The 70,059-nt window shown below is 55.3% G+C and overlaps 1 protein-coding gene across 1 annotated transcript; it reads right to left on the bottom strand.

Annotated features, from left to right (window-relative positions):
- Window positions 1-20,351: 20,351 nt before the first annotated feature.
- On the bottom strand, window positions 20,352-57,091 carry RUNX3 (RUNX family transcription factor 3). The gene is made up of 5 exons (XM_086626040.1): window positions 56,831-57,091; window positions 55,609-55,765; window positions 50,887-50,991; window positions 32,696-32,860; window positions 20,352-20,875 (listed from the first exon to the last, which is right to left on the bottom strand). The coding sequence occupies exons 1-5, from the start codon at window positions 57,089-57,091 to the stop codon at window positions 20,352-20,354; spliced, it is 1,212 nt and encodes a 403-aa protein (XP_086482166.1).
- Between the last annotated feature and the right edge of the window lie 12,968 nt (window positions 57,092-70,059).

Raw genomic sequence — 70,059 nt, 5'->3', positions numbered from 1 at the left:
CTTCTGCTGTTTCCCGGTAGGTGCTCACCTCCATCCCGCTCACTTCCCAATGAAGCGCTACTTTGCATCGAAGCTTGACCTCGGGATGCAAATCCCATGACTCTTCTCGCTAACGTGGCGATCTGGGGCCCACAGCGGAGCCGTTATCTCAGTGCTCGAGTGACTTGAGCAGCTCCTGTGTGTCAAGATGTTTTTACGGCCAGGCAGCGTTCCTGCTTCCGTGCCTGGTGTAAACACCTCGGGGGTCTAACGCAATTCCTGGCTGCCATCGTTTCTCCGCTCTGCTCGAGGAACCGCCTGGAAAGGCAGCGATAATCGTATGGGTTTTGCTTGGCTGCTGGGTGCTGGGACAGGCTCAGCTTGGAAAGGAGGGCTGGCTGAGCCAGCCGGCAGCAGGAGCACAGGAGATGCTGCCGTCAGCTCCGCACGAGGCACCAGCTCGGGATGCGCAGCCAGCTGGCACCCAAAACCGCCTTTGCAGAGTGGATGGTTTTCGGGAGCTCTGCTCCTGGCTCTCATTCTCCAGGTAACCTCAAACAAGGCCTTTGCAGCACCTCAACCTTGGAGATGCAGCTTTGCCATCCCTCTCTGAAGGATTTCCAGCCACCTTGTGCAACCCCTGAGACTCCCATGCTGGGAGAACCCAGCTCCTGCTCCCACACCAGGCTATGGACACCCAGGGAAGGGGGACCTGCCCACGGTGCCATCCAAACCTGCAAAAACCAGGGAAAGGAAGGGAAGGTGGTGAGCGGGGACGTGGTTTGTGCCAGCTCAGTGACAGACCCGGTGCCATAGGTTCAGTTCCACGTCTTTTTCCTTTAGCTTTTTAGAGCCTCAGCTTCTCATTGGCCAAGGAAAAACTGATCCCAAGGCTGGGACCCCCCTTGGCATTGTCAAGAGGCCCTTTCCAAGAGCGGTCCTTCCGCAGGTGCATCGCCCGCGTCCCCACCGGCCTCACTGCCTCCCCCCGCGCCGGCGGGACCCGCGAACGCCGCCGGCGCCATCAGCCAGCCATCGCGCCGCGGAGCCTGCGGAGCCGGCGGTTCGCGGGCGGGCTCGCCGGAGGATCCCAGCGCCGCTTTCATTCACCAGCCCGTAAACACGGCGGTTCGGGCAGCGCTTCAAGTGCGGCTCAGGCATCGCCGCGGTGGGGGCTGCAGCTCCCGGCCCGGGTGGGGCAGGCAGCTGGGGGCTGTAATTGCTGCAGCCACCCGACTTTAATCCACCTCTGTTGGTGAGTCAGTGCCCCCAGGGGCTCAAGTTAAGAGCTTGGGTTCACTATATTTAGTCAATGGGGCTGCTGGGAGGCAATTCAGGAACCCGCCCCTCCCCGTTGGCTCCCCGGGTACCCGGGGTAGGGAGAAGCACCCCGAGATGGGGAGTTAAGGAAACCTGTTTTCCGTAACGCTGGGGCCAGACAAGGAGCCCGTCTGTGGGCAGTTTTTTTGCAGCTCGGCCGTGGCTGAGGCAACTTCTCAAACCACTTGAATTCGCTCTCAGGACGGCGTCTGACGGCGCTGTCTCGCGGCACGGAGCTGGTGGGCGGATGGGCCTGGGGAGCTGGGCTTTGGCCCCCTGCCCCGGACCTGCTGCTAATCCAGGGGGCTGCCTGCATCTCCCCTGGGCCTGCAGCCACGCAAGCCGGTCCCGTGGCCCCACAGCAGTGGCCTGGGCAACCAGGTGCCCCCGTCACCCCACTGCATCTCCCCTGGCATCTCATCTGCTTTTCATTGACTTTTGTTCCCACTCGCAGAGGGCAAATATTTGAGCTCATCTGGCAGCTCTCCTGCAGAGCCATCGCTGCACGAGATGCAGCAGATCTTTAGGGCTGAAGCGCCCGAGCAGCAGCAGAGAGGACCCCAACCTCCACCCCAGCCGGGTGATGGAGAAGACGGCTTTAGATTGGGGCTTCCTCTGTGCTGTGGTGGCCAGCTGTGGCGATGGAGCAGCTCCCCAGCGCAGATGTTAGTGGTTTTGAGGGCTAAATTGGACCTTGAGAATTAGCAGCCGTGTAAGTCAATAACAACATGTCCTAATGAGTGCAAGATGTCCCCAGGAAACGGAGGCTCCTTCGCTCAACTGGGATCCTGCGACAGGGAGAGGACCAGTAAACAAGGAGGAAGGCTCCAGCTGGAGATGAGCAGCAGATACAAAGTCGACATCTAGATTTCAAACAAACCCCAAACGTGGGTGGCAGCGGGGGGGAGCGCGAGCTGTGCGCAGTTGTGAAACACGGCAGCCCCGTGGCCTCTTCTCCGAGGGCTGTGCTTCCTTCTGCCCCCCTCCAGTGCCCACCTTCGAGAATGCCTGTGGGCTCCGTACACCTCTGGGCATGTCCGTGGGCAGTGGGCAGCCCTGGGCATTGCATGGCCGTGCCGTACGGGGAGGTTTGTGTTTGGGGATGGAGTGGTGGGGTCTGGGAGCGCTGGGAGGAGGTGGAAGGGGCTAGTTTGCAGACGCCGTGATCTCTTCTCGGCCACTCTGATGGCGCAGGAAGGAGCCGTGGGTGGGCTCTGTTGGGGGCACAGACACAGGTGAGATCTGGGGGCTGCTCCCGGGCCGTGCCCCCTGCTCGGCTGCTGCGAGGGGCTGGAGGGTGATTGGGGTAGAGCACAAGAAGCAGCGGGTCTGGCTCAGCCCTCCCCTTGCCATAGCCTGTCCCTGCCATTGGGGACAAGAAGCTGCCAGCTGCTGCCCGCAGCCTGGTCACCCTCAGCCCTGGCGTTGGTTTCACCATTTAACTGCTCCATGTCAAAAAGTTCCCCCTCTGTGGGCTCCTGGACTTGCTGCCAGAGCCTCTCGTCAGCGCTGCGCTGGATTAGGAGTTGAATCCTCCCACTGCCTTGACGTAACGTTTGATCATTCCCCTAACGGCACATGACGCGTACGCGGGGCTCTGCGGTGTCAAGAAGCAGCAGGAACGTCTGTCTGTCTGTCCACGGCTCCAGGTCTTGAGGCATTTGCTGCCAACACCCGCTGCTATAACACGTCCCAAATGTGTCCTGTGCGAGGGCCGGCACGCGGCAACGTCCTTGCAGCGCGATGATTGCCCACAGGCCACGCCAGGGGTGACCCTGTGCCTCAAAGGAACGGGAGCCTTCATCCCCCCAGGGCAGTGGCAGCGAGATTTTCATAGAATCATGGAACGGTTTGGGTTGGAAGGGACCTTCAAGACCATCCAGTTCCAACCTCCCTGCCATGGGCAGGGACACCCTCCACTACACCAGGTTGCTCAAAGCCCCATCCAATCTGGCCTTGAACACTTCCAGGGATGGGGCATCCATTAATTCTCTGGGCAACCTGGTCCAGTGCCTCACCACCCTCAGAGGGAAGATGTGGGTGTGCATGGCCCCGAGCTCCTTGGCATCTCCAGGACTCGTGCTCTGCACGTGCAGCCAGGATGAGCAGGTTATGACGTCCCGGGCTGTGCTGCTGCTCCGCACGTTGTCCCAGGTCGACCGCCCCGTCCTGCTCATCCAGTTGGCGAAGTGGCGACGTGGAGCTTTGCTGGCAAAACTGCTCCAGGAGCAGATCTAGGAAAAGGCCAGCCTGGTTTCACCACCATCTCCTCCTCCTCGCTCTGAAGTCACCGTAGTTTTCAGGTAAGTTTAACAGATGATTTGTATTCACCACCCATTAAAGGCAGCACTCGCCACTCCGTCCCGCAGGCCGGCTGCCTCACGAGCCCGCACAAGTGATGGCATGCTGCAGGGCACTGCTCGCTGACCCCACGCTTTCCTCTCCCAAACCATCCCAGTTCTCTTGCTGGCAGCCTCCCGAGCAGAGCACAGAGCAGGGTGCATGGAGGGGCTCATCCTCCTCTGCTCCCACCCGTCCTGGCACTGGGCACAGGGTGCTGGGCACAGGGTGCTGGGGCTGGGTCGACTCCTGGCCAGTACCAGTTCATGGCAGCCCCGAAGCCGGTTGGGAAGAGAAAGGTTCCAATCTCCTAACGTGCTGCCAGCACCTCCTTTGGTGCACAGCAAATGCCGACTGGGGCAGGTGCTGACCCAGAGCAGCCGGTGCAGAGCAATCCCTGGTCCGGCTCGTGGAGCATCACCACTGACATGTCCTCACGCTCATAGGACTTTCTCCCATGGCCATCGGCACGAGCACGTTGTGGTACACGTGCTGCATGGCTGGAGCAAGCGGCTGGACCTCAGGGTTCTCTCTGGAAGACGGGACCTTGTGGGTCTTTTCCCTCACACTGGCTGTTTTCCCCAAACCTGTAGGATCCTGACATCTTCAAGACCTCACCCAGCTCTACCAACCCTGGAAACGGGCTGAGATTGTCCCATCGCTCTGTGTTTCCCATCCAGTCTCACCAACATGGGTGTAGGGATGAAACCTGGAAGCCTGGCAAGCTGGCGGTGGGGTTGGGGTGCTGCCGCCACGCAGCCCACGAGCACGCGTGTCCTTGGCGGGAGCAGGGAAGGGAACAAGGGAACGGCCGTGTTGCCCAATCCACGCGCATGGAAATGAACTGCTTTGTGCGCAAAAAAAAATACAACAAAAAAGAAGTCATCGTTTTGCAGAGGTGCTGGGTGTGTGCGTGTGGGTGTTCAGACTCTACAGAAGCAACCTTGGATGCCTGGAAAAAAAAAAAAAAATCTTCTTTGTGCATTTAATTAGTGGTAAATCTGATTTCCATGCGAGATGCCTCTCGGTCTGAATCTGCTCGCTGATCAGCAATGGCAGCCAATGTGCATTGTGCACTTTGTTTGCCTTAGACCACAGCGGCACTGCCTGAACCCAGCAGATCCTCCTGCCTTTGCATTTCAAAGCCGGGCTGGTACCGGGCTGCGATTGCACAACCCGCCGGCGCTGCCGCGGACGGGCCGGGTGCCCGCGGAGCCTCTCGCCTCCCACTTTCTCCACGAGTTGGGGACGGTGCAGCCGCTCGGTGATGGATCACCTCCTCGATCTGACGGGCGATGGGTCCGGCCAAGGAAAACCAAAGCACGGGGCTGAGCCAATAGCTGGGGGGGGGGACAGGGACCACACTGCTCGCCAGCTGCTGGTGGATGTGTCCGTCCGAGCCAGCCACGGTGCTGCACCGCAGCTCCCAAATCGCGCTGGCTTTGCTGTGAAACGGTGGTGCTGGGAGCGGGTAGGGGCTTCTCCAAGCAACAAAAGTCTTGATGAGTTTTGCCGGTGCGGTGGGATGCCGAAGGGCCCTGGCTGTGCTGGCGCTGCATTGTCGGAGAGAGGAGGGGAATGGGGATGCTCCACAAGCGGGTGACTGTGGGCACCACTGAAGCGGCGGCACTGGGGTCGGCGCGTGTCTGCTGCCGTCCCGCTGTGCCATCCCTCGATGGTGCCAGCCGTGCTGCGTCCCTGGCCGTGGGCTGGGCAGTGACCCCAGGGCTCCTGCCCATGCGGTGGTGACCGCCTGGCAGGGGATGGCTGCCTCTGCCATTTCCTGTGGTCAGCGCAAACCATTCCCAGAAACCAGCAACGTGTGGTTTTTGGTTCAGGTTCCTTCTTTCCTCCTCTCTCCCCTCCGGTGCCCGCACTAATAACCCCCTCCCCGGGCTGCGCTGGGTCCCTGCGCTGGGAGGTAAGGATGGGCGAAGCTGGGGCGGAGCGGGGTGCAGGCACGGACCCTCGGGGGTTTGGGGCCCAAAGGGACCTGCTCCTGCCCCCTGTTCCCTGTCCTGCTCCCTGGCACAGCCAGATGGGCTCCGTTCCTTGGAGATGGAGTGAGGAGGGGGCTGATGGGGAGCAAAGGAGCAAAGCAGCTCCCCTTTGATTCCTGGATTTCCTCTGCTGTTGAAAAGCCAGGGTCAGAATCAATTCTGTATTCCTACCCCCTTTTAGAGGAAACGGATTTTTTGGGGGATGTTCCCAGAGCTGTGCAGGGAGTGGATGTGGTGTGTCGGGATGCCTGAGCCCAATGGCTACTGGGTCAAACGGGACATGGAGCGGCTCAGCCTTGGCACCGGCCCCATGAGGAGCCAGGGGACAGCCCGTGCTCCAGCCCAGAGCCACCCAAACCAGCACGGAGGCAGGAGGGGAGCGTTTAAGCCAGTTCTGCAGAGACGGAGCGAGATGAAAGCAGTTGCCCGAGGTCTTTCCATAAATCTGGGGCAGAGCTCAGATCCCAGCGTGCACCTTCCCCATCCTCACCCCATCCCAGCCAACCTGGGACAGCTTTGTGTCTGTTCGTCCTCTCCCTTCCCCTTGTCCATCACCTCCAAACGCTCTTGGGCGCTTTCATCCACCCCACGCTGGCTCTCACAACCCAAGGCCACCATCTCCTCCACTCCTGGGAGCTGGTCTGCTGGGCAAGAGCCCTGTGTGTCCTGGGAAGCTCCCACCAGCTTTTTCCAGCCATGGGAAGGCTCAGCCCTCGCCTGAGCTGAATCCCACCGTGCTTTTTTGGAGCGGGTGGGAAAGCGAAGTCCTCGTCACCGCAGTGGAAGAGGTGGGTGGGAGGCGGCCGAGGTCCTGCTGCTGAGCTGCAGAGCGATGCTCGAGTGCTTTAGGTCCTTCTCGGGGAAATGGGGGTGAGTCAGGAGCCTCATTTGGCTCCTGCTAATTGCCCCTGCCAGGCTGGAGAGGGGCGAGGGCTCCCTGGCAGTGTGTCCCGTGTCCTTGTCCCCCCCAGGAGGGGACGGTGGGCACCGATGGGGACGTGTCAGATGTGTCCCTCCTGGTCAGCCGAGCCTCTGCTCAGCACGTTTCTTACCAACATCTTTCTGGGCACATTCAGCATCTTCCCATGGAAGCAGCTGGCACCGAGGAGCTGGAATTTCCACCTCCTGCCCGGTCCAGAGCCGAGGTCAGGTCCCAGTACAGGGACGACACTGGCTTGGATTTGCCCCCCACAAAGGAACCACATTGAGAGGTGGTTTTTTTTTGTTTCCTTCCCACTTTTTCTGCTTTTTCAACAGCTGTTTGTTTCCCAGGCGGTTGTGGCAGCCCGAGCGTCGTACCGAGCTCGCCGAAGCCCGGCTGACCAGGAGGGAGAGGCAGAGCCGGGTGAGCCGGTGTCTCGTGGCGTCAGACGGTGGCTTTTGGGGCAGGGGCTGAGCTGGTGTCTTGGTCCGTCACCCCACACCGCGGATGCGCAGCCTCAGAGCACGGCTGGTGGCCGAACACATCCCAACAGGGAAAGTGAACACCGGTCTCATGGAGAGACCTCGAATCGAGTGAAAAGACTCTGATTTCAGCAGAGTGGGAACGGGAGCGAGTTTTGACTCTATCAAAGCCCCTTGTGCCAACGTGAGGTTGAAAAGGCCCTTCCTTTCGTGCGCCGGAGCTGGGCCGTGGCACAGCCAAAACCTCGTCCGAAAATTATTTTTAATTACTATTACTTTATTTGTGTTTATTTTACTTTCCAGACAAGCTTTGGGCAGCGGGGCCGCTGGCATTTGTAGGCTCCTCCAGTGGAAATTCCACTGGAGTCTCGGAGCCCGGATTTCCCCGGCCGAAGCACCAGCTCTGGGCAGCCCAGGTGCCCCCGACGTCTCATCCAGGGCTTGGGGCTGCGTTTCCTCCCCGCCGCTCATTTTTCATCTCCAGAGCTGAACCTCTTTAGGCTTTTGTTGGCAAATGTAAAAAAAAAAAGAAGAAAAAAAATTACTCCTGTAAAAACAGCTGATTCAGATCCGTAGTATCTTGATGTGGCAGAAAGAAATTAGTTGTTGCATGTGGGCTGAGAAAGGCTGTTTGTCCAGGAGAACGGGGGCGGGAACAGCTTCCTTCATTCTTTTTTTTTTTCATTCAAATGATTGAAATCTCCCTGCTGGCTGCATGGGCAGGGGCTGGTTCCTTTAGCAGCAAGAAGGTGCTGGAGAAACGTGCTGGGACAACCACACCGGCACTGCCGGCTTCCCCAAAGCATCGCTCCCTGTCACCCCCTGCTCCGTCCCCGGGCACCCTTGGGTGGGCTGGGGACCCCCCAGCCCCTTTGGTCTGAGGGTGGAGAGGAGCCAACGCCAACAGCCCCGGGAGGTTTGGATGGGCCTTGGCAGTGTCTGAGCAGTAGATGGAGAGGAAATAAGTAGGAAATAACAGGATTATTTATAATATATAGAATAGAATGGAATAGAATAGATTGGAATAGAATAGAATAAATATAATATGATGGAATGGAATGGAATGGAATGGAATGGAATCAGGTCCAAGCCTCTCTCTCCCCCAAGGATGCTGCCACTTGCAGAAGGGGAAGAGGTTCCCGGCCAGGCTGGCACCTCGCTGGGCACAACCCCACCAGGCCACTCATCACAGGCAAAAGGTGGGGGACAGGCACCTTGGACGTGAACATCTCGCTGAAAGCAAAGCTCTGCCTCGCAGAGAAAGGGGTTGGATGGTTCCTGGGGGAGTTAATCCTGCGCCAAAAGTTGGACCCAGTTTGGTGCAGCTCTGGGGGCCGGTTGGTCCCATGGTCCCTCCCGTGTCGTGGGGCTCGGTGGGGACAGGACAGGATGGAGCTCTGCCCACGGAGGACTGGCACCAGCAGACACCTCCCCATCGCTGGGCTTGGGAGAGGTTCATGCCCAGCATCCCATAAATTATGATGATTACTTTTTTTTTTGTTTTTCTTCTTTTTTTTTAAACGGAGAATAAAAGTTCCTTTGCAATCATGAAGCGAGACCCTCGCAGGGCTTCTGCAAATGTCTGTTAAACTGACCCCGGCTGCCAGAGCCCATTGCACAGACAGGCAAATTGAGGCCCCGGCAAAGCGAGATGTCTCCATCCCCTCCATCCCCCTTGTCCTCAGGTTCTCTGCAGCACAGGCAGCTGGAGCCTGGGGTTGAGCCTCATTTCCAGCTCTTTGCTTTGGACTCAAGTCTTCTTTTTCTCTAAGCCCATCCTGAGCATCTCCTCGTGCTGCTGGAACTGAGGTTTGGTCCCCAGCCGGGAACGTCCGTCCCTCCTGGCGCAGCCCTTCGCTCCGCGTTGGACCAGCAGCTTTCCGATGGGGAGGGCGAGGTTGGGGAGCAAAGAGTTAACATTTATTCCATCCACCTGTATATTTTCACAAGCCTTCAGATAGCAATCAAGAACGCAGGAAATGGTGTATTTAAGGGGTCTGAATTTGCCAAAACTGTGCCGCAAGTCAAACTTTTAAAGCAAAGTTTATTTGTGAAGTTACAGGAGGCCGCAGCAGCTCCTGTGAAGGGGTAAGTCTCGCTAAAGCGATCCCTTTTTTTTCCATCTCTGCCTTTTAAAATGACTGGGCTCGGGAAGAGGGAGAGGATTCATGAAGAGGGGCTTGGTTTTAATCTAATAAGTGTTTTTTTCCCCCCGTAGGCAAGTGCTGGAGCTCATCAAGGCACAGACCAACCTGCACCGGGTTATAGAGGAGCCTTTGACATTTGCCTGGAATAATTTCAGCTTGTTCGGAGCTGATGGGGCTCAGAGACGCCCCAGTCGCAGCTCCCAGATCCGGGGTGGGGCTCAACAGCCCCCAAATCAGCACCTGCCTCTGCCAGACGGTGGGATGCAGTGGTGGGATGCGGTGGTGGGAAGAGGTGGTGGGACACAGTGGTGGGACACGGTGGTGGGACATGGTGGGACACTGTGCCAGCAGCGTGTGGCTGGCACACATGTGAGTTCTTCGGCTATTAACACTGCCCACTCCTGCGCACTAATTAACGAGGATCCTCGAATCCGTAAAAGCTCTGCCGAGGGTGTTTCACAGCCTCGTTACACGGGACATCGAAGCGACAGCCGCAGAGGCCGTGACTGTACCCCTGGCGCAAGGGTAGCGCGTTAAAAGTTCATTATCTATAAAAAAAAAAAAATCATATTTTTATTTCTCATGGGAGGCAGGAGCTGGGAGCTTTTCTTTGGCCGCTCGCGGGCTCTCGCGGTGCAGGGAGGGAGCTGTCAGTGTTCCCAGCTGGAAACAAGGACCAGCATCTCCTTTTGACGATGACTTCGGCTCCCGGTCGCTGCCCGCCGGGCAAGGGGACGTCTCCCACCAGGCGAGGGCAACGTCTCCCATCCTCCCGCACCCGTGCTCGGCGGCACCTCCAGCCCCCGGTCAGCGCGGTGGGGCCGGAGCGATAGCGGCCCCGGGGTTCGGCACCGTGGCCGCGTGTGTGCGGCTCCCTCGGATTTATCCGGATCCCTCAATTCCTTCTAATCCCTCGGGAAGGAATCACTGATAAATACGGGCCGGGAGGGCTGCGGGGGATCTCTCGGCGCGGCACAGCGGGGCCGGGCACCCGCGGTGGCACCCAGCCGCCGCAGCCTGGGTGGCCCTTTTTTGGGTGGTGACTAATGACTCTTGTAATTGAGCGGAGGCTTTAATGATCACGAGCAGGTGAGCTGACATAGGGGAGGGGGGGGAAAGAAGCCGAGATAGGGGCAAACGCGGCGTGTCTGGGTGCAACGGGCGCCGCTCAGCCAGCCCGACCGGTCGAACCGGCCCGTGCCAGGGTGCCGCGTTTCGGCACAAGCCGCCCAGGGCTGGGCTCGCGCCTCCTCCCCGCCGCCGCGTGCCCTAACGCGGCACCGAGGTGCATGAAAGGTTTTGGGTTGGTAGCGTTGTGTTTTTTTTTTCTTTTCCCTGCGAGAGAAAGCACGAAGCCACCCAAACCGGCAGCGGGGTTGGGGTTTGCGTGGGGAGGGCGAACGCCGGCTCCCAGTGAGGTCCGGAGGGTGACACTGGGGTTGGGGACAAGCCCCGGCTCCGAAGCGGACGCACAGCTGTCCCACCCCAGCACCGGAGCAGAAGGGCAGCATCGCGGGGCTCCGCGGGCATCGCTGGCACCGGCGGAGGTGGGTGTGATGGGAAGGGGCATTTTCCTCCATATCCATCCCATTCCAGCCCTTTAAACCTCACCTTCAAAAACGCAAAGGCCAGAAACCTACTTTCCAGTCACTCAAAAAATTAGAATAAAATAAAAGGCCGATGCCACGTCGAGGGGCGTTCGGAACAGGCGCCAGCCGGTGCCGTCGGGAGCGGTGACGTAAGGCAGCAATAAAATAATCTCTTTGGGCAAAGACAACGATCTCCACGAAGGCGGCGATGACTTAGAGGGCTGGAAATGCCTCCCTGCTCCCTGACGATGGTGCTCAGGGAGGTACGTGGGTGCCTTCGCGTGCCGAGTGACCCTGCTTTCCCTCCGTGGAAAAAAATAAAAGGTAAAATCCCCCTTTAAGAAAATTCCTGCAGCGTTTTCCACGTTTCTTTCCCCCCTTCCACGTGGATTATCTCCTCTGGTTCCAAAGCCACAAGAAAATACTGTTGTATTTTTAAAACGAAACCTCAAGGTAAATAAAGGCAAAGGTTTGTCTCATTCAGCTCTCGCCACTTCTATCGCCCGGCCGGGGGGAGAAAGGTTTTGTGTCGATAGAAGACAGAAAGGTGGGCAACATTTCTGAAATGTTCTGAAAACATTCCATCATCTATAGGAATCAAAGCCCCATTGAAAGCTACAGAACCCCTCACATTCGAGGTTTTTTTTTTTTTTTTTTTAATGAAAACCAAATTTTTTTTCATGCCGTGTTTTCCTTTGCGAGGATTTCCAGGGGGATACAACGGACGCGGGGGCGGAACTTGGCTGGAGTTTCCCCCTGCCCAAAAGGACTTTCATTGTGGGGGTTTGTTTAATGGTTTAAAGATAATATGGCCCTCGTATTTTTGGTCTTGTCAAAGCGCTCGCTCTGTTATTTTTCACTGGAAAATAAAGGATGGAGCAGGGGCAGGAGGGGAGATGGGGATCTCAGTCGTTTGCCGGGAGAGGAGGGTGCCCGAGGGCAGGCTGCCAGGCTGTGGCAGGAGAGCAAACGCCAAATTTTGGGCTTAATATTTAATGATGTGGAGCTGGGCGAATCCTGCTCCGGGTGCCTGGGCCCGGCCAGCACCTGCCTTCCGTACCTGTGGAAAACATCCCACGTGCTGCAAAGTGCCCGGCCCTGCGAGTGCAAACCTCTGCATGCCCTCCCTGGAAAGCAGCGGAGTCTCCCAAAATAAAATTCTGGGTAGAAAACCAGTTGCTTTGGGTCAGTTGAAAGGCTGTTGGTAAGAAACATGTTCTTTGTGGTTTATTTTTTTTTCCCCCCTTTGTTTTCAGTCTGTCTCCACGCGGAAGCGAGCCGTGGTGGTGATGAGGATGCTGGTGAAGAGGAGCTGCCACGACAGCCCCATCTCACACCAAGCGCTTTCCCTCCGCTCTCTCCCTTGGCCGCCAGCGCCCCGAAAACCCTCCGGAGCCGCTCGGTGCCCGGCGGGGTCCCTGGTGGGGTGCGGGGAAGGCGAATTGGTGAAGCATGGCCACCCACCCAGGCGGGGACGGCGGCAGCGTGGCTGGGGGTGCCAGACCACCCAGCTCTGTGCGGCGCGAGGGAGGGGCACGGGGAGCCCTAAAATCACCCGGCGGGCAGGCGGGGGCGGTTGGGGACCCCCAGGTTTTTGCAGGAACATTTAATCCCCTCGTTAACGTCCCCCATTAGAACAATTCATTCTTTCACTCTGGCTTAAACACCCAACTTTACTTTACAGCTCATTTCATTTATGACTGAGAAATGAAATTACTGTATCGATTTCATGGCAGACAGCGAAAAAACCTGGGTGTTCCCGGTCGTAATAAACCCGCCGGCTGCAAAGACAAACAGCAAAACCTGCCAAGGGGGGGCACCGGGCTGCAGCCACCCCCGGGGACGGCACCTCCGGGTCCCCTCTCCGCAGCCAAACCCAGCTCTGCTACAGTTATTTTCCTCCCCATCTTAAAAAATGAGCTGTATATGTTTGCAGGGATCCGGGGGGGCTTTGTAAGTCGCGAAAATGGAAAGGAAATACGGTGCCTGGTAGCACCGGTGTGGAATATCCCGCCTGGAGCTCAGCCAGGGCCTGGGTGGTGGCTGGAGAAGGGGTTCACCGGATCACCAGAGGGGTTCACCGGAGCTCTGCGCCGTGATGGAGAGCCCAACCTGGTCCTTGGCTGCCCACCCGCTCAGCATCACAGCATGGACAGGGCCAGGATTTGGGTGATCCAGCCCAAAAAATTTCCTGGTGTTCTCCTGGCTTTGCTGCGTGCCGAGGTTGTGGGCAGCACCGTGCCACAGGCAGGACTTTGAGGCAGCACCACAGTGCCATCACCACTCTCCCGTGCCCGCTCTGCCCCCTTGGTGCCATCCCAGGGAGGAGTTTGTTGCCCACCCAGGAGCCTGGTGGGATTTCCAGCCCCGTGCTCCCTGGAGCGCAGCGTCGGGCCGGAGGCACAGGGTCCACTGCTGGCAGGAGCCCGGGGTCCGTCGCGGACGTTTGACAGCAGCACCCAAATAAACCCCCCACCTGACCCCGCAGGGGTGGGAACAGTGAGGGGGGGCGACACTCCTGACCCGCTCCCGAGTCCGGATCCTGCCCTGCGGCAGCCGGGATCCGCCGGGTCGGCGGTGGCGGGAGGCGGTGGGTGCCGCCGGGCACAGGTCCCTGCGCCACGCGGACGTGCCCCGTCACGCGCGCTGCGCTCTGCCCACGCAGGCAGGTGCACGCCCGGGGGGGGGGCTCACCTGGGGCGTGCGCCCAAACGGCACCGCACCAACACACGCGGTCTGACGGACTCGGCGGAGCGAGCCGGGACCCCGGCACATCATTTTTAGCCTTTGTGGGTTAAACCCAGACTAAAAACTATTTTAATATAAACTCTTCTGGTCTCCCAGCCCAACCTCTGCCCGAGAAAACACCTTCCCTGCGCCTCCGCCGGCTGCTGCCGGGGAGTCCGCAGTTACAGCGGTGACTTTGTCTGCACGGCTTGGATAAAATAGAGTAGATGTCACTAAATTACAGCCCTCGGGAGGAATAACGGCACGTGAGGTGCTTGGAGGGGATTTCCAGATGTGGTGGTTGTTCCGGGGGCAGCGGATGCGGGTTCGGGTGCCGTCGGGATGGGTGTCACGGTGACACGGCCCCGCTTGGTGACACCGCTGCCAGGCGGGAGGGGTTCAAGGAGGCTGATGGGGATCCAGGGAACTGGGAAAGAGTCCTGAGCTCTGCAAAAGTATCTGGGTTCTTCATTCCCACCAGCTTTTTTGCCTGTTTTAGCCCCAAGCTCAGCCTCGATCCCAAACCGCCTTTAGGGAGAGATTCCCAAGGTGGTACCTGGGATGGTGGTGTAGAAGTGCCCCAAACCCACTAAAAATGAACCCAAACTGTTCCAAACTGGACCATTCCCCACTGGGGAGAGCCACGGTGCACGCCAGGGCAGGAATTAACCCTTGGAGCCCCGCTCCCCTGGCAGCCCTGGCCTCAGCTGCCCCCTCCTCACTCGATCCGGTGCCCAAAGCCCCGGGGTGCCACGGGGACATCCTTACCCAGCCCCGCCGCAGCCTCATTCCCCGGGATGTCCCCGACGGGAACAAACAGGCGCCGGGGAAAACAGGAGTCTTGGCCTGGGCCGAGCAGCGAGGATTTGTTGTTGGAATCCTATTTATGGGAAAACACAGCCTCACAGCCTGCCTTTTTTTTTTTTTTTCTGTTTTTTTGAATGGGAGAGTCTCGTCTGCAATAGATGGAAAGATTTTGGGGATGATTTTAGCTGTGGTTCAGGGCTGGACAGTGGTGTCGGGACTGGCCGAAGCCAAGGAGAAAGGAAAAAACAGCTCTTGTGACCCTTGGAATGATGTTTTTATTGGTTTGGGTTTTTTTTATCTCTCCAAACTTGAGAAATTTTGAGTGATCAGGAACGAAGGATTGTTTTTTTGCGGGTTTTATAGTTTGGGCACTGAACCAGCCCTCCACCCCCCAACCCATCACTCTTCTCCCAGCTCCCGTCCTCGCCGAGCCTCCTGCCAGCCAGCACTGATGGAAGAGCCAGCGGAGCTCGCTGCCAGCGGGTCCCGGCGTGGCGGTGTGTTTTTCCTTTATGGGCCGTGGTTTAACAGCTCCGGCCTTTTCCAAGCGAGTGGGAATGGCCCCGATCGCCCCCTCAGAGATGCTGAGCACCAGGGCTGACCCCGGAGTGGTGGGAAGTGGGGCAGAGCCCAGTGAGGCCGGGCGAAGGGGCGGCAGCTCCGCTTTCGGGGTGGGGGGGGGTTTAGAAAAGCCCATGAGAAGCCCAAAAGCTCATTTTTTGCTCCTGTCTGGGAATCGCATGGAGAGAAAAAAAACCCAAAACCCAACCACCAACCCATATATATAAAATATATAGATATAAATATATTTCTCCCCCAAGGCGCGAGGTCCCGCGTAGTAGATGTGAATGACGCGTAACCCAACACTTTCCCAGACACCCTAATGAATTTTCCATGTTTTCCACCATTTAGCTTCCAAATAGGCAGCATTCAAAAAAAAAACCAAAAAAACACCAAACCCCAACAAACCAGTCAGGACAGCCAGGCAGTGGGATCTCACCCCCTCTGCGGATGCCCACGGAGATGATGCTGCAGTGGGAGCTGGCAGCTCCCATTCCTGCAGGCGATGGGCATTGGTGGGGGGTGGTTTTTTGCAGGTCCAAGAGGAAGATGCCAGGCCCCTCGCATGGCCACTCGGCCCCACTATTTCGGAGGAACGGGATTGTGCCTGAATGATGCTGAGTGCTCGTTTGTGCACGGTTCGTTAAGGGCTTGACGAGGGAAGGGGCCGGTGCGGGCCAGGCGAGAGCGGGCGGCAGCTGGGCAGGCTCCTTCCCCCACGTCCTGCGAAGCTCAGAAACTTTTTGCAAGTTTAAAGTTTATTTATTAGGACAAGGCAGTTTGGAGACAACACGGTCATTAAAATAGAGGCTGAGGTTTAGAGTTTGGTCTGGAACGAGAAGAGAATAAGATTTTTGCTGAGACTTTTGTTAGCTTTGTTCTCAGAGGAAATATTCTTCATTTTTCCTAGGAGATTTTTTAGCCCAAACTCAAAAAAAGTCAGCCAAGCTCCAGTGATTTTTTTTTCCCCCTTTTCTTTCAGTTTTCATTTGCAAAAGTAAAACCAAACGTTTCTGCTCCATCTGCTCCCCTGTATCGCTTTCTGCGATATCTTTTTTATATATCTTTATATATTTTTTTTATCCCTGTTTTCCAGAGTCCCCCCAGAACAGTGGGAGCCCTCAGGTGCTCAGCTGTACCATCTGGTAGCTGGGACCAGCACCTGTGGCCACTTTGAGCTCTCAGAGGGCCTTTGGAAGAGGCTGACATGCCCCCAGCTGTATTTTAGCTGCTGCCGTGTGCCCCTGGCACGGGCTCGGTCCAGCATCGCCTCGAACGGCGGCGCCTGATCCAGCCACGACCGCGTGGCCCCATCGGCACCAGCCCCAAAATCCCTTCGCAGAGGGGCTGTGCCCCTCGAAAGCCCCTTTCATCGGTACAACAAAGCCCGTTTGATCTGCCCTCTTCTTCTCCCGTTTCCTTCTTCTTCTTCTCCCTTTTCATCGCAGCTGTGAAGGAGGCTGCGAGTAACGCGCGGATCGATTTGGAATGGAAAGTTCCTGCGAATAACAGCTGCACCTCGGGGTGTTTCCTCTCCCAGTAGCTGTGAAGAAAGGCGAGTGTGTCTGGGGTTTGACTTGAAACGTATTTCTGCTGGCCAGGGCTGCGGAGCCGGGTTCTCACCCATATTCGCACTTATTGTGGTTTTGTTCAGGCTTTTCCTTTTTTTTTTTCTTTTCTCTCTTTCATTTTTTTCCTTTTTCTCTGCAAACACTGTTATGGGCTACGCTGATGGAGCTGCTGCAAAGGTGAGGTAGAACGTCGGCTCCAGCACGTCCGCCACGAGCCCTGCTCGATGGGGAAGGTGCTGGCATCGCCCCGGCACGCCGCTGCCGTCGCCTTCGCCGGGCTCATGAGTAACGCTTGGCTCCTGGGGAGTGCCCAGCCTACAGCACATTGGCATCAGACACTATTGTAGGCTGAATTTTGTGTTTATTTTTGCTTTTCAGCTGTCATTTGGGTTCTGGAGGAGAGTGGTGAGTGCTAAGGGGTTTGGGCTTGGACCACTTGGGAATTCGGGTCCTGGTTAGGATTCATGCCAGGGTTTTTGTGTGTTGGGATGGCAGGGGGTGGTGGGGATGCAGGGATCACTGGGCAGGTCTGGCTGGGTGCAGTGTGAGTGGTCCAGACCCACCTTGGAGAAGCCCAAAGGGGTTTTCTCAGAGCTGGCAGCCCCGGGATGTCCCATCTCGCCCATCACCTGCCCGTCCTCCTCCCCGGATCCCCTTGCGACACCTGCTTGGGCCAAGATGCTGTCGAGAGCAGCCATGAGCCCCCCCAGCACACTGGACCAGGCACTGGGATGCTTGGAGAGGTGCCGCCGTTAGACCCTGGAGCAGGAGCAGCGTGACGGACCTTCCTCTGCACCGGGGCACAGATCCGCTCCCCCCGGGGAGAAGTGAGCAGGCGGAAGGCACCGGGGAGACTTGTAACCGTACGTTTATTATTCCACATGGAAAGTCATTAAAATGATTACACGGAGGCCTGACGATACAGTCACGTACATTGGGTAAGAACATCGACACCGGTAACAGAAAAGCAGAACCGACCCGCTTCCAGCGCGACTCCCACCCGCTCGCCAAGGAGCCCGGCTCTGTTCTCATCGAAGGCCGCGCAGCAGAGACGTCTCCAGCAAGTGCTTCTTCCAATGACTTCAACAGGAGCAGACCCTCCTCTTCCTCTCCCTCCCTCCCTGCCTCCCCCCTCCCCAGTGACAAGTGCTACAGGTTAAAAAGACGGGCTACATATTAAATATAGGGCATTACCTTCAAGTAAGGCTGGTATATTACACAAATAACCACATTATTTGGTATCACTAGCATTTTTTTTTTAATGTCCATCGTAAGACATTATTAAAAATACCAACAACTTTAGCCTTCTTTATCTACAAAGGTCTTTGTTCTCATCTCCTTAGTCGTTTGTTGTTATTTTACCCTGCACATACAAGTATTAGAAGCATTATTAAGAATCGGATCCTTCAACACATTTAAGAATTATATTATTATAACAAATAAGACCAAAAATTAGATTTTATAGTTAAATATTCTGTGAGCCAGACAAAGGGGTTTTACTGTACAAGCGATTGTGCATCTTTTTTAAAAAGCAAATTATAGTGCAAAGCAAAAAACATTGGCCTGTCTTGTGACCATTTGCACACAACAGAGGTGCACACATTTACACCTTCACATGACAATATGTCATAAAAATAACATCGTTGCCATTCTTCCTATTATTTGAGTTTTTAAATTCACGACGAACAGTCTTAAATTAACCTAGTACTACGAATGCCTTGTTGTCTTTGTGCTTTCAGTCAGTGGCGCGGTCGGATGACAAACGTAATTTCGTCGAAACACAGGCTGCTGTGGTCCAGTTTCTACAGCTGGCAAACACCGGAGAGGTGCTCGCTGTCGCTAAGGCAAGTGAAGGTTGCAGTTTTGCTGGGGTAGGGCTTTTTTTTTTTTTTTTAAATTATTATTATTATTATTTAAAGGAGTTGTTCCTCTTGTTGCTTATTTAACTCATGAGTGGTCATCGCAGCTTTCCAACGAAGCCAGGATGTCTTGCTCCAGTCTTGACGTGGTAGTGCAATTACAACGCTCTGGACCTCGACCGCGTGCTGACAAGCTGCCAACTGAGGTTTGGTGATGGCGGCGCGGCTGTGACGGTGTAACTCAGGCCAGGAGGGCAGCTGTGGGCTTTCAATTTTCCTTATGCTCATAAAAAAAATAAAACAAAAAGGCTTGGTTACTAGTGGCACTGGGATCTGGGATGGTCCCCACCCCCTGCTGCAGGGTGGGCTCCGGAGGGCAGTGGGTACTGCAGTTCCATGCTCCCCAGGAACCTGCCCACGCACCCTCAGCTCTGCCAGCGCAAGGAATCCCGAATCCAGCTCGAATTCCCACACCAGCAGAAAGCAGAGCTGGCTGGCGGGAGGCGATGGAACCCTGCGGCGTGCGTCAGAGCTGCCCCTCTGGCTGCCTACAACCTCCCGCCACGGTCCTGTTTGGGATGCAATCTCTTGATTGATACCCTGGTATCAGCTACAAGGGTGTGCAGTGCCCGGGAGACCTGGTGATGGAACCAGCTACCGAGGGGCCGAGGGTACCTTCAGTGCCCCTTCTTCAGCTTATTCATCTCCAGTAAGATATCTGTGCTCTGGGTCATCGGGGGAAAGGAAATGAGGATGAAGGGATGGAAAATGCTAGATAACATTGCTTTGCAGTATTCCCACCACCAAGGGACTGAGTAGAAATCGCTCCTTTTCTCCAAATCTCAGTTAGAGCTTTCAGCATGAACTGACAGGTGTAAGTCAGTCGTTTCTTAATCAAAAAAGTCATCATGGGTCAATCCACTCTGGGTGAAAACATGGGAAAGGATCATAAGAGAAATATGATGCTTTGCCACCAGCTGCATGTGCCGCCACTCGGAGAGGATGAAAGGAAGACCCAGGGACCGGAGGCAGAGTCACACCAAAGGCTCCCGAGTCCCTTTGGCAGCTAATGCGCTTGGAAGTGCATCTCACACCCCTTGGATTGTCCTGAACGCCGCCCTCGCTTCCGCCACCATCGCTGAGATTTGCTAAGAGGAGCAAAGAATCGAACGGTTGAGGTCAGGACAAAAGAGCAAACAAAACAAAAGAACACACGTCTCGTAAAAAGTACATCTCGTGTAAACATGGAGGAAAGGGGGGCTCTGCGGCGCGGGATCAACCACGTTACTGTTTTAAAAATGACGACAACGACGAAAACGAACAATACAACCTCTGTCGTCAACAACAAATACTAATAATCACGTCACAGCTCGTGTTCACATGGCTGACGCCGGCCGACCCGCGAGGAGCCCCGCGGTTGTGCTGTAAACCAGATCCTTACGTGCCGCGCACGGCTCTGGCGTCGTCCCGGAGCTCTTTGGTGGTCAGGGCCCTACACTGGTGGGGAGGGAAGGAGAGGAGACAACGGGGCTTTTTTCTTTTTTTTTTTTTTTTTTTCCTTTTGTTTTTAGTTCAGCCCTCCCACACTGGCAGGGAGATGCCCTGGACAACTCCCCTTTTCTCTTCTCTGAAACATTTTGCAGAAGAAGGGTGAGTTTTTCGTAACTTTTGAATGCTTTGTGTGGGGAAGAGGTGCGAGTGAGATGACTGAGAAGTGTTCTGCAAGAAACAAACATCTGATTCCACATGTTCTTTTTTTTTTTTCCCCCTATGTACAATCCGCATACTTTAAACATACGAAAGGAACCACATCAAGCAACAAATTCAAGCCTCCTGGACGTTCATCTTGAAATGTAACGTAGGTCCCGGTCCATCTTCGCTTGATGTTTGCCCATGCTTGCATGCAGAGGATCCTGGTTTGCTTTTGGTTTGGGAGACTTTGGTTTACCTTTTCCCTAAGGCATCATTTTGCTCTATTCACTACCAAAAGGAGTAACGTAACGGTGGCTGATTAAGTTAAAGCTATCGGTGTCCAGTTGAGTTCCTCCTAGTAGGGTCTCCAGACCGACTCGTCCATCCTCCCAGTAGTCGTCATGGCTGTCGGTGAGTTACTGTGGCTCCCGTCCGCATCCACCCCGTCGTTCTGATTGCCCAGGTTGGGATTCATTAAGTTGTTCCCCGCCGAGGCACTTGTACAAGAAGAGAGCATCCGTGTAGGGGAGCGCTCGCCGCCCGCCACCATGGAGAACTGGTAGGAGCCCGAAGACGTGCCGTAGTACAAATGGTAGGGAGAGGGGTTGGCTTGGAAGGGTCCACTTTGGTTTTGCGTGGAGCCGGGGTAGGGGGGAGGCAGGTAAGTGTGGTGGAAACGCGTCGTGGTGGGCATGCTGGTCATGCTGATGCCCCCAATGCCTGTGGCGGAGGGCGTCGCGGTGTAAGGGAAGGCAGCGGACATGGCGCCGGGGTAATGCATCCGTGGGTCGGAGAATCTGGTCTCGGTGAGAGCCGGCAGCGTGGGGAAGGAGCGATCGAACTGCCGGGGGTCAGAGAAGGGGCTCAGATCTGACGTGCCTGTTGAGGTGGAGGGAGAAAGTGGGTGGTTAGAGCGTTATCCTTGAAGCTTGTAGAGTTTGTCCTACAGCCTGGGCCATCCTCTGCCCAAGGAATTGAAGAAAGAGGGGAAAAGCACCTCTTGGATCTGCCAAGGAAGAGAGCTGGGGAAGTTAAATACAAAAATCCTAAACCCATTTGTTTAAGTTGTTCCCATTTCCTGTCCTAAAATTTGTGGTTTCCTACCCAAGAAGGGACACGACTTAAGCTGACTTCTCGAGGGGTCTATTCATCTCGGGCAGATTAAAAAAACCACACCCCATAAACACAGAAAAAAAAATGTTTAGCCATTACATCAGCTGTGTAGTAAATAAATGGATGCAGGCCCCAGACGGCCGGTCCCCGAGATAGTCAGGGGTGTATATACACACACACGGAGACAGGGAGGAAAAGCTGGAGCCCAGACCGGCCTGCTAAGCCTTCTTGTGGGTGGCCTGTTCGTGCTGATACCATCAGGGGATGGAGCTGATAAACACACAGCTGAAAACTCCCAAGCTGGGAGCCAGAATGTCCCTCTGCTTGATTTCTCTGTGTATTTTTCTCCTTCCAAGAGGATAAAGAGAGTGAGAAATTCAGGCTTTCTTCTGCTGGAGGAAGGGAGGTTTGGGTCAGCGTGGTGGGGATGTTACCCAGCTCCCTCGGGTGCTGGAGCCCCTCCATGCGTTTTCTTGGGGAGTCTAAGCCCAAAGAGGGTCACGGACAGTTTGTAACTGGAAAGGAACCTCTGCCCAGTGCTGCCAGGTCCTGTTCTTCTGTGGGAAGCTCAGGATAGAGATGGGAATCCAGACGAGCAGATCCTTTGAGGACCTTGAGACTTTTCTGTGGCTCTCGGCTCTCCTGAGACTGATGCCATTTCCTTACCGAGCCCAGCACTCCTCTGGCCTTGGCTCACCCGAGACAGAGAGAAAATGAGTTTTTCTCTCCAAGGAGAGACGTGAAACCCCTGTGCTTGAGACCTCAGCGGCCCATGCCAAGCTCTGGCACTGGCCATGCAGGAGGACATGGCTAGAGACGCTGTCACTGTGCCATCTTCAGCCTTTTAACGCTCCTCCTGAGATGACCACCTCTAGAAAGAGCAGCTCTAACCCAAAGCACTGACTGGTGCACCAAGCTCAAAGCCTTGGCCAGCTGGAGGTGGCTCTTCATCCTTTGTATTTACTCCCAAGACCCTTATTTTCCCTTGCTAAAAGCACTGTGCCTTTCTGCTTCGGCAGTGGATGTCATCTGGCCTCAGTGACTTTGTCACATTGGACGGATTTCGAACCAACTCAGAGGAAGAAATGTGTGAGATGAGTATGGAAAACACACTTGTTGGTTTCAGGTATGCATATTCATGGCCATGCACACCTATATGATTGTGTGCTTGCTGCGCATGCATAGGGATGTGTGTTTTATACATATTTATTATGATGAAGCATTTTTTAACTTCTCAGGACTGGTGTTCCAGGCCCTGCAGCATTTCCCCGGGAAAAAATACTCCAGCTAATCCCTTCCAGCTAACGAGTGGCAAGGGCACGCTCTGGAGAAGTAGATAGGGAGGGGATTTGATCTGAATGCTCTTTCTCATCCCAGATGAGTCCTTCAGCCATCAGCTGCTGGAAGGAGAAGGGGACCGGGAGGTTCCTCCCTCCCCTCCAGCCGTTTTGCGGGCGATCGGCAGCGCCTGCCTTCCCACGCAGGCTCCACGGTGGAGGAGCACCTGGTTTGTGAACGTGGCTGCGGCTTTGGTGCGAGATAAGAGAGGAGCAGCTCGAAGCTGTCACGAACCGCGCGGCTCTGCTCACACCCGGGGCTGGATGCAGCCGAGCCGAGCGTGGAAGCGGCTGCCCGGCCGCAGGGCCGTCCCTCTCGCATGCCATGTGGAGGGGTAACGTGCTTGGGCTGGCTGGAAAAAACACAACACTGCAAAAAATGCTCACAACTGACCAAGCCAACCTGATTTCCCACCTCAGCCCGCCAGCAGGACGCTCTGCCCCATCCCAAAGCCATGCTTCTGCAACAGCGGCATCAACGCTGCTGTCAGGCTTGGAGACCAGCTCTGCAAGCAGCAGCTTGACCAGAGCCCACAGCTTTAGCAATCCAGCAGCCTCACAGGTAGGACCACAGGACAAAAATCCCAACTGAACTTGGACTGGAGAAAAAAAATTAGTATTTTCTGAATACCTCCTCCTTACCCACAAGCAGCCCTGCCACTGCAGCCCAAGTAGCTGGACTGTTTTGCCGTACACTGAGAGAAAATCTCTAAATCCCCCCCGAAAACCCAGATTGCTGCTCGCTGCCTTCCTGAGAGCAGATGACAATCTCCAGCCATCAGACTGCGCTCCTTCGTTAGCTTTCACATGCCCATAAATAATATCCCATAAAATGCAAATCGAAATAAAACGTAAGTGCTCAGGGCACATTTCCCTTTTCCTCTATAACACATTCAAAGGGTTTTGTGTTTTTTTTTTTTAAAAGCTACATTTTATTGGCCTGAACTTCCAACGTTTGGCAATGGGTCCTCGCTACTAATTTAGACACAAGCGTGTGAGAGTGTTAATTACAGGTTGTGTGCGTGACGAGCAAAGCACAGTGATACTGTCGGGTCTAGAGACACCGGGGCTACCGCCTGCAGAGCATGGGCGGGCAGCGGGCAAGCTCTCCGGGTGCCCGGCTTCCAACCCCCCAGCACTCCGCAGGGTCGGGCCGCTATAGCCTGAGTGCGTGTGGGTGCGAATCCCTTGGAGAGCAAATCCCTCGGGAAATCCACGGCCCCACGGAGCGAGTGGGGCATCCGAGTGGCCACAGCTGACCACCGTCACTGGGCTGTACAGTCTGGCCCAGAATAAAGCTCCAGCTTTCCCCAACCAGTCCGAGGCTGAAAAAAAACAACAAAACAACCCCAAAACAATCCCCACTTGTGTGTTTTGTCCGTGTGTTATCTGGGGGGGCTGCTCAGCCTTCCCCCGGCTGTGCCAACCGTATAACGCGGGTCTCCGTTTGCCCGTGGCCCCCAGCAGCCGCGGGGGAGGCACAGCCCGTCCGTCCCCGCTCCCCACCGCGACACCCAGGCGGGATCGCCGCGCCGGGCTGAGGCACGGAGCTGCCCGGCGGGCAGCGCTGCCCGGGGCGCGGGGAAGCGGCGGCCGCCGCCCGTCCCGCCGCCAGCAGGGGGCGACGGCCGCCGGGCCCGCGGCGGGAGGCGGCCGCCAGGGGGAGCCGCCGGGCGGGGACCGGCACCCGGCGCGGCGGGAGCGGGCGCGGGCCGGGAGCGCGGCGGAGAACCCTGCGCCGTCCCAGCGCCTGGGCGGAGGGGTTCGTCCTCCGCCTCGGCGCCCTCGCCTCAGGGCTGCCCCTCCATCCCGTCTCTTTCACCTCGGGGCTGCCCCTCCATCCCTGCTCCCTCATTTCAAGGCTGTCCCTCCACCTCACGGATCCACGCAGGCTGGAACCACGCAGCCCCGCGCCCGCCACGCCGGCCAGAGACATCGGCCCTCCAGCCCTGCGTTCGAGGAGATCTCTGCTGAAACAGCCCCAGCAAGGTCCAAACAAAACATCGCCATTAATACCCTCCATAACCACCTAACGCAGCAGCAAAGCCACCCTCCGTCACGCCCAGCCAGCCATCAACGGCAACCCGGAGCAAGCGACGTGCGGAGCGAACGCCAAGGAAATAGCTTCCACATCGCGGCCGACAACGTGCTTTAGAAAATCACATCTTGTCGTCCATCCCCTTCTCCCGCGGAGGCAGAGCCCAGCGCATCCCGCGCACACGCACGTCTGCGCGGCGGTGCTGCCTCCGAGAATTTACTACGGTTTGCTTCGCGTACTCGCCGTCCAGCCCCCGTTTGCTTTTTTGGACCCTGGCAATCTGAGCTTGAGTATTTCAGTTGTCCAGTTGCCAATCAAAATATTTGAAGGAAATGTTTATTTTCTTCTCGAAATCGCACCAGCTGCTGCACTAACTGAATAAGCCCATTTAGCTGTAAGAATTTAACCATTGTAAGAGTGAATTGAGTCCCCCAGCTACTCCAAAATCTGACCCAATCTATCAGCGGAAATGTCAATGTTTTGGATGGGAGTTTGGGGAAGTGTGGAATGTGTATTAAATAAAAGCCATGTAAAGGTCAAAGCCCTGATTAGTAATGCCACTGTCTCCTCGTTAGGGCTGTGCTGCCCAGGGGACCGCCGAGGCCGGGACACACCCCGGTGTTTAATTGTGCAGCTGCAATTTGCACCTTTTGAGGACCCTCGAGTCCCCCCCGCACGTGGAGCCGGATAGAAACAGGCTTTCAAAGCGGCTCAGCCCCTTTCCAGATAAAACAACCACGCTTGAGTGACACAGCAGCTTTCTTTTCGCCTCGGAGACAATACGGGTCTTTTCTTGGGGCGATGGCAAGGAGATAAATGCAAAGAGCTGCCTGTAATGGGAGCTAAACCTCGGCGGGTTCGTGGCAGAGCCGGGCAGGGCGGCGAGGGCTGGTCCGGAGCACGGAGGTGGGGAGGCTGGTCCGTGAGGCTGCCGACCACAGAGGTTTCTCTGGGTGTGTTCAGCCACCTCCCTAAAGACCATGGCGGGTTTGGGAGCTGCCTTGGATGGACTGATACTGGTCCCTGTGCCTTTGCTGGGTCAGGATTGGCGGATCTGCTCTGAGTTCCTTGGAAGCCCTCATGGAGCCAAGGCAAGGCACCCTGCAAGAGGTTTTAGAGACCAGCGGCACTGACGAGCATCCAGCCCAGCAAAGCGGTGGGTATCCCACTGTCTCCTAACCCAGGAAAAGGCCTGTTCTGCCTGGAGACAGGAAAGGGCAGCAAAAGCAACGTCAGGACCTCTTCAGTGCTGCAGCATGGAAAGAGTTGAGGTGGACAACTGAACAAGCTGACCCAGGGCGTGTGGGCAGAGCACAGCACTGGGGCTCCATGTACAGCAGTGGGAGGGGATGATCAGATCGTCTGGGGCTGTGCAGTGACATATGGAACCTGAGCAATTCCACAGCACCCAAGGTGTCACTCCCTGGTCCCCGATTTAGAGATGTGGGGAACGTGCAGTGGCTTATTGAATAAAGCCAGCAGTAAACCTAAGTGCGTGTACATTACGCAACATGCACAAATATACAAAGCGTGTGGCACGCACAGAGAGAATAAAGGAAATTTAAAGGGAACTTGATAGTGTGGCACTCTCCAAGTGTATAAAATATATAAATATCTTCAGCCTGGCCATATATCATTGCTTTATTTATATGCATATACATGCCTTGCAAAATTGTCATGAAAAATCTAGCCTGGGGGAAAAAAACCTCCTTTCCTGTCTTATGCCATGATGATTGACAACAATGTAAACGCTAATGATACTTTATGCTCATGTATATAATACGCATGCATATGCGAAACGGAGCGGGGACAGAAATTCTCTCTCTGTATATACCTTTGGCTATTTTTTCTCTACTGGTTTCTGTGATGCTTGGACCTCCAAGTTGTCTTTCAGCATTTTTCTGACCTCTCTTCCTCCCTGCTTCCTTCCCCTGATCGTAATGCCTCCATCTGGGAGAGGCAGGTGGCCAAAGATGGAGAGAATCTGCTCTGTACGGGAAGGTGCACGAGCTGCACTTGATCTCTGAAGACCCAGCTCATCTCTAGAGAAGGCGCCGCTCTCCTCTCCACCCACGCATGTGGGCACGCTCTCACACCTCTGTCACATATGTTAACGAGTTCATTTGTTTCCAAGTCAGAGCCAACTAAAAAAGAAAATGGCCCCTTCCTCTCACCCCACAAAAAATAGAGCAAAATTTATTTTGGGGGAGGAGGGGAGGTGTTGAAAAAAAATGAGGGTGTGAACAGCATCCGTTATTACACGCCCATGGAGCAATTGTTCTATATCAGATATAACCAGCTCACAAACTGGGTGCAAGTACTTCCTCTGCAGAGTTTGAGAAAAAAGAAGAAAACCCAAACCCAAACACATCAACACACACCGTCGCTTATCACAGCATCGCCAGGCACCACCTCAAGATTGCCGAGCGTGTTTGCTGCTCAGGTTTCTAATGCTCTCCACGCACCGTGTGCTGCCGTGCAGCCCCATGCGCAGCCCCCAAAGCCACCCCAGTGAGCACCGCGGGCTCTGCTCGCCTGGGTCCTCTCTCAGCACTTTCAGTTGGACCCCAAATATGCTGAGCCACGGCCTCCCGGTCCATGCAGGCGCAGGGCAGTGGGGCAGGGATGTTCCCAGGTACTCCCGGCTCAGTGAATCACGCATCACATCTCACCCTCCTCTGCAAACCCGTCGGGGTCCATTGGGATGCTCCCAACCGTTCGTTGGACCCTTCTGGGGAGGACCCTGCTCCTAACATCCAGTCGGGCTTTCTTCGGGGCCAGTTCAGCCCCATCTCCTGTGCCAGCACTGTCCTTCATAGCTTACATTAGCTCCTCTCCCTCCCTGATGTTTAGGATGTATTTACACAGAGCCATCAGCTCCGCTCCCAGCCTGCCTTTTGCTAGACTAAACAAGCCGGGCTCTCCCAGCTTCCTCTCCCGCAACAGCCTCTCTCTTCCCCTTGCCATCCCCAGAGCCCTCTGCCCGCATCCCCCTGCCCGGCACACACCGCACCGGGCTCAATCCCCGCTGCCAAGCTAATGAATAAGCTAACGGTGCTAATTGGAGCGGGTGGGTGGGCTGAACTGGGAAGCGCTCCCTTGGTTGCCGGCACTCCCTCTGGCCTGCCCGCGCTTTGCTCTTTACCTGTATTCAAAGGGTATTAAAAAAAATTAACAAGCCCTGACTACATAAAAGGAAGTTGCTGGATTTACAACCCAGCCTGCAGCTAGACCACCTTGCCTGCCGAGCAGGTTTGGGCCAGGCCAAGTCTGCCATGGGAAACCCACTGCGGAGCGGGAGGCTGCTGGGGGTGATGATGGGAGACAGGGCTCCTGCCCTGCTCCGCCGCTCCTGGGCTGCACCGCGGCCGCGCAGCCCGGCAGCGCGGAGACCCCGGGCTGGAGGGTCCCCAGCGGCAGTCTGAATCTGGCGGCGAGGATCCCAGCACGGCGAGAACCCCACGTCAAAGGCGGGATGGCATCCCTGGAGCCCCGGCAAATTCAGCCGGGCTCGTTGCAAGCTCAGCCGCTGTTTCGTACGAGCTGCAGCGCCTCGGCACCCGGAGCTGTGGCTGGGGGACGACGGCGGCGGCTGCACGTCAGCGGCAAAAGCGGCGGCCGCGGGTGCTTGGAGCATCCCTCGGGGGATGCTGCCATCCAGCACCGGCCTGTGGTTCATCTTTGACCGTTACTCGCCAAACCCATTTAAGGGCCACGGGCTGCGCAGCGGGCAGATGTAATTGCGAGGAGCAGAAGGGCAGTTTAAAGATAGGCACAGAAGCCCGCGGAGCCTGAAAGCAGGCAGGAAACCCATCTGAAGCGTGTTCCTTCCTTTGAGGCTGAAGCTGAATCCCACAATATGTTTTCTTCCCACTAATGCTTGCCTGGCTTCCTTTGGAAACAATTTAAGTCTCTGCCCATGGTAGAATGTTTTTATCCATTAAGAAACGGATATTTTAAAGAAACCATAAGTCGATCTGGACAGGGATTAGGAAGCAGCAATTCAGTGTATTTGCTGGGCCCATAATTCAGGACTTAACCTCAGAGCAGCCACGTTGCATTTCGGAAACAATAGGGCACTTGCTGCCTATGCCAAGAGGCTTCTTAAAAGTAATGTAATACTTTAAAAATGGATATTTAAAAAGAAAAAGAGAGAGAGATTTTTACTTTAAATGCAGATGGTGAAACATTCTGCTGATGACCGGCCTGTGTTAAAAACGCTGCTTTGAGTAATGGATTGGAAATCAAACTGGAGAAAATCGAGCAGTTTCCAGATCAGGAGACCTGAAAGCTCCTCACCAGCAAAGACAACGTCTCCCAAACCGCTCAGCAGATGCTGAGGCTGGGAGAGGCAGGACGGAGTTTGCAAAAGGATCCAGCCATTACTGTTCTCCCCGTGAAGCCAAGGGAATTTGGTTTTGCTGGAGCAATACGCAGAGCGTGCAAGGGGATGTTGAGCGCATTCATCAAACCAGCTTGCTCTGTTACTGAGGAGATCGAATTTAAAATCACTTTGCAATGGTCCTCGTGTACGCAGGGCCCCTCCGTGTTGCCGGACGATGCGCACGATTGCTTTGGAGTGGTCGAAGATGTTTCCACCACAAAGCTAGAAGAGAGGAGCCGGCTGCATGGGCCGTCCCCTCTGCTGCAACGGGAATAAAACGGTTCAGCGTGAACCACTGTGGAAACCGGGGCCAGGGCAAAGCATCGTGCCGAGAACTGGGGGCTGCCGGGACCATCCCACTTCTCCCCGGGATGATGTGTGTCTGTCACCATCCCACTTCCCCCGAGCAGGGAGGCCCCGAGGAGCAGCCGAAGGCGGGTGGAAGCAAGTTCCTTTAACATCTTGCTTCGCTTTTCCGAGCTACTTGAGTTTTTGAACTCAGAAGACAAAACTCGAGATGAAGCAAGCAGGCAAGGCTCTGGCTTCGCATGCCCCGTAATAAGGGACCGTTTCAAGCCATCCTAATGACAGCTTGGTGTCTCGCTGCGGAGACGGGAGAGCTGGGATTTCAAACCCTCAGATTTTCCAGACCTCACTGGAGAAGTATTGGGCCAAATCCTCAACGGAGGCAGATGGCTCTGCTGAAGCCAGGGGAGCAACGCTGGCTGCTGCGAGATGAGGGTCTGCGTGTCCTACCTACCTGGCTACTAGGCCAGATTCTCATTACAGCTACACTGGGGTGAATCCAGAATTACTTTATTTTCCCCCTAAAGCAGTGGAAATGGGTGTGTGGAGGGATGCAAATGTCTGTCCCCTTTGCAGACAGACACAGGAAGGGATCGATTCTCTGCCCACCTGCACGAGGTAAGGCTGAAGCCACTGAAATGCCCTGACACTGGGCAGTGGGAAACCAGCGGGAGAGCAGGATCTGACCCGCTTGGCCACGGTGCTGAGCCCGCTCTCCTCCCATGTTTCCTGGCATGCCCTTCAGAAACGATCGGTTTTCTCTTACCGGGAGGTTTTTGGTTTGAGACCATTTAACCTCAGGATGATCATTTTACATGGGGGCTATTTATAACCTCCACGGGCTGCTTTACTGAAACTCCTCGGCAAATGGCTGAGGGCCAGATTCTTCTCCCATTTACACCAGCCTCCTTGCCGTGATCTCCACTGCGGCCACAGCTTTCGCTCCCAGGGAGGACAGATTGGACTGCGCCAGAGCAAACACATCTCCAGAGAACCCCAGTTGCTTCCAAAGACGAACGCTGTCTCCTACGTGCCTGTCTGCCTCGAAGTCCAAACCCCACGTGCTGTGTGCAGGAATTTGGGGTGCCTGAATCCCCCCTCGGTGAACCAGGCTCTTTCTGAGCATCTCAGCTCCCCAGCCCGGTTTTGCCAGAAGCAGATTAGGAAGCGTTCATGCAAACTGCTCGGTCAGCAGAAGCGGGAGGCCAACCACCTCCGGCACATGAGCGGAGGGCTGCCAGGCGTAGGTGCTCACGGAGGGAAAACCTGCCTCTCGCCGGCCCCCTTTTAATCCCTGCAACGGGATGCAAAACTGCTAAAACCATTAAAGTTGGGAAGCACCCAGGGAAAGGATAGCGGGGGCCGGATGAACTCCAGCCTGCCCCGTTAGTCCCTCCTAACCGATATCTCGTTATGCTTTTTTGCTAATCGGCTTCTCGTGTGTGTTACCCAAGAACGTGCCAAGTCGTGAGAATTACAGGCCTGTTAACTCCTGTGTTGCTCTTGGCACAGGGCAGGCTCCACTTGCTTGGGTAAAAATTATGATCTCTGTGAATAAGCCGTGTGTGTGCGAGAGAAAGAGGTGGAGGTTTTATTATTAGGATTGGTTATAGTCAGCGTCATGTCAAAAGGACAGGGCTGAGATTAAAATGACTGAGCTGATTCTGCTCCCAGTTACGCTGGTAAGAGCCCACAGTAATTTTAAGACAGTTCCTCCAACTTGGGAACAAGGGAGCCAAGAGCAGAGCGTGCACGAACTGCCTTCTGCAGCATTCCTGGCACTTTGGATTCACTCCGCAGGAATGATTTTAGATGGCTAATTTTGTGTGTCTCCACTCCTGCTGTCACTTGACATTTGGGAATTTGGCACAGACGGTAGCTTGTGGCCAGTTTCATTTTTTTTCTTGTTGAATTTGTGTCATCACCTGATTCTGGGCTCCAAACGACGCTCTTTGGGTTTCTGGCACTACGGGGGGCTGTGCTAATTTAAAATACGTGTCTTTTTTTCTTCCCCCAAGAATCTCTTTATTATGCAGCCAGTGAGATGAGCCTATGAAATTCCTTCTCCCTCTTGCTTTTTTTAACCAAAATCAAATGATAATCCTACACAAAATGCCCGGGTTCCTCTCATAAACCGTGCTAGTATCAATGAAAATTCCAAGCATAAAGATTTGCATTTCAATGAGAAACAAATTAAGTTTTCACTGTAATTTTGGGTTGGGAGGAGCGGGGCAGTTTTTACAGTTCAGGTAACGTTCTCAAACATGTTTTTGTGCCTGAGATGCCCTCTTTGCCAATGACACTGAGGTTTTCAAACATCTGTGTCTGAGCTGTGTCACTTCTGAAAATGCAACGCAAAGGCTTTCGGAACGTTTCATATGAAACCTTCCAAGAAGCGCCACTTTTCACCAAAACTCAAAATGCAAACAGCTTAAATACTATCTCTTCAATCCCTGTTAGTATTTCTGCCGATTTGCAAAGGAGAACAGCATCAAGATGAAAAATGTATGGAGGACCACGTCTCGCATGCGAACAGGAGAATGGTCTCTCTTAGCACATCCTGGTGGCATCTGGCTGGGCTGAGAAGTGCAGCCAGCTGGGAGCAGCAAGGCAGGAGGATATTTTGCCCGGAGAAGTTGTGGCTGCCGCATCCCTGGAATTGTTCAAGGCCAGGTTGGATGGGGCTTTGAGCAACCTGGTGTAGTGGAAGGTGTCCTTGCCCATGGCAGGGGGGTTGGAACTAGATGATCTTGAAGGTCTCTTCTAACCCAAACTATTCTAGAGTTTTCAAAAGCAATGCTTAGTTCGGGGCTGAAATTGGGAATGAGCAGACCAACCTCTCTTGAGTAACTCCGGTGGCAATCCCTACCTCTTTCCTGGCAACAAGCTACGATGCAGATTCACAGGGAACACCCGAGGGCTCAGCTATGCTGATGGCAAATATGGGAAGAGCAAAGCCTCTGTGTGTGTGCGCGCACGCGTGCGCCCATGCAGGTGTGCATACGTGTGGGGAATTATGCTGGAGCTGGGTGATGGATCACCAGACTTGGCATAAATACAATGCAACAAGATAAGAAACCATTTGGATTAGCATGTAAAGTATAATACACCCTTTCTAGTTGGTGCTTAACCGTCTACGCGGGCGCCTTCATGTCAAAGAAGTTACTGGATTCAAAGTACGTTTCTCCGATCTCCCTGGGGTTCCTGCTGAAACTGCTCGGATTTTCCTAGGACCCCATGTCTAATGGTGCACAGAGCGAAATCACTTGAGTTTCCGATTCAGCAGCTGCCTGTTGATTTTGTGGGTGCAAAAAGGCTTCCAGAGACAAAAACCCAGCCAAACCCCTCCCTGGCTTGTCCCCCAGGCAAGGCTTCTTACCCGGGGGACAGCTGGACTCCAGCCCTAAAACACCATCCCGAGGGAAGCTTGCTCGGCCGGGATGGCTGCGCTCCCTGCCCGGCCGTGTCGGGAGCACGAGGGTTCGGGGTGCGACGCCAGGCTGGGGCACCCAGCCAGTTACCTTGTATTGGAGTTTGAGCCTGGGACCCAAAGTGGCTCGGGGTGCTGAGGGATCCGCGGGGGTTGGGTGTTGTTGGGGTGACTCTCATGGACTGGCGCAGCCGTTCCAGCTCCCCGTAGCGGTCGGTGAAGGGTTTGGCTTGGTCTTCTAGCTTTTGTCTGTGCCCTGGAACATGATAAGAGAGTCTGATATCTAATGGGTTACCCTTTGGCTGGAGCGCTCTGGTTACACACAAAGTCAGCGCGTTCTCCGTCTTCGCAGTTTGCCATTATTCGCACGGGGGTTAATGCCCGGCAGCCCTGGCAGCGATCGGCCCCGGGGGCTTTGCATGGCACACACACACACGGGAAGAGCTTGTAGTTCAGACAGACAAAGCTGGCTGAAGGGGGGACACGGACTGACCCATGTGAGAGGCCCCAGATCGTGCAGTAAGTCACCATCTGATCAGGGAGCAGGACGTGGGTGTCGGGGTCAGGGTGCCCTGTGCCATGCCCGAGCGACCAGCCTACACCAGCCCTCGCTTGCTCGGAACAAGGAGGGGGGACACGTGCAAGGCAGGAGAAACCCCATCTCCTGGCAGGGTGTTGACTGGGGAGCCACCAAAAGAAATACTGAATTTTAAGTATTTTCTACAGCGTTTGCTCAGTGCACAGAAAACAAACTCGCGTCCGACTCCTGCCCCCTCCCCAGCTCTGCCCACCCAACAGGGCCAGAGCCAGGCAGGGCCGGAGAAGGTGCAGGAGGAGGGATGGGGGCTGCCCTGCCTGGTACCACGCCGTGGCCATCTCACTTTGCTGCTTTCTGTTCCTCTTTTCCTACCCGTAAACTGGGGAGAATATTCACCTCCCTCCCCCAGGCAGGGCAGCAACTAATGAGCGTTTGTAAAGCACTCCCAGCTCCTTAGGTAGCAGCTGCTGGCACAGGGCAATAATTATTAAATTTATGCTAATTGTCCCGAGGCAAGAGGCGCATGAAATACACTTGATACATAACTTTCGCATTTTACTATATTAATCATCGCCGAACGGCTTCACTCTCTCTGGGCCGGATTCCAGTCTCAGTTACACCCGCGCAAAGCTGGAGGGACTCCAGAGAAGCCGGAGCTGCTTCAGTTTTACATCAGTGCCGGCTTCTTGGATTCTCCTTGCTCCTTACCTGCCGCAGCCAGTCGGCCGTGCAGCACCCCCAGCTCTTTGCACCTGTCATGGAAGGACCTTCCCGAGGTGGCAAAGGCTTTATCCGGGCGTAATGGAGAGCAGAGCTCGGGGGGCACGGGAGGTGTGCGGGCACGCCAGGGATGTAGGAGAGGAGCTGGGAAGGAACCCTTCTGCAGCTCTGCTGAGCGCTGAGCCTTATCAGATCCAGCCTAAGGCCCAACATCCACCAAGTCGAGCTCGGTTCTCAGTGGCTTTGAAGAAGAAAAGTGATGCATTCGAAAGGTGCAAAATGCAGCCACCTCATGCTCGCACCCCCCTTCCCCCCGGTCTGCGTAGCATGAGCTCGGTATCAATTTATAGCAAAGTCACAGAAAGTCCCCAGACTTCCCCGTCTTTATATCTGATGTCTGATATCTTCTGATCGCGCGTTTGCTTGGCTCGTCGCGCTCAGGCTGAGCTTGCCAGGCTGTCTGCAGAGGTGCCGGATGGCTCGGATGGGAGGGGAGAGCATCGGCTCCGGAGGGGATCTCGCACTCCCTGCGGGGCTCCCTGCCATGGTGTTGCTCCACAGGGTTCCTCACAGCAAACCGCTCCCAGGCACAGGTTTTGAGGGGCTTTGACCCTCCTCTGGGAGCTCCACATCCAGGTGAGCCCCCCTGTCCCCCCCAAACTCTGTAATCCCCAGGCTCCCGGGTCCGTAAATGTCCAAACCGAACGACAACCACTGACGCCTGCGAGCAAAACTTGGTAAGGACGAACTGCCGGTGGGAAGCAAAACCTGGCAGTATTTTGAAACTGTATTTTCCCTGCTGTGTGGAGTAAACCAAGGAAACCTCAAATCAACACTATAAAACATCTCTTCTGTTCTCTGCGTGTCCCTGGACCTCGGGCATCTCTGCGTTAGCGGAGGCCCTTCGGAGACACGAGTGGCATCTCTCACGTGTTACGTGTGCTTTCCCCAGGGACAACACGTGTGCAGTGAGGTGTCTTGTTTTGCTCCACGTTTTATTATTTCAGTATAAGTTTGAGCACAAAAGAAGAAAATAGGTTCACGTTTTCCCTTTTCACAGTTTTCTCAGGCAGAGCTTAGCAGAGAAGCCAAAAGGACTTCAAAGACCAAGTCCCACAGAAATTTCATGGAAATTAAATTCTCTGCCTCTGTCTCAGCTAAAACCCTATCCTGCAGTAGTATCTGGCATGTGACGGAGAAAAATCCTGAAAAATAAATCAAGCCATGTCCAGGCAGATAATGTTTTTAAAGATTATTCAGCCGAACGACTTAACCGAAGGCTTCATGTGGCTGCGTCGTGCTGCGCTGTGGTTGCTCTGGTCCCCGTCCCGTCTGAGCGCGGGCGCAGCCCCATGGGGTTTTCAAGCCTCGAGTAAATAGCAGTGCTGCACTTACACCCTCGAAAAGGGGCTGGTTTGTGGGGAGACCCAGCAATTACCAGTGAAAAACCCCAAAACCCTAAAAATATTCTGACAAAAATAAAGCAGAAAACTTGAATCAAATATATGTCAAGGCAAACACAAGAGCTCTCTTAGGAATGAAAGCCCAGAGGAGAGCTGCAGTGGGATCTGGACCCTTCCCAGCTCTCCTAGACCCTCTCCAGTTCATATCCCACCCCATCTCCATGGATGAGACCTGGCAGCGCTAAACTGTACGAAACAAGGCAGAGAATGAGTTAAACCCCACCAACTTGGACTGCCACCCCCTCTTTGGTACAGGCTGTCTCCCCAGGACTTCCTGCCACTTGTCACTTTGAGCTGGGTACGTCAGACTCTGTCACGCAAGAGAGAATCGCTATTAATGGGTTTCTTTCATCAGAACGACCTGAGCTTTTTAATTTCGGCAGCGGTTGGCTTCATTAAAAGCCCTTCCCCATCTACCCGCAGCTGTCACGGAGAGGAAACCAACGCCGTCAAGTGAACAATAGCTCATACCTTAGAGAAGAGGAAGGTGGTTTCTAGCTTAACCCAAGGACTGACTCAAAGCCTCCTGAAGCCAGTGGGCGGATTTTCAAGTGACTTCAAACAGCTCCAGACCTCATCCCAAGAAATCTGTCTGAGAAGTCTTAATCACCCTGACCTGTGAATTTTTGAGGCGCAAAACCTGCTGTCGGGTCGGAGGTTTTGCACTGCGCTTCCAGCTGTGCTAGCACTGGCTTGTCGGTCAATATTTATGGAAACAACAGCCCTTAGTCCTATAAAACGATGGCAGCTACTGACCTTAGGCACTTCTTGTCAACAGCGCGAGGGTTTTAACGCCGGATCGGGTTTCCGAATCAGTTAACGCCGATATTGAACATGACATGATGTAAACATTGACAGATCACCTCCGATCCTGATGTAATAACAAGATCTGTATCAGCATATCAAACAAACGATCCCATTGAACACTTCCCAGCTGGAAGAGCTGATGTGAATTTGACACTTTAGGCCGGTAATAAGAAGCATACTGGAAGTTTTGGGTGTTTCTTTGGAATGCAGACAGTGAAACAGTGTGCGCCGCACTGGAGCTCGGACCCTCAAAGCTACGATTTAAAGACATGCTTTCTGCATTAAAACATTTCAAAGACCAAACAGACCCTGTTTTTCCTTCTGAGAGCGCGCAACCTGATGTGGCTTCCGAAGGTGGGACCTGGATGGGGTTTCCAGGCAGTGGGGGGTGTCCACAATGTTCACCAAAAGCAGCTTATTTCCCCGCATTGCTGAGATGCAGAATATAAAGTTGATCAAAGGTAGAAAAGGGCTCCAGGAGCTTCATGGCTTGAGTGACATCAAAATCTCAGAGCTGGCAGATTTGGTTTGAAAAAAGACTCTCTGGGGTGCCTGGAGGTCCCGGTGCCCTGATTCATCTGTGTTTAGATGTAGATGGGGTTACAGTTGGGAGAGATGGGGAGCTGCACAGCCTGCTCTCCGACCTCAGCAGGTTTGGATTTGGGCATCACGTTCGTTCCCGTCCCGCTTCGTAGCCCTGTGCTACCAAAGGGAGGGAGAGCAGATGGTGGGATGTGGCTTGGCCCTCCCCAGGCGCCTTGCTGCGAAACGCTGGCAGCAAGCTGGAGCGAAGGAAACGGGGAACGTTTCAGCTGGAGATGGGGGGATGTTCATTAACACACATGCTTGCAGATCGTTTCCTTAGCTCCACTGGGGAGGAGACAAGAACCAGGAGACAGTAGCTCAAGTTGAGCCATAAGCAGACACAGAGATCCCCACTCATCCACCTTCAAAGCAAGGCTCCAAGCATCCCACCGGCAAGCTCCCACCATCCTCCACTCAAGGTTCTGCTCAAATATTATCCTCCAACTTTCACGGCTTAGCCGGGAAGGAGCTCACCAGGAGCAACCCGTGCAGCCATGCTCCACACAGCCCCGTGGCTTAGTCTCTACATGTCGATGAGGATGGACCACAAGAAAGCAATCAGCAGCGGATCAAACTCCGGCTCAATGTGCAAAACACCTTTCAAATCCCTCTCATAGCCCTCAAAATAGGTACTTCAGAGAGACACGCCAATCCTCTACAGAGGGTTGACTTTTTTCCCAGTCAGAGTCTCGGCTAGACTATCAAGTCCCAGCATGTGCTCCAGAAACAAGCCACATGTGAAACGCCTGTGTTATGGGAACAGCGGGCCTGTCCCTTACAGCAGACGTCGGGGTGGTTTCATCTTTACGCACCTACAACACAAGACATGAACATCCCTCAGGTATTCCCTGGAAACCCACCTCCAGCTCGAGACTCGCCATGGGAAATTCCCGGCCGAGAAGAATTCGGTGGAGCCCATGGCCAATGAAAGAGGGAGGGGAGGACAGCGTGGAGACGGGAACTGGGCTGCCCGCAGCGCCGGCAGCTGGAAGGGACTCAAACATGACGTCTCCATGGAGGATGACGGAGATCTCCACCGAGCTCCGGTGAGCGGCAGCAGCCGGCAAGTGCCAACACCACTTCAGCCCCCTTCTAAAAGTTGAAGCCCAGAAGTTCACAGGAGGAAAACGTTAGCAGGAACCGTCTCTTCTGCTGCCGAACAAAGTCAGGCACAGATAACTCATTATTCCCGTGTTTGAAGTTGGCCTGCTTACGCCATTTGGAGGGAGAATCGGTCACGGCGAGGCTTTGCTTTGGTTTCCTCTGGCTTTCGTGAGACACTACTGCTACTGTCTTTCTCCAGCTTGGAGAGAAAGGGGAGTGTGTCGCAATGCGCCTCGGCTCGCACGTCCTGGCAGAGCATTTACACCGACTCCGACAACGAAAGGAAAATAATATTTAAGGGGGCAGCGGAGAGAATTAAAAAAAAAAAAACCAACAACAAACCTCCCCCCCCTCCAAAAAAAAAAAAAAGGCTGCTAATTTATAAAGCTTTTTTAGCTGGTGGTGGTCTGAGATGAATTGGCTGCCTCTAAAAGGATGAAAATAAATATCCCTCTTTTTGAAGGAAATAGGCTGGCTCCCGGCCAGCTGGCAGGAAGCTCAGAGATATGTTGCATTTACAGGAGGTTTTTTACTGTCTGAAGCTCCAGCAGCGGGAGAGATGTTCGCTCGAGGCAGCCTGGTATTGATTAGCTGCTTTTCACAAGCCCCTGCTCTCCTCTCGCTCACGGCTCAGCCCCTTGACTTCGCCTCTGCCTCTCTGCCTGCCACGGGAGGCGGCTTCCGATAAATCCGACGGCGGCTTTTTATTACACTGGGAGACCCCGAAGCTAAACCCTCTGGAAGGAAAACAAAGCAGGGCATTAATTCCGATATTAAAACCGAAATCTAGAGTAGCATTTCCAAAAGCTCCTGGGATGTGAGTGCCGCGGCCCGTGTTTCACTCAAAAGGAACATCGCGCCCGAATTTCCATGCAGGACAAATCCCTGAAGGACACGGGCTCCCCGTTCCCAGGGCTTCAGCGGGGAGACTGAGTCTCTCCGGATTTGCCGAGATATTCACAGCGCAGGGAAAGTCAGGGACATTCTCGGCGACAGAGCGGGTGGAATTCACCAGGTTTAAGCGTTTGGCTCGCTCGTGCCTCGCCGAAAACTCTCACAAGTGCTTTCCCGCGTCGTCCCGTCCTCAAAGACCTCCGAAAATCTGACGCGGCGACTGCAGAGCGAATTGGGTGGTTTTTAAAAGTTTTGATTTGCAGATCTGAAAATTTCACCCCGTGTGTCACGAACCGGCAGATCGGCGCTCATCTGCGGGAAATACAGCAGCTTTCACAACAGGCTGCAAAAACCACCAGCCTCACTGCCTTTTTTTGGTTTTTTTTTTTTTCATTTCCAGGAAGGTAAAATTCATTTATGGACCCGCGATCCATTTCTCACGGAATTAAGCAAAACCCCTGATTCAAAGATTTCAAAGCTGGGTGCTCGGGAGGAAGCAGCCAGATCTCAAGTACCTCCAGCTGGTGTTGCCTCAGTCACGTCTGAGATCAGATTTTCTGCTGCACGTATGAGCTGTCGCTGCGTAGATCAGTGGAGTGATGCCAGCTCACGGTGAGCTCACGCCTGCTATCTAATGACTTGAGATGGGACCTGCCTGGTACCAGTACAGCTGGTTTTTCCCACTTAATAACCTGTTCCATTAGGGCAAGCGCATCAAATTCCTTTGGGTGACACCAGCTGAGGATACTCTGCCCAGGATGGGGAGGACCATCTGCTGGGTTCAGACCTGTGCGAGGAACGTGCCACGGTCCAGCAGATGGATATGAGCCATACCTGACGCTGTGGGGCCCCGTGGCAGCCAACTGGGCAGAGCAGGATTGTGCCAACCGGTCCTGTGTTCTCGGTAATGCGGCGCAACCCGGATCAGACCCAAACTTTCCCAAGGTTTGAGGATGCTGAGCGCCAGGTTTCCCCTTTGCCCTAGGACAGAGCTGGAGCTGAGCCCTGACATTTTGGATGCTAATATCCCCCGATCCCAGGATTGAGCTCGTCTCCAGAGACTGCCGGATAATTACGGCTCCCGCTGAGCTTTGCCAGCACACCCGGCGCAACGCTATAACCGAGAGCCCTGGAGCAACGCTACCTGCCCAGCACCCTCCATCTTCTCTGCAGAGACGGCTGCCTGCTCCCACGGGGGGATTTGGGATGAGCTCAGCTGGGAACCTCCATGTGGGAGGCACGGCGGCACGGGGCTCAGCACCTTCCCGCTGCCATCGTCCTCGATGCAGAGGCTCGGAGGCCGAGGCGGGCACCAGGGATGCTCTTCGCGTGCTGGGTCCCTCATCTTCCTCCCCCCTCAACCACTATGGTGCGTAAATTCATTGGAAAGAGTAAGAGCAAATAATGCAAAATCATGTCTAAGCACCTTCCGCTGCAGGATATGGTTTGTCTTGGGCTGACTGCAGAACAGGTGACTGGTCTCCGGCAGCGGAAGAGAAGGGTCTTAGGAACTAAATTTCATCTCACTCTGAGTCAAATCCTCTTCCTCCCTCCGCCACATCATTAAAGCGATTGGTTGCACTGATAAGCCCTTTCGAGAGGGAGAAACGAGACATGTCCTGCCCTGACATCTGATGTGATCTTGTGGTTTTGTTTGATAGTTCTGGTCCTTTAGCTCTTGTCTTCCCTGAAATGAAACTTGCCTTTTAGCATTGACTTTTTTTTTCCCTCCTCTTTTCCAATCCGTGACCCTTCACACTGTCCTCCTGAGCGCACAAATCCTGCCCGAGGGAAGCGGGGCCACGGTGTATTAATAACCCAGCAACAACATGCAGTCCCAGCTACAGCTCAACAAATCCTCACCGAGGACAACCACCACATACGTGCGACGCTCCCACGTCACCCACTGCCCAGCTGATTATTAGATCCACTTTACAGATGGGTAAACTGAGGCACGGGGCAAAACACTGACCCTTTGCAAAGCAGGAAAGCTCACCAACGTCCTTGCTGCAATGCTCCCAAATATTCCTATTTAGAGCTGGCATGTTCCGTCACCTGCATCCCGCCCCAGCCTGCTTGCCCATTTGCACAGCTCCGTTTGGGACGCGCCGCTGGATCCTGCAGGGATTTCTTTGTACAGCACCTGGCACAACTCGCCCCCACGCACGGCATTGAGACACCACCGACACCCTTCTGCAAGAAGCCTTCAGTGAAACTTGATTCTCCAAACACCCCCCACCCACCAGAGGATCCTTTTGCTCCAATCTCTTCCAAATACACTATTGATGGCCACTTCTCCGATTCTCATTTATTTTCAAAGCTGGAGCAGGAGCAGGTATCCCTCTTCCACCCCAGCTGAGAATCGTGCCCTGGGGTTTTCCCCGAAGCTTTCAAAAGCAGGAGGTGTTGCAACCATTTTCCACAAAGATTTCTTTGTACAACGCAGCAAAACTAATTTCCCCAATCTGACTCCCAATACTGCTACGCTTAGAAAATACTGGTCATTTTTAAGTGGAGTGATTTTGAGGTTATTACATGCCAGGTGATTGTAAAAGGAGAAGTGGAATTTACTAGATGTGGCAAATAAAATAATTAGAGGAGTGAATTTACTGGACCTCTTATAATTTCGCTTGCTCAATTAATACTCCTGAGGCCGGGACCACAGCCTCGAGCTGCAGCACCGAAGGCGCAGGCGATGCAAACCCATTGCTTTGGGCACAGTCGGGCAACCTTCTTGTCCCCTGGGATGTCCCCAAGCCCTGCCGAGGGGTGAGCAGGTCCCTCACGGGGCCGGGGCACTTGCACAGCCCGACCCACAGAAACCCGGTGCCGGGCGGCTTTTGTCCCCAGTGGATTTTTATCCACCTCCCCAAAGCTGAGCCCCAAACTCCCCATCGCCTCGTCTTTGCAGGATTGGACCCCGAAGGGGTTAATTGGGTAGCAGCACCTATAAGAAATTAGAGGAGGAGGTAGTTTAACATAATTGCTTGCGATGCATGTATCAACAGCGGTCCCAAACCTCCTCGACGGTCTCGGCAGATACCAAAGGGTGCAAATTTCCCCGCTGGGATCAAAACACATTAGGGATGGGAATACAAACAGAGAAACCCTCCCTCGCAGCAAGCAGCCATTTGCCAGGGCTCCTGCGTGAACTCGGCGCCTCCCCGGCCCTCCCCGCGGGCTCCTCCGTGCGCCCAGAGATGCGGGTTCAACCTCGTCCTCCGCCTCCCGCCCGGCCGCTGGCTCCAAAGGCCGCGGTTAACGGGGCGCCGGGGAGGTTTTTAAGGGATGCCCTGGATGGAGGGTGAGGGCAGGGGGTGCGTCGTGCCCCTCTCGAGCTGCCCGGTGGGGTGGGTGGCGATGGCACCGATGCCGTGTTGTCCTCCCAGCGCCTCGCCCCGGCCAGCGTTTGCTTTTCATTTGTCTCCATCCAAAGGTTGAAGGAGACAGGGGAGGGTGGGATGGAGCTGAATGCTCCCCATGAAGGAGGCATGGGGGGCTGGGGCTCTCAGGCACCGTCCATGTGAGTGCTCCATTCCCGGCACCAACAACCCCAATGGCATCAGGAGGGACGGCGGAGAAAACACCAATAAACTGAAAATATTAAAATACCTTGTGTTCCCACTGAGGATTTCCCACGCCTGCCTTTCAGGACATCCCAAAAAACTTATGCCCCATCCAAAGCCCTTTCGCTCGTCCAGGTAGGATCAGGTGGGGCTGGATCAGTGCAGGGAGAAGCAGAGACTCACGAGCTCTGCACGGGCTCCGTCCTCCAAATCCAGAGGCTGGAGCACGGCTGGGATAAGCCTGATGTCCCCGAGCAGCATCACCCCCCGTGCCCAAGGGGCACCACCATGGCAGGTCCCCGCCAGCGAGAGCGATGCCGGAGCTGCCAGGCAGTCGTACAGAGCCCAGAGGGTTTCTTTAAACATCCATCCCAAATGGCTGCAGTGCATCCAGGGCAGAGGGAAGCGAGAAAGTGTCACTTGGGATTCCCTCCTCTTCCTCCCCAGGGAAGGGGACAGGTCTCAAGAAGTAGGAAATCAGCATATTTTAAGCACCGCATTTTAATTGAGAACAAATTATAACAATTTTACATGGACAAGTAACTGTCCCAGAAGCGGTGAGGTCATTTATTTATTTAAATGGTCTTGTTGGTTTGATTGGTTTAGTTGCCTTTTTTTGTTGTGTTTTTTTCTTCTTATTTCTCCTTTTTCTTCACCATTTCCCTTTTTTTTTTTTTTTTCTCCTAATTCCCGGACACATTGGGAAACGTCTGTGTATTTATATCTGGCTAAGGACAAGCAGAGGAATAAAACAAAAGACCCTAATAATACCCAAAACTCTCAGCCCACGGGAGCGCTTCAGCCCCGAGCCTGCTTTTAATTACAGAAACATCTCAAGTTCAAGTTTGACGCATCCCCACGAGGAAGCCTTTTTGCCAAGATAAAGATCTGAAATGGTACAATACTGGCACGACGCAGCCCCCGTCCCCGCTCTCCGTTCCAGCTTCTGAGACGCGCGAGACTCTCAAATAATGTATTTTCTCTTCCCCGAGCACTTGCCAAAGCCGTATCAAATCTCCAAGGGTAACAGGGGCAGCAAATATGGGGTGTCACCACCCCGGGCATGCTGCAGACCACGGGGTCCCAAAATCGTCCGTAGGAATGCGACAATAGGGGATTATTTTGCCTTTGCCTCTCTTTGGCTCCCATCCCATAACCCCATCCGACTGCCCCGCTCCCTCTTCTTCATCCTCAGCTGGTTTAGGCTGTGTCATGCTGACCCGCACCAGCGTCTGCCGCTCGGTTGGTCCCAATTCCCCCCTGTCCAGGAATGGCAGAGTTACAGATTTATTTCACCATCCGGATTCACGGAGCCAACAGCCCAGAGAGCCACGACGCGTCACCCCGGTCCCTCCCCGCAGCACCCAAGCCCCGCAGAGCTCCTCCAGGTCCCCGTCTCCTCGCAAAGACACTTCGAATCACAACAAAACCAGGAGACAACGGGGTTTTCCCCCCTCCATGTAGCAGCAGCACGGTGCGGGTTTACACAAACCCCCCGCAGCACAGGTCCGCGTGACAAAGCATCCCGAGACCAGTTCATGAACCATTTAAGTTAATGGTGTGACCCCCACGCAGTCACTTTTCTGGAAGATAATGGGAACATTTCTGCTCCCTCTTTCTCCCTTTTTTCCCCCAAAACGGTGCAAACAAGGGAAGTCCTAAAGAGATGCTCTTTCCTACAAGCGATTACCAAGGAGTCAGAAATCTCGCCAGAAACCAGCAATGCTTTTAAAGACGTTGCAGCCCAAAAGGGAGCGAGGAAATAACCGACTCTGCAATATATGAAACACATAATTTTGTACTTTCGATGCCATTGAAGCCATTAAGGCAGGAAAACACGACACTGCGAAAGGAATCAAGTATGCACAGGGCTGCTGCACCCCAGGAAAAACACACAGGAGCCTGGACGGTCGCGCCACGGGGAAGCTGCCACCGCCGAAATCCCCCAAATCCGAGCCCTGCTGCCAGCGGGCGCGGAGGCGCTGACTCAGCAATTCGGCCTCATCCAGCCACGGCACGGCCTCGGCTCCGGGCAAGTTGCCTTCACCTTCAAATAAACACGTCCCCGCCGCGCTCGGGGGAGCGGAGCTGGTTTGGGGGTCACAGCTGGTGCTGAGCAGAGAGGGACTGACCCCACATGTGCGACTGTCTGATTTAAAGCACTGAAACTTCCCAATGCAGCCCATAGCAAAGGCAAATCCGAGGTATTCAGCCTCCCACCCTCCTGCCCAAAATCCGTGGGTCGAACTGGGCAGGATGGGAGGCTGGAATTAGGGCAGCTCCATCTTATAGGGGCTGCCTGGTGATTTCTAATGGTTGGTGTCACATCGGGGCCTCTACAGAGCTTATTCTGATTAACGAGGTGGAATATGGCACAGTTTTTCCCTTTCCTGAGCAAAACAGGTTTCAGTTTTGCTATTTCTGGTAGTAAATCTCAGACTCATCTGCAGCCACGAGGGATGGGGAAAGCAGCGGGGGGATCGCCTGCCTTGCCAGCATGGTCCTGTGCGTCCTATGTCCTTCTAACCTCAAGCTGGAGCATCCACTAGGAATAAAAGGAAAAAGAAAATCCACAGCACAGACTGCTCTGAATTCAATAAAAACGGATTCAGATGCACCTTAAACTAAGAAAATAAATTAAAAAAAATAAAAGTGAGAAAGGCTCTTTTGGGGTGGGTTGCAGAGGCACCGGGGTCCGGGGAGCCGGGACCAGCGCGGCGCTGGGCGTGGGATGAGAACCGAGATGGTGGTGGTGAGATACAGGGTGTGGGCAGCGGTGCCGAGGTGTGTCCAGGCTGGCGGCTCCGCGGCAGGACAGGGCGGTTCAGGGCGCTGCTTTTATCAGCGCGGCTCCGAGATGGATGGAGAAGCCACAGCGAGGCGTGTGTCATCCCCGTCCGTGCTGATACAAACCCTTTCTCCTCCCCGGCTGCCAGCTGGGCAGCGCTGCCAGAAGAAATGCCCTTGCAGCGGGGCTGGGGGCACCTGGGGCCATGGGCACCCTCCTCTCATCGCCTACCAGCACCCCACTATCACCAGCAGCAAAGGCCTCTTCAGGCTGGATTTACAGAGAGGATTTTTCCTCTTTAGAGTCAATCTTTCTCCCAGTTTTTTTTCTTTTTCTCCCTGTACCTGAAGCCAATACCCCCCAATGCACGGGGTGCTCGAGGGCAGCCGCAGCCCTGTGCCCACCGGCCCCCAGCACCCCGGGGACACAGATGCCACTGACACCTCGCACAGGTCGGGACAAGGGGGTTTGCAGCCTCTGCAGACCCCAAAACTCTTCATTTCGCAGGCAAGAGCACAGGAAATGCTCCAGGCTGCGGCTCGGGATGACGTTGGGCACGGGGGGCAGGTGGGGAGGGAAACCCTCACCCAGCTGAGGCTCTGGGAAATATGACAGCAAAAAGCAGCGATTCTTGGAAACGACTCAGAGCCGTGGGAGGTGAGAAGCCTTTCCACCCGCCGGCTACGTGCCGCGCGAGGAGGGAGCGGGCGCTCGGGGTGAGCCGGAGCGGCTGTCCCCTGCAGGGCGGCACTGCTCCCGACACGGCCCCGTCGCTCCCGTCCCCAGGGACATGGGGAGAAGAAGGTTTTTGGGGAGGCAAAAGTGGCCACGGAGGGGATTTGTGGCTGTGCAGGATGGGGCCCAGCCAGAAAATCCTGCAGAGACAAGATGTTGGGAGAGGGGATATGGAATGCTCTCGCCTGGTTGGGGGGAGCCCAGCCACAAGCCCCCTCCTCCTCCCGCTCCGAGCCAGGATGGCACAGCGTGGGGACATGCTCCTGGCGCTTCCTGTGGTCACACCAAGCGGGGACACGACCGAAAGCACCGAATCTGTGACGAACACACCCGAAACGAGACACCAGCACACCCCGACACACGTCACCGGCACCTCCGCCAGCGTTCACACCGCGGCTGTGGCTGAGCGGGTGCCAGGGGGGACACGGGGCCCCCGCTGCCCCTCGCTTGTCGGCTGTGCAAACCCAAGCTCCAACCCCACCTTCCTCACCCTCCATTTCATCATGCAACCCAGGACAGGAGAAAATTAAACCACGAGGTAAGAACGGGGAGGTCCATGGTGCCAGGTGAGGGCTGCGGCCCCCGTGCCACGCTCCAGCATCCTGCTCCCTCCTCAACTTGCTGTCTTTGCGGCGGGGAGGGAAGAAAACCAGCTCCATTCACCCAACTTACGCAGCGTTAAACCTCAGAAAGCCAACTTGATGCTCAAAGCAGTCCAAGCCCTCGTCATGCAGGTGGAGAAGGCTCTGCACAGCCCAGCACGGCTGCCTTGCACCCCTTCCCACCGCCCCGGCACCGGCACACGGGGCTTGATGCCCACTCACAGCCTGAGGGATGGTTTTTAGCCTGGGTGAGCACGGCTGGGTATAGATGTGCTTCCCTACAAGGGTTGTGGTGGGTGATCAAGCCCTCTTGGTCTCCCCTTTTCCTTGACATGGTGACCAGGACAGCAGGGATGGGGTGGAAAATCATGGAATCATAGACTGGTTTGGGTTGGAAGGGACCTTCAAGACCGCCTAGTTCCAATCCCCCTGCCATGGGCAGGGACACCCTTCACTACACGAGGTTGCTCCAAGCCTCATCCAACCTGGCCTTGAACACTTCCAGGGAAATCAGAAACAAGGGGTTAAGGGCAAAGCGGATTTAGAAAGGAAGAAAGGTTAAGGAAGACTGAATGGCAGCAACGAAAAAAGTCAAAGAGGGGGAAAAAAAGGCATTTAAAGGAAAAAAAAAAAAAAAAAAAGGCTTTGCACAAGAGTTCCCAGGAGATGGAGAAGAAGGGGCTGGTGCTGCAAGAGGGAGCTGGGAGGAGAACAAGTGAAAAGGGTGGGGAATAGTGACAGCAGAGAGAGGAGGGAAGGGGAAAGGGAAGGGGAAAAGGGAAGGGGAAAAGGGAAGGGGAAAGGGAAGGGGAAAGGGAAGGGGAAAGGGAAGGGGAAAGGGAAGGGGAAAGGGAAGGGGAAAGGGAAGGGGAAAGGGAAGGGGAAAGGGAAGGGGAAAGGGAAGGGGAAAGGGAAGGGGAAAGGGAAGGGGAAAGGGAAGGGGAAAGGGAAGGGGAAAGGGAAGGGGAAAGGGAAGGGGAAAGCAGCCAGCAGGTGGGTGTGATGGAGGAGGCCCTGGAGATGCTCCCATTTCCCCAGGAACAGACTAACATCCCTGTATCACTTCCAGAGATTCATTTTTCCATGTTCTGCCTCTTGTGGATTATTTTGCAAGCAGCCGGGGATGCGAGAGGGCTCTGCGCAGGGCTGCAGCTCGGCCGAGTCGGGCTCTTGCTCAATAAAGAGCTGCAGAGAAGGGGGGGGAGGAAAAAAAAAAAAAAAAAAAAGAAGGAAATTCCACAGGAAGTTCAAATATTTTATTACTTCCTGTTTGTACAGAGTATGTCAACACTTGGCACCTGCTGCGCCATTTGTTTAGAGCTAAGGTGTCAAGTTGAAAAAATGTCCTTTTTTTCTCCAGACCTAACCCAGAAAGAGCCTGAGCACAAGGAAAAAAAATATCTCCGAGCGAGCGAGCCGGGCACTTTGGAGGGGACCTGTGCGACGGCTGCGGGGACGCTCGGGGACCGTGGGCCGTGACTGAGACGGTGGTTGGCCAAAGCCACCACCGCTCCCAGCCCCCGTGTGCCCTGGCATTGCTCCTCGCCCAGCTGTGGGTTCTTCCCACGGGTGTTTGGGCACCTGCGACACCACGGTCCAGCTTTCCCGGTGCCCCCATCCAGGCTGTCACCCACATCCCAGCTTTTTCTTACCCAACTCCGCTCCATTTTAAACTCCTCGGGAGTTTTTCTGGGCGCAGCTTTAGTTGGGAGGACTTGCTCAAGGGCTGAGCTGAAGTGATGGGCCAGGGGTGGAAGATGAATGGGATGCTCAGAGGTAGGGCGCGGGGCCCAGCTGCGTTTCTGACCCCAAAACCCTATGAGAACATTTGCTGGAGGAATTTTGCCACATCTGAGAAGACGATGCCCAGGGCTTTCCCAGGATACCAAGACAAATGGCCAATTCTTTCCACATTAAGGGTGCTTTTCTGCCTGCTCACACCAGCCCTTCCCCAGCCCCAGCCAGTGCTGATCCCGGAGCCAACACACACCATGTCCCACTCATTTATGACACTGCAGCCAAGAAGGGGAAAAAAAAAAAACCCATGTATTTTTACACACACACACACATATATATGTATATATACACGCACACGTGTGTATTTACATCTATATATGTTAAAAAGTGTATATAATATATATACACACACATAATAATTGCAAATCCTGCTGGCAGCTCTCACCTCCCGAAGCCAAGCAGGGAATGGCAACATGAACCATTGTGTTTGGCCAAAGTTACCGGGGTTTTACCGGTTCTGAGTGCCTGGCGGGTGCGGGTGCACCCAGGGGTGCTATGCCCGAGAGCCACCCAGTGGCAGGTTAACCGGGAAAACCACGCTGGGTTTCCACGAGTGAGCCCGGATCGTTCCGCAGCCGGTATTTCCACACCGAGGGTTGCTGCAGAGGAGGGCAGGGAGGGAAGGGCAAAGGGCATTTTTTTAAATTTCAGATTCATTCAAAGATGCAAACCAACAGTGTGGCAAGGAATAAGGTTTTTTAATTTTCTTTTTCTTCCAGTACAAGCCTGGATTTTCATCAATCATGAATTTAAGCCCCAGGGTCAAACTGGGAATCAAAATACGACCTTTACTGCCAAGGAATCTACGATCATTTGAAAAACTGCCCCAAACCCACAACTTGGGTCTAAAACTCCTTCGATCAGCAATTTATGGGCTGTGGGGGTGCAGGGATGGGGGAGAGATCAACCTTTAGGGTCCACACAAGGCAACACAAGCAGCGAATAAACACCACGCAGAGCTCCTTAAGGAGCCAGCACCTCCGCAACAAACCTTTCCAGGTCCACAAATCAGGAAAAAAAAAAAAAAAAAAGGAGAATACTGCTGACCTTGCAGCCCGGGACAGCGTCCCAGGGAAGGCATCCCTCGGGCACGCCAAGCCAGAGCCAAGGTGAGCCGCTCCGTCCGTGGGTTTTGCCTAATTATGCCAAGCCGAGGAGCGCAGGGCGGGCATGCCCACGGCTCGGCCCCCCCCAGCTCCCTGCCCGGCTACGGAGCCTTCGCCTCCGTATCAGAAAATTTAAATTAAAGATGGGGAGCGATCGGCCGAGATGTTGAAATTCAGGAGGAGCGGGTATGATTCAGCGGGGGTTTTGGCGAGCGCGGGCTATCGGTGAAATCAGAGCAAACCAAACGCTAAGAGTAGCAACTATCTCGCCCCGTATTATTATTTATGTATTCCTGATTATTATTATTATTAGAAAGGCGATCTGATGCGGCAGATAAGGGGCTGAGCCAGGAGTCAGGAGACCTGGTTTCTATTCCTGACCTGGAAGAGTTGTGAAATCCCCTGCCCAAATCCTGCCTGCTTTCCCCTCCCAGCCCGGGGCTGAGCCCGCTCCCGGCGGCTGCGGCACCCACCACGACCCACGTCTGCTCACCGCAGCCCCGCGACAGGGACCTGCCTGTATCTGGCTTAAAAGAAAACCCACAGCCTCGCGTCGCCTGGCTGCCAGCTTTGCAAATCCAGTCTGGCAGCTCGACAGGCTCCCGTAAAGCCTCTCGCGCTCCGAAATAAAAAAAATCAAGGAGGGGAAGAAAATCCAACAAGCCCTGATGCAAATAAAACCCCCCTCGCCGAGGTAACAGCCTCCACCTGGCCTGACATCAAGGGGCACCGAAGGCCCAACGACAGCATCAACAGAAAATATTTTCTGAAGCATATTTAGAAGGATCAAACCGTTTCCCTTCAATTTGGGCACCGACAGCTTTACACGCGAAGGGAACAAACTCCGCTTTATAGTCCCCGGGGTGGTGCTGAGCGAGCAGGAAGGCGAAGCCGGAGCAAGAAGCTGGAGCTGGGGGCCCCAGGGATGAGGTCCCACTGCACAGGGGGTCCCGCAGAGCAAATAAAACTCATGGAAAGAGGAAACTCCTCCGGCCGATGGCACTAGAGCATTTCCCCCGCGCTCCTCGGATCACGGCAGACGCCGCGGTGAGCTCGAACCGGCCCGACGCCAAAAACCGACCTGGCCAGGCGGGTTTACAGCCGCCTTTGCAAAGAGCCATGCTCAACCAAGAGGCACTGTCGAGAGCCCACAGGATCAGAATGGGAAGATATTTCCACGGTCGAATCGCCTCTTTAGTTTTTCTCGAGCAACGCAGCCCCCGGCCGTGGGCACTGCCAGCCGGAGCCTTCGACGACCCGAAAGCGAAACCAGCACGAAGGGGAAGGTGCTCTCCGAGCTCTGCCCAGCCCGTGCGGACAGACGGGCAAATACAAACACGGGGCGGAGGAAACCTGCAAATATTTTCAGTTTAATTATCAGCAATTCAACCTCCGAGGCCGGGCACAGCACCTCTGGCTTTATGACCCCCTGTGCACCTCCACGTTTGTCTCCTCACCTCCGAAAACGGATGCGGGGGCATCCTGCATCCTTCAGTCCGGGACAGCTCAGCCCCCTGCAACCCTCCCCTCCACCCCCCGTGCTGCTCAGCGGCTGCCAAATAAACCCCATCACTTACTTCGTGGCTCCCGGGGTCCGTCTACAGTCACTTTAATGGCCCGGTGATAGGTGGCGACTTGGGTGGGGTTGGTGAAGACGGTGATCGTCAGGGTGAAGCTTTTTCCTAAGGAGGGAAGGGGGAATAAATGAAAGAAATGAGGATATTCGCATGGGTTCAGCTCTCCTGGGAGCAAAAGGCTCGTGCTGGAGCGAGCTCAGACACAAATATCCGCATCCACCAAACTCCAGCGCACACATCATTTAATTTTACGAGACGTTATTGCCGAGACACAAAGCTCGGCCGGCTCCTGCTGGGGTTCAGCTGGCTGCAGCAGAGAGAGGCTTGGACCCGGCTCAGAGCGGGAGCCAGGACCTTCCTGGATGGAAAAGTCACTTGTCCCCCCGCTCCTCCCCTGCCCTGTCCCCGTATCAACCCATCCACCCGCAGCAGCTTCCTGGTGCCTTCCTTCCCTGAAACACGGTGCCGGATGCAGGAATCCTCCCTCCACAAGGGATGGATTTGGGTCCTGGCACCTATGGGATGCTTCTGTGGGAGCAACCTGGTGAGGTGGCATCAGTGGGCAGGTGATGGGTGCTGGGTGGCTTTGCTCCCCTCTCCCAGCCCCATCCAGAGAGAGGGAACCCGCTGCGGGGAAAGGGTTTGGATACTATCATGGATGCTTTTGAAGCAGTGAGCTTGTCCCTTTTTAAAATAAACTAAAATAAATAGCAAGTAAAGCAGTGAAAAACTCTTGGGATCCCAATTTTGCAAGAACACCACAGTGACCCAGCAGACCAGGTTTCCATCCGTAGCCAGAAAAACACTTTTTGGCATCACGGTGGGTGTTAGCACCCCTGCACCCACATGCCACCCCGCTCACTCTCCTCCCAGCACCCATCCAGACCCCAAACCCATTCACCTCCCGCAGCTTTGGGATCCTCATCCCAGATTTTCTACCTTGCCTCTGCCTGATCTCAGCTGCCATCACCCACTCAATATCCAACCGATGCGGGAGAATGGAGGCCCTTCCTGCGGAGACCGGCACATCGCGCTGGTCTCTGCAGAAAGAGCCTCCGCTCTCCCACAACCTCCTCATATTCAGGAGTCCCCTCTGCTCTTTTTCCCCTTTTTTTTTTTCCTCAAAGGGATTAAAGGTCTTCAGATCCCAACCATCATCTCTCGACAGGGAACTAAAAATATCCATAGCAAACCAGAAGAGTATTTCTATAGCTAGAAGGATTAAAAAAAAAAAGAAAGAAAAAGAGAATAAACAGAAAAATGAAATTATTTCTTCTGGACAACATCCTGAAATTACCCCAGGTGGGAAAGTTTGTCTGCAGGAACATCGGAAAGGGGAGAAATGCTGGTTTTAAAGCAGAGAGCAAGCATGAATCCATGCCCAACCTCAGCTTTCAAAACAAGACTGACCACTGCACAAACCTTCAGCTCATTTTCTGCCCAAAAAGGGAATTTTAATTTTTTTTTTTTTTTTTTACCCTCCCAAATACAATTTTAATCCCCAATGAAACACTCGTGCTGACAACCTGCACAGAAGAGCCGGGTTGGAGCAGCCTGTGGACCATGAAGGCTCCCGGGCGCTTGCACGGCCACGCAAAAAAAAAAAAAACCAAAAAACAACACAACCGACACGGAGTAGTTGGTGGCAAAAGGTTTGCAGGAGCAGAGTGCGGCGATGAGGATTATTAGGAGCAATTATTTCGGAAATTCCGAGGGAGGAGAGCCAAGGGGAAGGAGCCCCTCGGTTTGCACGCGAAGGATCAGGCAGCGCGAGGGCAAATCTGGCTCACGGCACACGTAACCTTCCCGCACGCCCAAGGAGCCGAGCCCAGCAGCTCCCCTACGTCCTGATTTAATTTATTATTATTATTATTTTTAATTTTTTTCTTCTCCTTATGAAATAACTTCCCTGCATTTCAGTTCCCCCCTCTGCTCGCCACAGATACAAACACCTCCAAGCAGCATCTCCAGGGAGAACGGCCACGGTACGGAGCCAGCCGGGGCCATTTTTTGCATCTTTTAGCAGGTCTCAAAAATCCTCCCATGACTCGAAAAACTACAATTATTACTCAGCATCATTTTTACTCATTTCCCGCCTTCTCGGGAAGCCGGGCTGAGGTTACTCATTCCCACTGCTCCCCAGCACCTCTGCGGCAGCCGCGGTTTGCCGGCTGCGTGGGGCAGGATCCCAGCTCCTGGGTGGGTGTGGGAGCACCCAGGGCTTTGTGAGATGCTCCAGGGGAATATTCCGACCGGGAGAGCGGGCGGTGGGGTGCAGCCAGCATCGCTTTGCCCTCGGCTTTCATTTTATACTGTGCAATCTGAGCAGAAAAGGTGGGTTTTGGTTTGTTTTTTTTTTTTTTTTAGAGCAAAGCAGAGAGAAACTGGTCCTCCTCCCCTCCCCTTTGTCTTGCACATGGAGATGGTAATTTGGGGGGGGGGGTGGGGGAAAGTTCTGCTCTTCCCAGCTCACAGATCTGATGCCAGATTAATACTAAATACTAAAAATGCCCGATTCTGAACCATTTCAAGTCATGTTTTCAAAACGAGAGCCTCGCTGCTTCTGGCTTACAGCAAATCCTGTGGCTCCAGCACACGTAGGGGCTGCTCACGGACTGTGTGTGTTTACAGATCCACACGTCCACACTCCGGATTTACACAAACATTTCTACACACTCAATTCCGCCCCTCCCAGCTCTGCTCCAACAAACCATTTCACAGTGAATCCAGATTTTTGGCGGAATAAACAAAAGCAACACCGGGCTTTCAGAGATGAAGTCAGACGAGAGAAAGCAAGTGTGAGACCCAGAATAAAAACTCAATAGAAACGATTTTTCACCCTAAACAGATCTGACAGAGCCCCTTGCCAGGAAAGCTCGGCCGTACACAGGGAACTAAATACACGCTTCATGCTGCGAGAAAACCCCGCTGTGCCGCCTTCACACCAGCCCTGGGGAGCCCCGATGGGGTTATTTCTCTGCAAATATTACAAAGCCTCATTCCACAAGAATATATTTTTTAAAAAATAATAAAATCAGCACTTGAGTCATGCTCCTCTCCCCGAAGAGGCAGCAGAGGTGTTTCCACTGCTGTAATGAGTATTTGCCAGGTCTCTGCCCGAGGAAGGAGACTATTCACCCGAGCACTTTCTGAGACTATAAACCACTGTTAATTCAGAGCTTGAGACGGCAGAGGAGGAAAGTTAATAATGAATTCAAGAGTCAAGCTGAGATTGGGTTGCATTCAGTTTGGAAATTTGTGTAAGGAGGATGAAAAAAACAACAACAACAACAAAAAACCAACCAGAAAGAAAAGAGCCTAAGAGAATAATTGATTACAGAAATGAAAGCTTAATTCATAAAAGAAAAACATTTTCCATCCATCAACCTGCAACCAGTTAAGTGGAGAGTTTTAAAGAAACTGCAACATGGAGAAGGAGCCAACAGGAAAAAGGAAATGTATGAAAGAATGTAAACTATTCAAGTTTCATAAAGAGGAACAAGTAAACAGTTATTACATGCAAATAATTCCTAACATCACTGCTTTTAATTAATGCAGAGAAGTCAAAATATATCTGACATTGTGCGTATACATTGGAAGCCTTTGAGAAAAGGCTGCCATATGGCCAGTAAATCAGAATATTCTTTTTTTTGTTTAAATGAACAATCAAGTGCTTCGATCTGCAGCGTTTATCGGTGATGAAATGCTGAAATTCTATTTATACTCCCGAAATTCAGGTATAATCCTGCTGCGAGGGATCAGGCGGGAGGGGAGGGCTCTGCCCCCGGCATGGAATTGCCGTTCCGTATTTCCCGGGGAATTATTTCCCTCTCCTCGGACGCCACAGCCCGATTTCCGTGATGGTTTGTTTTGAAAAATCCAGCAGCGTGATGGGTTTAAGGCTAAACGAACAGAGCCAACCTCTACGGCCAGAAAGTAAAAAATTTCTCTCCCGGTTTTCCATGCAACAAGCGTGGAAAAATGAGCGAACCGTCCCCAAAAATCACCCACCGCTCTGCCCTGCGCCCGCACCCCCCGAGCGGAACGAGCTTTCCCGCACCCTGCCCGCCGCGCTCCCGTCGCGCCGAGCACCCGGTTATTATTTTTACTTTAAACCCTTGATTTTCACCATCAAAAAAAAACGAGCTGCCGGGTGGCTCGGTGCCCCTGAGCACGTTCGCACCCGCGGAGGGGCCGCCCCGACGCTCCGCGCATCCGCCTTGTTCCTACAACCGCTATTAGGGCGACGATGAGCCGCTCACCTCGCGGAGAGGCAGCGGGAGGATTCGGGGCAGGGGCTTTTACAACCAGGATTAGGGTATTTTTGTTTGTTTCTTTCTTTTTTTTTTTTTTCCTTTTCCCCTGCATCGTCTTTTCCCGACACCTCGGCGGAGGAGAAACCATCGGGACGAGCCGGGCAGAGCCGCCGGTGGGGCCGCTCCGCTGCGGGGGGTGGGCGGGGGATGCTCCCGCATCCCTCCCGCATCCCTCCCATCGCCCGCTCGGGAACCGCTTCAGAGCTGGTGTGTGTGTGTGGGGGGGGGGGGTTCCTGCCTGAGCAACAAGCCCAGCCCGCAGCAACGAAACCACCGGCCCACGACAAAAACGCCGTTAAAATAAAATAAAACAAAATAAACCAAAATTAAACCTTTTTTTTTTTTTTTCCCTCTCCCCTCTAAAATGTCAAATAAAAAGGCCAACCGTTTCGGCGCCGGTACCTACCCCTGCCGCTTCTCCCAACAAATCTGAGGTCGTTAAATCTCGCGACTTGGTTTTTCATCACGGCGGAGGCGTTGCGGAGCTCGGCCGAGTAGTTTTCGTCGTTCCCTGCCATCACCGTGACCACCGTCCCGTCGGGCACATCTCCGAGGGCTACGACCTAGGGCAGGACCAGAGCATTTTAGGCTAAAATTAACCGCGCTCGGAGCTAACCTGCCCTACGGTTCCCCCTCTCCTCAAAACCTCCCGAAACTAAAGCAAAACCAAAAGCAATCTGAGCCCCCGAGGAAGGGGAAAATCGGAGGGGGAAGGGGAAAATGAGCTAAAAAGGGGGTTAAAAGAAAGGAGCGAGGAGCTTCCACCGGGCGGGAAGGGGGGGGGGGGGGGGGCAGCCCGCCCTCGGCCCCCCCCCCCCCGTGGGGAATCGCGCTTTTATTTTGTTTGATTCGGGGAAAAAAAAGAAAAAAAGCGCGCTGCCGAGCGCGGGGCGGCCGCGACCGGGGCCCCGGCGCCCGGCCCGGGGGAAGCGCGGGGAGCGTGCGTCCGGCTGCCGGAGAAGGGCCCCCCCTGCCCGGGGAACAAAGCCCCGAGCTCCCGGTGCCAGCGCACGGCCGAGGGAACCCCGTTTGCAATATGCTCCCCGCCGCCTCCGCCGGGCTCCGCGGAACTCCGCTGCCGTCCTGCCCGGCCCCTCCGGTCACTTCTCCTCCCGCTGATTTTTTGGCTTTCCCCGCCTCAGCCCCGTTCCCCAAACCCCAGCCCCGCGGGCACAGCGGGGATGCCCGGCCCGGGGGTGCCCCGTCGGGTCGCGCCGTCCCGCGGGAGCGGAGGCGGGCGGGCGCGGGGCGCCCGGGCAGCACAGCCCGGTGCCGGTGCTCCAGCTCTTCGCTTTCTTTTTACAGATTAGATCTCCCTTCCCTGCCTCTCTCTCCCTCTCCCAGGAAGGTAATTAACCTCCACTCTCATTAAACTTCAAAGTCGCCTGAGAGCTCCTAACTGTACGGAATATCTAAGATGCTGTGACCGCGGGGCAATGCGGAGACTTGATTAAAAATAATAAACCGGGCTCCCTTGAAGGTGATGTCAGGAGCGAGTTAAAGCGAAAGGGGCGGAGGGAAAGAGGCGAGTGGGTCGGGGCGGAGGGCAAGCCCGGGGCCGGATCGGTCCCTCCGAGCCGCCTGGGCCACCTGCGCGGCCGCAGCCCTGCCCGGAGCTCACGGCTTACCTTGAAGGCGACGGGCAGCGTCTTGTTGCACCTCCAGTGGGACGGCAGCACCGAGCACAAGAAGTTGGGGCTGTCGGTGCGCACCAGCTCGCCGGCGTGGTCGGCCAGTACATCCACGACGGAGCGGACCTCGGGTCGAGCCCGGGCGCCCGGTGCGGGGGCCCCCAGCGCCCCGCTGTTCTCGCCCATCTTACCGCAGGGGAAGGCCGTGGAGGGGGGTGTGAAGCGCCTGCTGGTGCTCGGGTCTACGGGAATACGCATCACAACGGCGGGCGTCAGGGAGCCGCCGCGGCCGGGGGGTACGAGGAGGGACCCGGCGGGGCCCGGCGCCCACCGCTCGGCTGCGGCGGGACTCGGCGGCGGGGCGCGGCGGGGGCAGCGGCGGCCGGGCCCCGCGCTGCCTCGCTCCGTCCCGGCAGATCGCCGTCCTCGGCGGGGCGGCTCGGGGAAAGCGGAGCGGGCTGTCCGCTCCCGCCCGACTCCGAGACTTGTCGTCCCCGGTGGTTTCGCCGCGGTCCCGTCCGCCCCGCCCGGGGAAAGGCGGCGCGGAGCCCCGGTAGAGCCACGTCGCGGCCGGGCGCTCTCAGCTGCAGGCGGGTCCGCTCCGCCGGGCGGCCCCGAAATCAGCTCCCAAGTGTCAGCCGCGCCGCCCGGTACCGTATTTACTGCCGGCCTCGGGGGGGCGGGCCGCACCCTGACGGACAGGGCGCCGCGCCAATGGGGCTGCCGCAGGGGGTCCTTCCCCCCGCCCACCACCCGGCGCCTGCGGGGCGGAGGGGCGTGGCCACAAGAGAAAGGGGGCGTGGACAAGACAGAAACGGGGCGTGACCTAGGGGAGCCCCTCCCCCGCGCTGTTGGCCCGCCGGGGCGGGCTCACGTCGGGGCCCCGGTGGCTTCTCGCCGCTGCCGCCGCCGGAGGGTTTTGGGGCGCGATGGGGCTGGTTTGGGGCCGGAGCCGCCGCCGTGCAGAGCGGCTGAGAACACAGCGCGTCCCCCGCCTCCTCTCCGCCGCCAAGCGCTCCCGCTGCCGCCGCCCGCGCCCGCCGCCGTGGCGAGCGGCGGCCGCGGGGCAGCCGGGGGGAACCGCCGACACGCGCGTTCCCGACGGGGGCGGCTCGCCCCACGGCCTGCGCTGAAAACCGCTGCTCCGCGACCTCCGCCTTCTGCCCTCCCCCCAAAACATGAAAACCGCCTCGATCTCCGGCGGTCCCGGGGCGCCCGCAGCGCCCGGAGCCCCCGGCCGCTCCCCCGGGGCTGCGGCTGCGGGCAGGCCCGGCGGCTCCGGCCGGAATCGTTTGCGAGAAAATTCGTGGCGAAGCCACCGGTTCTGCGGGAACACAACGAAGGCGGCGGTTCGCTCCGCTCCGCGGCTGCCCGCGGCGCCCCGACCGCGGAAACACCGAACCGCGGGGCGGGCGGGGGGCAGAACCGGGGGCGAGGCGGAGGTTTCTTTGCCCGCGCTGCCCGGCCGTTTCCCGGCGGGGCTGAGCTCCGCCTGAATGCGGCCCATGGTGTTTAGGGACCGGGACGGCCCGTCGGAGCGGAGCCGGCCGGGCCGCAGCGTTCCCGGCTCCGCGCTGCGCGGTGTGAAACGCGATTTTCCTTAAAACAAACAAATAAAAAAACCCCAATACCAAAAAAATTTCTCTTTTTCCTGACCCCCCTCCGCACTCTAAGGAAACATTTTCCTCCGCAAGCCGCAGTGCCCGGAGGGGCGAGCCCGGGTCGGGCTCCGCATCCCGCTGGTCGCAAGACCCAGAAAAAAAACATGTTTGGCCAAAAGAAAAAAGAATATAATTATTGTTTCTAACTAGAAGGAGTGGAGGTTCCCTCGCTGCCGCGCCCCGTTAACAACCGGGGCAGCCCGGGTGGCTGCGCCGGCCCCCCGGGGAGCCGCACCGGGAAAGCCGGGTCCGTCGAGCCGGTGCCCGAGGCAGCTCCGAGTCCAACCGGCCCCGGGGGGCAGCGGGGGCCGGGGGGGCGGCCGCCAGCCCCGCATGTCGGGCCGTCTCCCGCGGTTACCGGCGCTGAAATCCTGCCCTTTTTAGGTGAAAGCGGCCGCCGGGTTTAGTTCTATTTTTCGCCCCCCGTTCAGCAGCGGGGGGGACCCCCACAAAACCCGGAGCAGGGGGCAGAGCTGCGGGCGGGGAGGACCTGTCGGGCCGGGCTGCTGCTGCCCCACGCCGGGGTTTGCCGGAGGCTCGGCACGTCCCCATCCCGGTACCCCCCTCGCCCCTCCCGGTACCTCCCCGAGGGGGGGCACGAAGGGGGACGTGCGGGGGGGGGGGGAGCACATCGCGCATGCGCTGCAGTGCGGCGGTGCGGCCGCTAGTGAGCGCCGAGGCTCCGCCGCGGCGGCTCCGCGACGGGGCGGGCGCGACGGGGCGGCCCGACCCATGACACCCCCCATCGCCGCCCCGGCCCCGGCCCCGACCCTCTGCACGGCGGTGCCGCTCCTGCCGCTTCCGGCTGCCGAACCGCCTCTGCCCCAGCCGCCTCCCTGCGCAGTCCTGGGGGGGTCACCCGGTCACTCCCCGCCCCCGGGAGCTGCAGCCCCGGAGCCGTGCGGGGACACGGCAGGTAGAGCCCCGCCGTGGCTGCCCGCCCCGTCCCGGACCCCCCATCGGGTGGTCTCGGCCTCGGTCCCAGCAGGATGGAGCTGCCTCCCTGCAGCATGACGCTCGCTTCCAGGTTTCCCAGCGTTGTATTCCCGGCCTTTCCTGGTTTGTTTGCTTTATCTGCTCAGTGTCCGCTCACAGCCCCGTGTCCACACATTTCTCTAATCCCTTTTTGTACTGGGAGCAACGTGTTGGAAAGGGCACTTGGTCATATCATCCCGGTGTCCTCAAGGTGACATACACCTGCTTCCCAAAACCATCCTGAGTCGGTCACCGAGGCTGGGTGTTCCCAGGTGAGCAGGGCCCCATGTCCTGCTCCTTCCCCAAAAGTCGCTCTCTCTGGCACCCTCTGCCCTCCCACCCTGACTTGTTCTTGACTCCAGGGTGAGGGGATGCAGACTCTCCCCCATTTCCCATCCCACGGTCCTGCACCTCTCCGCTGCACAGGAACACGGCCAGATGCCAACATGCCACAATACAAAACGAGACCCAAAACACGGGCAGCGGCAAACCACGCTCCAACCCCAACCCCAAATTGGCTGGTGACCCCTGGATGTGCAGAGCCCAGCAAAGCAACCCAGCGAAGCCAACCCAGAGCTACGGGGACCCGCGGCACCGGCAACCCCTGCACCCTCACGGGAATGATGTTTTATTTGAATTACCCTTTTCAGCACAGCGGGATTCAGAGTCTCAATCAGGGGGAAAACCTCACCCTGTTCTCATCCTCCACAAACCAGGAGGCATCGACACGTGGGGATTATTCCTCCACCACCCCCCCCTGCTCTCCAGAGGAGGTTAATAGAGTATAAAACCCAGGATTTGCAGGGGCCTCTTCTCAAATACTCAAAAGCTACTGTTCACGTCGCGGGGAGGTCAGCAGCTCTTTAAATCATTGCTCGCTGGGATTACTCGTTCCTCTGTAGTTTTTAATTCATTTGAGCTGCTATTTAGCAGCAGAGCCACTCGTTTCGGCGGCGAGGACGCGAGCGCAGAGGCTTATAGGAAGTTTTCTATTAAAAATTCATCGCAAGCTCTGCCTCAGACCTCTCAGGAGCACGGCGCTCAGTAGGGCCGTGCGGGTGTCTGGATCTGTTTTGTAGTTAAGGGAAGGGGATCTGAGAGCAGCGTGCAGGGAGGGAGCGTGCTATTCATTCATAAATCACACAGCAGATGCTGGGTCCAACGGGGGTGCGCGACGGTGACAATTTTTAACCCCTGAGTGTCACCGCTAAAAGGGGCTCCCACGGGGCGATTACGGGTGCCGCAGGCGGAGGTTCCTGCAGGAGGAAGCTGCGGGGCTCAGGGGAAGAAATAAGGGGAAACTGGAGGGGGGGGAGAGAAGGCAGTGGCTGCCCCAGACATAAATCAGGGGGAAGCCTGCGCTTGGGCGAGCGACCAGCTGCGAGACCGGCCTGTTGACGACTCCCGCAGGGCTGCACCCGGCTCTGCGCGGCGGCTGCTGCGCCCCGGGCTTGGGCGATACTCGAAGTGGGGGGAAAAACCCTTCCCAGCACCCACTTCCAGGGCCAGGGCTGCAGCTTGACATCAAATCCTGAGCCGGGATATCCATTAACCCTATGGGAGCCACCACTGCCCAAATCCACCTTGATGCCTTCAGACGTGGCCCTGGCATCTGGCATCCGGGATCCTTGTTTGGAGCAGCAAGAGGAGGAGAAAGACTCTAGCAAGAGTTTTGGATCCTGGCATGAAATGATGTCCCCTGAGGAAATCGATGAGATTCCCACCTGGTTACCTGCGACCAGATTTCATTCACCTTCATCTGAAGGACAAGAAATGGCAACAGCCGGAGAAGCGGTTGCTGACTCTCCCTACAGCTTTGGGACTTGCCTGTCCTCCCAGTTATCCCCATTTTATACCAGTGCATTTAATTATCAGTCCTTAAATCAGCGTGCCCAGGGAGACGCTCTGCACATGCGTGCACCCGCACACGCGTGAACCCACACACGCATCCTCACCCTCTCGGGGACCGGAGTGGTGAGCCCCAAGCGCACACGCCGCGGTGAATCAGGAGCGACGCCGCTGCCGTCGGGGGATTTATCGCCTCTCTAAAGAGCGCGCGAGGGGAGCCGGGACCCACCGCTCCCCTGGCACCGGCCCGCGGCGGGCGCCCGGCGCTCCGGGCACAGCACAGATACTTGAGCATGCGCAGCGGCGGCGGGACGAGACGGGGTTTTTGAAAGCTGCGAAGTGACTTAGGAGCACGAGTGCGACTGACGTGAATCCTGCCGTTCTGAAGTCACGACAGCGCCGTTCTACATTGCTCGGGACCGCGGTCCTCCTCTCCCCGCAACGGCCCGACAATGAGGAGCATGTTCAGGGCTCACATCCTCTGTGCTATTGATAGCACGGCCGAGCTTTTTGGAGCGTGGGTCCCATCTGCCACTTCCACTCCTTTTTAAAAGATCCTAATGACTGTCAGATCCTTTTAGTTCTTAATTAATTTCAGAGTTCAACTGCAAATAGGAAACAAGGCAGCTTTTGCCCTTACGCATATGAATATTACTGTTCCATTTAATGTGGTTACTGGTGGAATGCTGTTATTCATTCCTGCCTGCAATAAAAGCCACATGTTTTTAAAACTTTGCACTTGAAAAAACTTTTAGGAAAGAAATCAAGTATGTTTTGTATGCATGGCATGAGATAAAAACTAGTCATAAATATTCAAAGAACAGTTAGAGCTTTATGCTTGATTTAAACAAGTGAACAGAGCAGTACGACGGTTGAAGTGAGCGGAGAATGAAAGCCCAACGCTCCTTTAAGAATGTGCTTATGCAGAGAAAAGGAACTATTCATGCAAAGGTTATGGAGCACCTAAGGACGTCCCATCTCCTCCAAAAATGCTCAAAGGTGGATAACACAAGTGGAAACACTGGGCTTTGTTCAGAGCTATCCAAGTTCGTGGGAGTTGCTCTCTCTTCGGGGGTTTCAGAAGAGTTTTTGAGGAGTGTGATGCCTCGTGCCAGACCCTGCGGGGAACGAGGACTCTTCTTGCATGGAGACATCTCCATCGTGCCCGTTCCCCATGTTGGAAGGCAGATGGTTGGAGTTGTGGGGAGCGTTTCGTGGGGCTCCTGGGATCCCTGGACGGACCTTCCCTGGAGCCCCCAAGCACAGCGCAGTCGAAACCACAAGGGAAGGGACCAACAGTGCCTGTCCCACGGCCGTGCCGCTGGAGCCCGTGGTGGTGCTGAGCCCTTCAAAACCCAAAACGCGACATGGGGAGAATTAAAAAAAATTCCAAAGGAAAGAAAAAGGGGAAACGTCTGGATGGTAGAAAGAGGAACCGAAAGGCACATGACGACAAGAAAAGTACAACAGGGTGGACGCAGAAAAACACGATATGATTTCTTATTGCAAGGAGAGGCGCTCGCAGGAGTTGCTGTCACGGAAGGGTTCCTGGGCAGAGCGCCGAGGGCGGGGGAACAGGGAAATCCTCCTGCACGTGCTGAGCAAAACACTCTTGCAACACGAAAAGGCTGCAGAAAGCCGTTTCTTGCCCTGGAAAAGAGCCGTGTGCTGGCAAAACTGCCCCATCGCTCGTCCCCGTCCCTGGCAGGGTGGGAGAATCGGGCTCCTGTTCCCTTGCGGTGGCTGAAAGTGTGATGGGGGTTCCTAAAAAGCATTTTTCACTGCTGTTCCCTACAGCCTGGCCCAAAATGTTGGGGTGATGCTGGGTATTAAAGGGGTGCTTGGTGCTCCCCTGCCATGCTGAGGTTGGCAGGGCAGGACCCCTGGGGAAGGGTCTTGCACCCACACACCGAAACAGCGTCCGGGATCCGTGCTTGAGCCCTGGCAGGGTGAAGCGGGGCTGTGCTGGGCTCCAGCTGCCGAGACATTCCTTTGGGGACGTCAAACATGACGATGGATTAAGTGACCCTCGGGAACCGCTCATGTTCCCGCATGCTCACCTGCCTCCCTGGGAAGGGCTCCTGGCTGTTAGAAAACCGTGGCTGAGAGTTCAGCTATTGCTGCTTCAGGGCTGCAAAGTCAGGAAATGCCCCTGGGACGTGGGGTAGAAACGTGTTTGTCCCCCCTGAGCTGGGCGGGCAGGAGGGGGCTGGCAGCCGCCTGCGCCGGGCGCTGGTGTCAGACAGGGAACTCCAATTTCCCTTTTGGTTCAGGTCTGACGGAACGTCTGAGGGTCACGTCTCAGCAAAAGCAGCTTTACAGGCAAGTGCAAACACATGGTGCCCGTTTAACTGCCCTGCGGGCCATCAGCATCATCTTGAAGCCCGGTCACCCTGAGGGCACCCCACTAATTTGAGAGCCCCGGACACCCCTTTAACCATCAGCCCACAGATGTGCTTTCCACGGTGGCCTCGTGCACCCTCCGAAGAGGATGACAGGGCCGTGTCGTCTCACCCTGCCTGACCACAGGGCAGCGGAGATGCCTCATGGCAGCTTTGCTAAATTTCCAAAGCCTTTCCTGGAATATCCTCTTGCTGGAGGTGGAGATTTTCCCCTCCAAACCTCAGCCTGTGATGCCTCGCCGGGACAGCCATCGGCACGCTGCGGTGGCCGGCGGTGACACTGGCACAGGCGTCTCCTCCCCTCCTGCCTCAGCCCTGATGCTTTCCCCATTTATCCCCCCGAGGTGGGTACCCCGTTTCTCCGGACTGGGCTGAGCTGGCGGGTTGGGAGGGTGGCACAGCAAGGGATGTGCTTTACAAATGCTCGGTCTATAAATGTGCCGAACCCAGCAGCTTCCATCCACACGAGGGTTTTCCCCACTTGTCCACAGGCAGATGAGCTGCGCAGGGCAGTGCCAGCGTGGAGGGGCTGAGAGTTGTTCTCCAGCAAAAGAAGGGTTTGGAAAAAAAAAAAACCCACCCAAACCTGATATTTAAAGGGAGAGGTCAGGGATGGGAAGAACGGGGCTGATCGAAGCAGTGGAGCCCAGTGAAGCTGTGAGGTCTGGACCAAACATCACCAGCTGGAAAAGCGCAAACGGGAGCTGGCAGTGCATTTCTCCAGCCCGTTGTGATGCCGCTTGGTGCAGGGCATGAGCCAATGGCTGGCAGCGCACAGCTGGGCTTGCCCGCAGACAGCTGCCCGCTCAGCCCCATGGGCACATCCTATCCTGCATCTCTGCCTTCAGTCGTCACCCCAGGTCCACCTCCCTGGGGTTGCTCCTCAAGCAGCTTCCCCATGAAAGCACTGGCACACGCAGCTCGTTACCTCTGCCCTGTAGCTCAAGGCAGAAGACACAGATGAGGCCCGGGCTGGCTGCCAGCCCTTTTGCAATGCCAGTGCCGGGACTGCACCCCAAACATTTCTGTCAGTGCAGCACATCGACCCTTTTCCACCAAAAATAAGGTCCTGAGCAAGGACCACCTCCTGCCATGCGAGGTGTTTGCCATCCCTATGTGCTCAGTCCCTGACGTCTGCCGTCTCCGCCAGACTCCGTGACAACCCGTGGGAGAAACAGTGAAGATCTTCCAGCAGCGACACGGAGCAACTTCACACTCTGCCATCAACAACTCACCTCCAGCCAAGTAATTCTGAGAAAACCTGCCTCTCGTTCCAGTTGCAAGTTGTCCTGCAGGCCCGCGCCATTTTTTCCAGGTTCGTTTGCCTTTTGCAATTATTCACCACTTTCATTTCTATGAATAATTCGGGGTGATGCTACTTCGCAGCAGGGCTGCGGTCGGGCCGCTTTGACTACGCGGGCTCTGGGTTACGTTGCTTTTGCTCCTTCCTCGGATTATTTTTTCCGGTGCAAACGTTCTCTTTCATATTTGCTCTTCCGTAAAGACACTCAGCAGTGTGAATTTGCCCAGCATCCCTGATGGGTGAGTTTGGTGGGTGTAGAGTAGCTCCAGAAAAGAAGACCCCGAGAGGGTTCAGCCTGCGAATTTGCCCAGCGCTTACACATCCCTTTAGGCACAGAGCAAAGCCCTGACTTGGAGGAATGAGTCACAGACTAAAAACGACCCAGAAGGTACTTTACTGGTTCTTGACTATGAATTCAGACAAATCAAAATGGGCAGTAGGTCCAGAGAAGGGATTCTGCCCCTCTACTCTGCTCTTGTGAGAACCCCCTGCAGTGCTGCGTTCAGCTCTGGAGTCCCCAACACAAGAAGGACATGGAGCTGTTGGAGCAGGTCCAGAGGAGGCTGCGAAGATGATGGGAGGGCTGGAACAGCTCTGCTATGAAGACACGCTGGGAGAGTTGGGGTTGTTCAGCCTGGAGAAGACAAGGCTCTGGGGAGACCTTCCAGCACCTTCCGGTACCTGAAGGGGCTGCAAGAAAGCTGGAGAGGGGCTTTGGACAAGGGTGTGGAGTGACAGGACAAGGGGCAATGGCTTTAAACTGAAAGAGGGGAGATTTAGATTGGATATAAGGGAGAAATTCTTCCCTCTGAGGGTGGTGAGGCACTGAAGCAGGTTGCCCAGAGAAGTAATGGATGCCCCATCCCTGGAAGTGTTCAAGGCCAGGCTGGATGAGGCTTTGAGCAACCTGGTGCAGTGGAAGGTGTCCCTGCCCATGGCAGGGGCGTTAAACTAGATAGTCTGGAAGGTTCCTTCCAACCCAAACCATTCTATGGTTCTATGATTGTTTAGGAACTGCTTTTAAGTCAGTGGTTGCTCCTTATCCATCTCTAGTAGCTTGGAAAGGGAGCCGCGCCTGCTCGCCTCCATCAAACCCCCAGCCCCACGGTCATCAGCATGAGCTCATTCTTTTATTTTTTTTTTTTTTTTTCAGAAGTTTCTTCTAAAAGTCCATCTGCAAGCCGGAGGTGCCTGTCTGCCTGGGTCAGCTGGCCGACACCACGAGCAGGCTCCTCGCCCCAGCCCAGACACCAGCCCGGGAAGTTGGAGTGGTTCAGCAGCAGGTTGGGGCTGGAAACGAGAGAAATGGAGAACTTGCCCAGACAAAACGGTAGCGGCTTTCAATCTCACATGAGCAGCCAGCTTTGTGGGGAGGGAGGGGATCTCATCTGCAAAACACGACTTCATCCATGTCCTGGGGTCTGAGCCCCTCCGTGTCTGCCTCGCCCTCCAAAACCAGTGAGTTTGGAGAATGTTTTTCTGTTTTCTCCTCCAACCAAGTAGCAAGAAGCACGGGCTTCACCGCAGACCCAAACCTTTGACTTTGTGGGTCCCAATCCCTTCCACCAGCACAGATTCAACCTTTTTTGTGGGTTCCCTTCATCACCATTAACCAAACCCATTTGTGTTCTGCCCAGTAAGATCCAACCACAGCAGGTAGAGCCACATTTCTCAAGGATAATGTCCCCTCCGGCCAGGGCTACCTGTGTAAAACAAACCCTGGGCGATGGATAGGCACATATTTCTAGTAAATATGAGCAACATTTTTGAATTTTAATAATATCCTGTACCACTGTCTCAGAGAAGCTGAAGAGGAACTCTGGTATCACAGCAGGGACGAGCCCCTGCAAAGGGCAGGAGAAAACGTGGTGGTGGTGCCAGTCAGAGCAGTTTGAAAGAGTTCAGCAAAGTGGGGGCTGATGGGGAACTCTCTCATTTGCACCTATTACCCCACTGAGCTCCATCTGAGCGAGGAAGGTGACGGGGAGAGTCGCAGGATGAAGGATTCGGGACTGAACTGCCCAACTCCGGCTCCCAGCAGCAGTCTGATGCACACCGAGGTCCCGCCAGCACTCTCTCTGCCACGAAACATCTCCAGAACCCCAACCCAAACTCAGCCCTTCCTACGGCAGACCAAACATCCCTAAATCAACACGAGAAAGCGAGCAGTGATGGATTCTTGCAGCCCCTGGGCTTGCAAGAGCAGGTCAAGCCCCTGCTTGTGACAGCAGAGCTGCCAGGCTTGGTGAAAGCAGCACTCATAGGGACCAGAAATGCGATATTTTGGGGGAAAAACCAAGTGAAGTGAAGCTCCGTGCCCAGCTCGAGGTGCCAAAGCAAATGCACGACACTGACACGGAATAAATTCAGGTCTGAAAGGCTTTGCCATGTCAAGGTCCCCGTTAGCTGCAGAGGTGAGGATGGTTTAAAGCATGTGCAGGGGATCCGGCCCCCACAGGAATGGGGCCGAGATGCCAGGGGGTGTCCCAGCACCCTGCTCAGGGACTAGGAGCTGGGGCTGCTCCCCCCAGCCGGGCTCTTTTGCTGAGTTTTATGGAAAAAAAAATTAATAGGCTTGCCCATTCGGCGAGATTTTTTCCAAATCGACCCAGGGCTAGTAAAAAAAGGTGTTTAATTACAGGGTTCAAGGCAGTCGGGCACAAAAGCGGTCAGTAAAATGCAGCAAAGGAGCTGCAGAACAAGGGCTGAGGTTTGGAACAGCACGACTGATTCAGCCTTCGTGCTCTCGGGCCGGCACTTTCTCTCTCCTAATGAGGGAAACCAGCACAGCCTTTCCCAAATCCCTGCCAAGTACCTTATTCCCAACTTTGAGTCACTGAAATCACCGCACCGGGCTCAGTCCTTAATTATCTCCGTGCACACACTTCCAGTTTAAAGAGAAACGGCGCATCCCATGTCTGGCATTTAACGTCTGCCAGGCTGCGAAGGAACAGCCCCTCCGTTTTTTCCAAGCACCCTGGGGACACCCGGCCCCGCTCTCGGCTCCAGCATCTTCTCACCACTCGCTCACACCCACCGTCGCCGAGCGTGGGACGCAGGCAGCAATATTCCTTGAAATATTTCGTAAGTGGTACGGCCAGGAATGGAAGTAGGCATTTTTAGCAGCAGTTTTTAGTATTTGCAATCGAGTGTAGCTTCCTCCCTGGGTTTTTGGCTCCTTGTCGGGAGAGAAATGGAGCTACAGCTGGGGATATTCCTGGAACGCCCCACCAGCGGCAGCGGCTGGACAGGAGGCGTGCGTGGGCTGCGTCGCTGGGTAGGAAACGTGCTGCTCCTGGGATTAACCCACACGCTCACTCCAGAGATTGGAAAACAACCACTCTGGTTGTTTGCTGAGGGTTTCTTCCAAAAAACCTTCCCTTCATTGCGGAGTTAATGTCAATGCATGAATGTCCAGGTGCAAGAGTAGCAGCCTTTAACCAGCACCAATCTAATGGACACATGGACCTCGTGTGCCACGAGGGAAAACTCTTGCAAAGCCCCAACCAAGGTTTGTTGACACAACAATTTGCAAGGGTGTGGAGTGACAGGACACGGGGCAACGGCTTTGAACTGAAAGAGGGGAGATTTCAATGAGATCTAAGGAAGAAATTCTTCACCATGAGGGTGGTGAGGCACTGGAGCAGGTTGCCCAGAGAAGCTGTGGCTGCCCCATCCCTGGAAGTGTTCAAGGCCAGGTTGGATGGGGCTTTGAGCAACCTGGTGTAGTGGAGGGTGTCCCTGCCCATGGCAGGGGGTTGAAACTGGACAGTCTTGAAGGTCCCTTCCAACCCAAACCAGTCTGTGATTCTATGAGTAGCGTTTAATGACCAGCTCACCCTGTCCTGCAACCACGGGCACCAGCGTGCTCTCCATCGGCACGCGGAGAGTTTGTGACACCCTCCGTCTGTCTGTCTGTCTCTGTGCCAGACTGAGCCCTGGCTGGGACCCAGGAGACGCGGAGGGTGCGAGAAGCCGGGGCGGAATTCGGGCCAGGGTTGTGCTGCTAACATCATTCCTACCATTTTGTTTTGATTGTTTTAGACGCTATTTTAACAAAAACCATGCTGCCTTGTGAAATCACATCCCAATATAGCTGCCGTAAACACACTCGCAGAGCGGCTGGGGAAAAAAACTAAAAAGCAGCTCCAGAGCCCTGAATCCCACCGTTACCAGGAGAAAAGCCCTGTGGAAGGTGCCTGTGTCCCGGCTGGGCTCCCCTGGGCACGCGGCTGCCCCGTGCCGACAGCTCGTGGCAGATTGAAACCCCACCACGATGCCAAAGGCACTGGTGACACCCCAGTGAGGGTGGTCAGTGCCCTGGACCCGGCAGGGTGGGCTGGGGGAGGACGCATGGCTGGGCTGGGTATCTCCAAGACCCTCCTACCTGACAGAGATTGTTGAAAAAAAGCCCATTTTCAGGGTCTCCCTTCCCAACTGAAGCCTTTTTTTTAAAGTTTCTCCCTTCTCCTCCTATTTTGGTTGTTTTTATATTTTATTTTACAATAGCCTGAGTAATACGTTCCTCATGTTCCAAATGCGCTCGCTGCTTCCATTGGGAATGGAAAATCATTGTTTCTTTTTATTTTCCCTTTTCTTTTTCTTTTTAATATGTTTATGTTATGGAAAATACCCCCAGATTGCAGACGCGTCGGCTGTCCCGCTTTCTTGAAAAAAAAAAAATAATTAAAGCCTTTTCGGAAAGGCAAGAGCCAAGGAGGAGGAGGAGGATAACACTGTAGTCAAAGGCTGTGCTGGCCACCCCGTGGACGGCCGTCACGGCCAGTTTGGGTGTTGCTTTAAGCTGCTGGTTCATTGTGGCATCGCCACGGTCCGTACAGCGCCCGGCGCGCTGGGGCCGCATCCTGCCCAGGTGCCAGTGCCCTGTGTGGGAGGTGGGTGCTCTCTGTCCCCTGTCCCCACCCACCGTCCTCTGCCAGGGGATGCCCAGGAGGGAGCTGGTCCCCCAGGAATTCTTCTGCAAAGGGTCTCTCCATCCCCACCACCCAGGAAACCGCATCCGTCGTGGCAAAGGGA

The sequence above is a fragment of the Tauraco erythrolophus genome, chromosome 24 (genome assembly GCF_009769465.1).
Source record: "Tauraco erythrolophus isolate bTauEry1 chromosome 24, bTauEry1.pri, whole genome shotgun sequence".
In the NCBI taxonomy this organism is placed as follows: Eukaryota; Metazoa; Chordata; class Aves; order Musophagiformes; family Musophagidae; genus Tauraco; species Tauraco erythrolophus.
Note: the sequence above shows the minus strand (reverse complement) of the source record. Positions and strands in the feature narration are given on the sequence as shown.

Coding starts and splice junctions, on each gene's coding strand:
- RUNX3 (XM_086626040.1), bottom strand. CDS start 57,091: ATGCGTATTCCCGTAGACCCGAGCACCAGCAGGCGCTTCACACCCCCC. Junction 50,992..55,608: donor TGTTGGGAGAAGCGGCAGGG/GTAGGTACCGGC, acceptor TTCCCTCCTTAG/GAAAAAGCTTCACCCTGACG. Junction 32,861..50,886: donor CGGACCCCGGGAGCCACGAA/GTAAGTGATGGG, acceptor ATCATGTTCCAG/GGCACAGACAAAAGCTAGAA.